At 39.4% G+C, this 72089-nt stretch overlaps 3 protein-coding genes and 1 long non-coding RNA gene across 5 annotated transcripts; 2 read left to right on the plus strand and 2 right to left on the minus strand.

The window, feature by feature from the left end:
- Nucleotides 1-7280: 7280 nt before the first annotated feature.
- On the minus strand, nt 7281-10018 carry LOC132788264 (uncharacterized). The gene is made up of 5 exons (XM_060795600.1): nt 9837-10018; nt 8184-9646; nt 8054-8118; nt 7936-7995; nt 7281-7874 (listed from the first exon to the last, which is right to left on the minus strand). Exons 2-5 carry the CDS (start codon nt 8368-8370, stop codon nt 7479-7481), a joined length of 708 nt encoding a protein of 235 aa, XP_060651583.1. The 5' UTR covers nt 8371-9646; nt 9837-10018; the 3' UTR covers nt 7281-7478.
- Nucleotides 10019-10919: 901 nt separating this feature from the next.
- LOC132788275 (uncharacterized) lies at nt 10920-12026 on the minus strand. Its single transcript, XM_060795611.1, has 2 exons — nt 11777-12026; nt 10920-11709 (listed from the first exon to the last, which is right to left on the minus strand). Exons 1-2 carry the CDS (start codon nt 11948-11950, stop codon nt 11341-11343), a joined length of 543 nt encoding a protein of 180 aa, XP_060651594.1. The 5' UTR covers nt 11951-12026; the 3' UTR covers nt 10920-11340.
- A 1096-nt stretch (nt 12027-13122) lies between these two features.
- Nucleotides 13123-28296, plus strand: LOC132788253 (tyrosine-protein kinase Dnt). Its single transcript, XM_060795587.1, has 4 exons — nt 13123-13631; nt 25932-27111; nt 27198-27494; nt 27584-28296. The coding sequence occupies exons 1-4, from the start codon at nt 13463-13465 to the stop codon at nt 27693-27695; spliced, it is 1758 nt and encodes a 585-aa protein (XP_060651570.1). The 5' UTR covers nt 13123-13462; the 3' UTR covers nt 27696-28296.
- Nucleotides 28297-31306: 3010 nt separating this feature from the next.
- LOC132798809 (uncharacterized) lies at nt 31307-39476 on the plus strand. 2 transcript variants are annotated; one of them, XR_009633975.1, is made up of 3 exons: nt 31307-31321; nt 38570-38976; nt 39050-39476. It is a non-coding gene; the product is annotated as an uncharacterized LOC132798809 (long non-coding RNA). The 2 variants fall into 2 exon arrangements; XR_009633974.1 differs by lacking the exon at nt 31307-31321 and having other exon boundaries at nt 38510-38976.
- The last annotated feature ends 32613 nt before the right edge of the window (nt 39477-72089 follow it).

Below are 72089 nucleotides of genomic sequence, written 5' to 3' on the forward strand. Positions count from 1 at the left end.
GACCATATGCATGCACACTCGTAAATAAACATACATATCCTGCACATATATCAATATATATATATATATACATCTAACAGTATGCACATTTATATAAACGAGTTTGCATATCGTCGGGATGTTTGTCTGAAATTGACATCGCTTGTTGCTGCTCATCATCCTCCCCAGTGCTGAACCTGCAGCTCGCTCTGAACGGTGTCGGGAATTGGTATTGGGACTGGGATTGGGATTGAACATTGCTTTTGTTTTGTCGCCATCCTCGTGTTGTCTGGTCGAGATTTTATGTTGCCTCGCATACATTTTGAGCGCTTTATTGTTTGCTGAAATTTCAGACAACATTACTTTCCCACTCTCTCTCTCTCTTTTCCGACTCTCTCACTCTTGGACCCGCCTCATCGAACTAAACGAGTAATCGAGTATCCGACTATTCGAGTGTCCAAGTTTCCAAGTGCATGTAGGTGTTAATCTAATAACTGTCAAATGCAGGATGTTGATACTTCACTCGAAGCCAGGCAAAGGATACATATTGGTCAGATGGCCTTTGTTTTAAGACTAAATTGCTCTGCAAATTGATGTGTGGTGTTCAGATGGGTTAAATTATTAGAAAGGAGTGAAATAGAGAGAATGGAAGAACGAATAAATCTATTTAGCTTTATAATTTTAGCTTCCAAATTATCCAATAATTCAAATTTAGATGATGCAATGACGTATTCAATTTATTTATTCACGCAGGCGGGAGTATAGTCCATATCATATTATATTATTTCAAACACTTTGTCTATTAAGGTTGAACCAACTATAATAGCAGAGATAATGTCTGTCTGAGCTCAGCAATTTAGAGATTTTGTATTCTTATTCATCGTTACCGTTTATTTTCAAATTTATAAATGTCTTCACTAACACTAACTTATAGCTGACTAAAAATGACTAATATAATATTTTATATATATTTATTTGGAAGTAAAACCAGTTTATAGGTATATTTGCTCTAATTCATTTTTATTTATTTTCATTTTATATTTTACAATTCTAAAACTGCTAAATCTATATTTTGCTTAGAATGTTTGTTGCTAGTATTAAATCTTAGCAAATTATTTATGGTCAAAGTTCAATTGGGTCTTAACTAAAATGCGCACTCGTATGTTCAAGCTTTTAACAATTTTAGTAGGTTTTGCTTTTTGTTTATTTGGTTCAATTGGGAGGGCAAATTGAGAGCAACATATCCGAATAATTTCTGCATCACTAAATGCCCATAAAAATCAACTGTGTATCGTATGTGTGGAGTTCTATGGAGACATCCATGCAACAAACTGTCCTGCAGATGGGGGGAGAGAGGATGTGCAGCGAAGCATAAAATCGCAAAAACAGCACTGAGAATTTCAGAATAGACAGAAAACCCCCAAAACTCCAACCGGACAGAAAAAGCATCGAATTGAGAAATAGAAAAAGAGATATCAGAACTGGACTTTGAGTAAATTCCTTGGGAAGATACCCTCGATAACGAAAATCAGGTAAGCTGTGATAATACTTAAGTACGGGAAATAACTTTGTGAATTGAATTAAATTGAATTTTGAATAATCTTTTGAAGGTGTAACATTTTACTCAGTATACCCTTTAGTTGGGGATCACTTCGAATCCGAGGGTATCCGAAGAGAGGCGCAAAAACTGTTTTGATGTTGGCGCATATAAAGTCGCTAGCATTTTTATGAGTCGTAAATCGAAGCGATAAAATCACACGACCAAAACAGAGGCCAAGCAGCCAAAGCCATCATGGACGCTAGGAGCAGTGCACTGTTCTGGCCTGGTCAACTCAGACTAGACTATGGCTGTCTGTCCAGCTGTTCGTCTCATAAGTCACACGATAAATTTTGCAACATTGCGCTAATGACAACAACAGCAGCTTGGGGATGAGAAGAAGATGGAGAAGGAGATGGAGAGTGAGTTGGTGTTAGCAGCAGTTGCAATCGCTACAAGTCGAAATCCAAAGTCGGCGCCATTTTGCGACGGAAGTTCATTATTGTCAGTGATTAATGACAAAACAGATGAAGGGGGATGCAGAAGGAGGTAAGAGTCAGGAGGCAGGGAATGGTGGTTGCCTCTGCGGATGCCACATAAGTTAGCCAAGCAAATGCGCTGACAACGAGCAAACGTTGTCCCAGTTGATGTTGCTGTTCTTGCTGCTGCTGTTGTTGGCAGTCGTCTCTCGGTCTCTCGGTCTCTTTTGCCAATGACATTTATGGGTTTACTACTTCCGGCACAGCACTGAAAAAGGGGGAACAACAAAAAAAGAAGAAAGATGCGTGCTGGCATTAGATACTGGTTGGTTGGTTGCGAGCTGTTAACATCCTTGAATGCCACTGAGTCAGTGCGTTTGTCGAGTGTGTGGAGCGAGTGCAATGCATTGCCTCAACTGGCAAAATGATTAGCGCGTTGATTTGGCAAACGATTGAGTGCAAAATTGGGATAAAACAGATGCTGACTGAGTGCGTGTGGAAAAGGGTGCGCAAAGGGGCAGCGGGTGCAGTCGGTGGCAAAAACACTCAACTGAAGTCGACTTGCTGCCAACTTTGTCCTTGGCTCTGGCGTTTCAACTATGCAGCATTAAGCACCATTGACAACGGCACGCACACCGGCTATGACGAGTTGCACGTTCTCTTTGCTGAGGTAGGACTGCGATACACTGTAAACAAATCATATAGTGAAATTGGTGAAAGTAGACTCAATCTCAATCATAGTTGAGAGAAAGAAACTTTTTGATAAGTAACGCCATATTGACACAAATCGATAATAAAATTCATAATTCCATTTTACTCGGATTTAATGCAAATTACAACTAATTATTATGTATTATGTTTACCATTTGAAAGCAATGGCTCTTGAATACAGAATCAATCTTAAATTAAAATTTTTAACCAGCGCAATATTCGAATGATATACATTTCAACCACACAGTGATAGTAATTTAACTTATAAGAATTTGAAGTACAGTATTCACTTTTAAATTAAAACTACTTTGTTTTTACGTAAAGTGTTTCTAATATATGAAAAATTATATATATATTATATATATAAATATATATTACATTTTTCAGCAATGTACAAAATTTGCACAACAAATCTAGCGGGGTTTTTGATTATTTCTTATCTCTATTCCATTTTATAATAACAATGTGCTACGAAAACAAAACGGAATATGAATACGAAAACAAAACGGAATAACAAAACGGAATATGCAAAAAACTGTTATATACTTGTAGTATGTGTAGTTTTGCGGTTGTCGCACTGCTATTTTAAAGACTACAGCTACAACTTAACAGTTCAGTGTACTCTGTTATTGTTTAAGTATAAGCTTCAAAAACTTCAATTTTAGTTACAGCTAATTCCATAGTGTAAGATTGTACTATACCTACTATATTTAGTATATGTGTATTAAATATATATATATATTTAATGTCTACATTTATTAAACTGTGCTGTTCATACAATCAAAGTGATGGTTTATCATGGGTTTCTATTATTATTACAATTAATTACAAAGAATGGATACAGTATGTACAAGTACATCATAAAATAACAATAAAAAAACGATATATACTAGTTTTAGTTTCCATTTCAATATTACAAATTGAATGCGTAAAGAATTTACTGCAGGGTTTTTGGCAGTGCACGATAGGGTTTCGATGGTTCCGATGGTTCCAACGACAAGTGAAATTAATTTCAAACAATGCAGCAAACAGAAGACAAGAGACAAGAGACAACACGGAGGCAGCATACGATGACAGCCAAGCAAATTAAATAAAAATTCCAACACGCAGAACAGAGCAGACATTGAGCAGGAGCTGGCAGCTGGATCAGAAGCTGGAGCTGGAGCTGGAGTTACTCCTTATGCTGAAGCAGAGAAAGTCGAGGAAGTTTTCATCATATGGCAGACCGTCTAACTGGCGCTACGTGCCAACACAACAACAAAAACATCAACAACAGCTACAACTTGAGCAGCAAGAATAAAATTGGTGGCAAGCTACTGTCGACGCGTCGTGTCGCGTCGATTCGATGCAAATAGCTGGCGAAAAGCCGTTAAGAGCTCCCAAAACAACAGGCAACTTGTCGAAAATTATTTCATTTTAATTATGCCAAAGGGCACCCAGAAGAAGCCAACCTAACAGGAAAGGGAATGGGAAAGAGAACGGGAATAGGAACCGAATAATGCTGCAGGACGTGCCAAAATGTGGCGCCATTTTGTATGCACAAATGAAATCACGTCACCGCCAGCTGGCTTCTCTCTTTGCCTTCTTCTTCACACACCTCTCTTCACCTTTTTATCACTCTCTCTCTCTCTCTCTCTCTCTCTCTCTCTCTTATTCTCTTGTTCTCTTCTTCAGACACCTACTACTTGAGTCGTCATTATCAATTTAACTTAATTGCCGACAACATCGCAAGTCGCGACGCAATTCGACGCGTCGTCTCGTGAGTAGTCACGACTCACGAACCGTGATGACTCGTGGTTGTTACACATTGTCAGCGACTGTTTAAAAGCGTTTAGTCCAAATCGATTTATACTACACTGACGCATCTGTGTCTAAAGCATTGCTGAATTATTCAATTACATACTTGTCACATTTTCTCTTTCCGGGAAGTGCAATTTTCCAGTTCCTAAATGGAATTACAATACTGCGAATGAAATATTACCTGAAAATATGAAATTTTATTTGACAATATTTAAATTATTTTATAACTTTTCGATAACTTTTAATATGGCTACATAATTTAGGGAATAGGATATCGTATTATCATAACTATAATGAATCGCTCATGATGAGAAATTTTTAAACAATTTCAATTTCAATGCAATGCAATGAAAGTTCAGTTAACGGGTCAATTAGTAACAGTATATAGATATATTAGCCATAAAAAAAATTTGCTTTCGTGTGATGAAAATGTTTTATAATTTGGAATTAATAAGTATTTTGGGGATTTACTGGAGCTGATTTAACTTTGGTTTTTGCCCCTCTTCTCTTCTTCAAATATAATATGGCCGGCGGCTATTTTATTTTTCTTACCCCATTGTCCCCCTTAGATTGGACTTGCATATTGATGAGCGTGTAAGTGATTTTGGTCTCCAACAAAGAATGTAAATGTCCTTTAAACATGCAGCTGTCACGATTCTTTTGGAATTTCCTTAGGCATATTCCGGAAGTTTACGTAAACATACATTATATTATATTATGTGACACAAATAGATTTGTCACCATTGCGAATGAATAAGAAAACAACTCTGATAATATTTATAGCAAAATATTATTATTACTCACAGCACAATTCTACATATGAGGAGATTAACTTGGAATGCTCTAAATAAAAAAAAACTAATGTTGTATTCACTTTTATAATGTGAATAATACCACCAAATAAATAATACAATCGCATAAAAATAAAAATACAGACCCAAAAATCGACTTCTCTATATAGTATGAATGTATTTTTTGTATATAACTACATAGCATACAATGAATGTACATTTTATCTACTTTATAATCCACTCATCCGCTGTCGTTATAAACAGAGCTTTATTCAACTAAGCGCTTATGTATTTTCTAAATCCATAAAATTTGGCATTTAAAGAGTGGATAATATTGTTCGCGGACTACACAATTAAAGTGGTATCCAAAGAGTACAGCAGCATATTTGTGATCCATTTCTTTATAATCCAACTGCAAACTTGAAAAGTGATTGGCTTCCTGGACTCAATAGAAAACATCGTTTAACACCATACGTAATATAGGTGCGGTAAAGCTGTAAATCCACGAACTCAGACATAGCTGATAACTAAAACTTATCTTTAGTGCAGAAACCAATCAGACTATACAGCAGGAATTTCATTGGACAACAATCGAGCACCGATCACGCCAACTTTCCCTTTTCAACAATGGGTGCTACCTCGTCGACCCCCGCGCAAACAATAATTAATATGCCAAAAAATAACGATCCTAATATTCATCAACAACCGCTACGATGTCCGCAATACGAGTTATATCTCCTTATTGTTGTAATTGGAATGGTAGCCTTTAATTTGCTGCTTACATTGGTTGTATTGTGTAAAAAATCTATGAAGAAAAGATATATGGTCTCAGGCAAAAAGCAAGATAATTTTTCAACCGCCTTAAATGATTTTTAAATGAAAATTAAGCCAAGATTTGATTGTACATCTTATTATAATAAGAATTTTAAATAAAATTGAAAGTAAAGACCTCTCTTACCTCTCTTAAAAAACTATAACATATAGACATAATATGGAATTCACAGAATGGGCCAGGTTTTTCTTGAAGAAATTTTAGCGAACCAATTAATTCATTATTTCTAGCATGAGCATATCATTTAATCGTAGTAAATTAACAGAGGACTAATAGGAGATTTTCTAACTATCTTTAACAATTAAGAAAGCTTCAATCGTGTGTACTTGACTGTGAAAAAAGAAAAAAATTCGCTACATTTGGTATACCGAAATACCTGAAATTGTCAGTCAAAGTACTTAAGACACAATTACAGTACATGTGTTTTGCCATACAGAAGTGTTCCTTAAATAACTTCAACAACTTGTATTTTATAGTGTAGTTATCATTGTCTGTATTGAAAATCTGGGCTTCAAGATTAAACTTGTTATTCGATTATTATTCGATTTGTTGTGGCGTAAGTAGGCGTGACAAAAATTGGAAACAAATTTGATTTGTATGCAAGCATTACAAGTGTTGCTGATTTATAGATTTATCTTGTATAGTCTCTGAGATCCAGTGTTTCATACGGAGAAACGGACAGACATACGGACATGCCTATATAGCTTCGGCTGTTGAGGCTGATAAAGAATTTATATACTTTATGGGGTCGAAGGTGTCTCATTTTGCCTGTTACATACATTTCCTGAAAGTACAAAGTTATAAGTCCATAAACCATATTCATAAATATATTACTTTATTATCTTATCTCTTAAGCAAAGGTAACAGTCGGGGCAACAATTACAAACGGAATCGATACTTTAATATTATCGGGCGAAAAATGTTTATAAATTTAACGATCACATGCACATTTGATGATATAAACATTACAATACGAAAATCTATATAAAAACTTTTAATGCAATATACCAACGTTAAGATCTGATCTTCTGAATGTATGTATTTTTATAGCTTTTGGAGAACTTCAAGCAGTTAATGAACTTAAATCAAAATTTTTGTAAGGGAGGTTGGATTAAATATATTAAATGATTCAATTTAGAAATCGATGAATGTGAGTGAATTCTTGAGTAACTATTGCTGACTTTTAATTTTAGTAAAATCTAATCTATTTTTCAATCGAGGCTATTCTAGATTCTTAGTAAGCTTATGCAGTTGCCAATTAAAATCAAGGTGATTGTATTCTATAATTATATTGTATTAATCATTTCTATGAAAGCTCTGATTGCATTCTCTTTGTTTATATAAGGGTTTCATCGTTGCCAGGGCAGTTCGCAGACAAAGGCCATTTGATGTTTACAATTAGCTGATCGCATAACCAGATCGGCTTTCAAGAAGTCGAGGTAAACACAGTAACCATTCGGGTATCGTTTGCTTCCGCCATCTGGATCATGCTGAAGAAAGTTGGAGTAGTTCATGGGATGGAGTTCGTTGAGCCAGTAAAAGTTCTTCATGCTGAGATGGTCGAATACCTTGGCAGCCAGATTACCACGATGTCCGCCACTCCAGAAGTGCGGATGAGTGTTGGCATGGGCAGAGTGGAGCATAAAGTTGGCCAGGTTGCGCATCTCCTCAGCGGATTCGATGCTCACCAAGCGGGCATTGGAGTCCATTGCCTCGCACGCGAATCCCGCGTGCAACCAGTCTAGCTATGAATCAGATTGGAATCCAATTGGACATATAATATATCGAGCTACTGACAAGACTCACCATGGCTGGCACACTGTATATGCGACCCTTGTAAGACACCTTATAGTACTCATAGGTGGGCTGTGAGTTGGGAGACAACATCAATGATATAGTTCGGGTAAATCGTAGACATACCTACTGCCTTGTTGGTGGAGAAAAAGTAGCAGCTACTTCCAATCTCAACAAAGGGTTTAATGCAACGAGCTAATTCCAAGTGTATCAAATCAGAATGAAAGCTCTAATTCTTGGGGTATATGCATTGAACTTACGTTTCCAGAAATGCATATAGATGATGGCATAGCTGGCCAGAAGTAAAAGGGCTAGCAACATAGTTTCGCAGGACTTTCCCATCTTCGACTTGAACACAACACTAAAACTGCAATTAAGCAGTTTCATCGCTTTTATAGAACTCGAATCAGCTTGAGAGAGAAATTTAAAACCGGGCAAACGTTGCATACAAACTGTGATATGACTTTCAATGGAATTGTACTCGATTCATTTGTTTGAAAATATTTTAAAACTTATTATGTTTATTGGTTAGACTTTTACAATAATGTTTTGGTCATAAGTAATTAATTGTATACTCTTTAGTGAGTAAGCTATGTTAATGAGCAATTACATCAGTGAACTTTGAACTTTGATAACGGATTTTTTTCATATTTCTTTTTGTCAGTTATACGCTTGCAAATTGTTTTTGTAAAATGAATTGAACATAAGAAACAAGCAATAACTGCATTGCATTCGATATATCATATTTTTGTTTGTTTTCGTATTTTTGAACACGTGTACAACGTTTTGTCTGCACACTGAAATCGCAGTGAAAAGTGACGAAAATATTATATAATATAATATTATATCACAATAGATGCAGGACAGCGAATAATGAGTCGATTTGGCTTAAAGTTTACCATTACATTTAGAGTTAATTTGGTGTCGTTCCTCAAACGAAACTACTTTTAACTGATTATTTGTAATCAAACTCTGGCTGAATGAGATTCCCTGTAGTTCTTAAAATGGATTTAAGTTTGGACTTGTAACACAATAACATACCAGGAGGATACTCAATATCCGGTACAAAGCACTTTGCTGCGGATATCAATCCGTACTTTAGCTTGTTTTTATATCTACTACGAACAATTCATTAATCTTGTAAGAAATTTTGACAATAATTTTGTAATGTGATTAGAGAAACGAATTTCTATTTGAGAATTTTAGCAGTATCCAAATTACTTTTCTCGCTCGTCTTTAACTTATGATATTGCAGACGATAATGTGTGATCACTTTGGTTATAAATTTCGTTAATATAAACAGGAATACACTAAAGAATATTAACATAATAATAATACGCGTTTCGAACTGACGGAAACTGGCCTGCGTATAATCCCAAAAGGTTGTCTTTTCACATATATAGTATTTATTATAGCCCCACGTTCGGATCATATATAATTCCGAATCTATCAGTTGTAGACTCAAATTACAATCGAGAGGAGGCGCATCGCCTGCCAGCCACTTCTTGTAGGTTAAACTCTCACCCAGAGCATGCCATTTGAAGGGATACTCGCTATTGTAACTGTGACCCGATGTGGAAAAGATACTACCATTCGCATACCCTTTCGACGATATGTAGATCTGCAAGAGCATCATTTCCTCGGCTGTCTCGACAGAAACCAGTTCTCCACCGTTTTGCCAACAACTTCTACGCGCATCGAAATAATCGAAAATGTTTTCATCCTAAAATGGATTTGATTGAATTTACTAAGCAGTCATACTATATGAGGTTCAAGTCAGTGCGTTTAATTTAACTTTTAAATAACAAATAACATTTATTAATGTAATCAGATAAAGTTTTGAGTTTAACTTGAGACCAAATTTTTTTGGACTTGGTGAATTTTGGTTTATTGAACAGCATTCGCTTACTTACGGTGTGACCAATGCCTATGAAATAATAACCTTCGCCAACCTTCTCATAGCTAAGGCAATTGCATATTTGTAATCCACATAGTAGAAGGGTGAAGCAGTCAAGGATCTTTTTTGTTATTCATTTCAATTCGCACACAAGTAGTGACTTTGTCTGCCTCGGACTGTAATTCAACTGAATTGCAATATAAAATGAACTCGTCACTTATCATCGAGTAGAGTCCATTTGCAACACTCTGATAATGTTGTTTTTTTTGTTATTTGTATATATGTATTTTGTTATTTGTTTGTATATAAGCCAGGGGAAATTGGAAATTTTTGATACACGATTGAAGGATACCAAAAAATTCCTTGTTCAATTGTAAAGTACAATATAAATAAAGTCCATGATCAATATTCTTCAAATGTTCTTTGTTATGACTGAATGACAATAAATTGATTGATCAAACTTATGCACTTATCATAAAATAACAACTTACAAATACTACTCATTTCTCTAACAATTTAGCCCTAGGTCTTTTAGACAATAGCTCAACTTATAGAAGACTTAAAAGATTTCACATTCTCGATCTCCCTGAAAGGTAAATTTAAGTAAACAAGAAGTTATATTTAATAGCAGGTTTCACTGGAAATCTGCTATTCCTGTTATGTAAATATTAGTCATAAAATTTACTTATTGTCTTAAGACAGATTGTAAATAAAAATTAACTAAAAAAAGAAGAAAAAAAAAATTTCTCTAACATTTTTAATCACGTACTTACAGTTATACTCGACAATATCACTGACAATAATATTGTCGAGTATAACAGCCTTATTTCCGTTGATACTCGTACTGGGGCTGATAAGGACTCTTCGATATTGTTGTCTATTACTTTATTAGGTACTTTAAGCGATTGCAATTGAATGTTATGTCACTTTGTGCCGGCATGAAATGTGTGTAAAAGGGAGAAGGAGACATCTTCGACCCTATACAGTAGAATCCGGTTATAGCGACTTTCAAGGGACCGACGATTTTACGTCGTTATAGCCAGAAGACTGACTAACTGTTCGTAATAGGGTCTTAAAATAAAACAAATTAATTTTTTAATCAAAACAATATATATAAATGGCAATAATTTGCTTTTATTTAAAATGGGTAGCAGGTATCTCACAGTCGAGCACACTCGATTGTAGCTTTCTTACTAGTTTGTGTATTTTCGCGGTTTATAAATGTGTTAAATTATAAAATGTACCGCAATATTTGGTTTTTATTTAAAATGTGTAGCGTGTATTTCACTGCAGGGCACACTGTAGCTTTCGTATTTCATTTTAAACTGTAGACAGAGTGATTCAACAATAACAGATAAGACGCAATTTGCTATATTATTCCGCGAGAGTTTAGATTAATACAAGGCGACAAGACTTCGTTGACAACATGCTGCAGCAACATGTTGCCGCAACATCTGAGAGTAGCTTTAGCAACTTCAACAACTGTTGGGTATCTGAGCAGTCTGATCTCCGCTGGGCTTTCAGTGCATCACTGTAGGCTCGTTGACGAGCAGCTGCTCGCATATGTCGACTGCGTGGGCGTGGCAGGAGGCGCTGCTCATGTAGAGCTGCCCGGACTGCAGCGTGAGCAGCATGCAGTTGAGTCCCATGCGGGGCGTCGGCTCATCCTCCAGCCAGTTGGTGTAGTTAATGGCACGGGCGCGTCCAAAGTAATTCCAATAGAACTGCAAATCGCCGGGCCAGCGATGTCCGGCGCTCCAGAATTGCGTGCCGTTCTGGAAGCCGCTCTCGTATAGATAATTGGCCAAGACGTGCATCTCGTCCTCGCTCTCGAGGCACACGCGTGACGTGCGCTTGTCCTGGTAGCAAAAGTTGCTAAACGAACTTGGCTGCAGACAAGAGTTGCCACGTGTCAGTTGCAATCAAATCTGGTTCGCACATGCCTCGAATACTCACCAAGGGATCTTCGTCTGCAATGTAGTAACAATAATTCTGTTGCACCTTTTCGTAGGGCACCTTGCAACGCATCGCCGCCGCCAATTGCAACAGCAGTCCAACTCCAAGGCAGATCTGCCCCAAGCGGCCTCCCAAGCGCTGCCAGCTGCCTGGCATTGTCAGTATTCTCAGCATTGCCAACAAACTGCACTACAACTAGTATTCGACCAGTTGGCTTATCACTCGCAGCCCAACGTTTGCTCCGATAAGCCAACAATATGTTATAGTAAATGTGCAAATATGTTAAATACTTAGTCTCTCTCTCTCTATCTCTCTCTTTCTCGATCTGCACTTCCATGATCACTTTTTAATAGAGTAAGGTATATTAATTTGCAAGAATAAAGCCAATAATTACTCTTCCATGTCTAGATTTTTTTAATGGGTCCTCTTATCATTCAACAATGAGAGGATATCCATTCGCATAGTAGATTGCAATTATTGTTACCTTACTCGTTAACAAATTATTACTTACGAAAAAATGCATGCAATTGGTCAAGTCGATATTTGTTTATATCAATAGTGTCATCAAAAGCGGTTTCTGATGTCAAAAACAAACTGTCAAGACAACTCTCTGAACTTATGAAGAATTCTCTCAGGTCTACAGTGATCAGCACAATAAAAATGATTGCCTTGATGAATGTAATTTTTAGCGCCTTCCTACATACATATTTTCCCTTCCAAATATTGTTTCCTAATTATTTACCTAAAGGATTTTAAATAAAACTTTTTTACTCGTTCACATCGATAATACTGTATTAAATTAACTAAATTTAATAAATAGTTTTAATGATTCATATCTTTCCCGGATATGTTTTGTTGATTTTAATTAAATTTCTCCTTTCGTCTTCATAGAGTCTTCATAGATTCCACAATCCACAATTCTACGATTCCCCTACCAGCACAAACTGTTCTACGCTACAACGTATTTGGTTTGTGGCCTTAACATTTATTTGCGCAAAACACACACCAGATGGCGCGTGTATTGCCCAGCTGCTGTTTTCTCGTAAATACTGTTAACAGCTGGAGAAAGACAGTGCTGTTAAACTTAAGAGAGAGGTGTCGTTTCCTTTAGCATTTAAAAATATTTTTCTGTATTAAGCTAACTGTATGACAGCGTAGTTGAAATTTCTTAATAAAATGTTACTTTAAGCAAATTGAAAATTAGTTACCCTTACTGTTATTTGTGCGAACACTCTGTTTAAAAGCGGCGCGCCAAGCAAATCAGCTGTTTCAAGTCTCATCGAACAGAGTGCTAACATTTTCACGCCGACTCGCTGTTACCTAAAACATTTTGCGTTAACAGGCCTGTTATTCACGAATTTTCTGTTGAAGCGTGTGGTTGTTGCGGCCGGTGTATGCGTAAAAATAAAAACCAAAAGACGAGAAAACGTTCAAAAAACGCGTGTAAAATTTTCTAAGATATAAAATAAATCATTTGTGATAAGTGAAAAAATGTTTAATCGACTCGTGTGCTAACAAATTATCACTTTTCGCTTAACCAAGCGACGCGACTGTTATTCTGCGCTGCGCTCTTCACTGTTTTCTCTGCGCGTGTGCTTTGCTTTTGTATTCGTTGCTTCGCTTGTTTACGAATTTCTGTGTGTGCTCATAAATGTGCAAAAACTAGGAAAAAAATACAATTGTTGAATGAAAATGCCAACAGCGGGCTGTCAAAAAGCAAAAAACATGTTCAAGAATAACAAAAAAGTGTTTCTCGCATTGCTGACGCTGACTGCGCTGCTTCTACGTGATGGCAGCGGCGTCGCAGCCCATTTAAATGTGTTTCTAAATCCTGAAGAAGTGATGCGTTTGCTTGGTAAGTTTTCTTTTCTCCCTCTCCCCCTACAGCATAGCTCAATCAAAACATTTTCCCGATAAGTCGCGCCCTTTGTTATTGATTTCTCTACCTAAACAACAACAATGCAAAGCAATTGAACAATTAGCGACGTTCCATTTGTGTCAACCAATTATGTGGCAGCTTCAATTTACGATTTACCATATAAAATGTACAATTTTGCTTCCATTGAAAATTGAAATGCTTTTCAAAATATGTAGATTTGTTTGCTTTGGCTTAATTTTAGACGCTCTTGCTCTCTCACTCTTTGCTCCACTCCTCACCCAGATTCGGTATCTCGCTCGCTCTCTCATGCATGCTGCTGATGCCGCAGGTGTTGTTAAACAGTTAAACAAATAAACAAACAACAAGCAAAAGCAGCAACAACAATACTGTTTCTGCTTCTTCTTCTATGTACATAACTTTCAGTTGCTTCGTTAAGAAATTTTACGCTTCGTAAAAAAGAAGCAGCAGCAGCGACAACAACAACAACAACAACAACAACAAATTTACAAGCAGCATTAAATTTATTTCACTGTCAGGGAATATTTTTGAATATTTCTTGGAATTGAAATTCCTCTACCCAAAAAAAAACACACACACAAGAGACACGCAAACGAGATGACAACGCACAGGCAACAGCAACAACAACAAGAACGACAAGAGCAACAAACACCAAGAACAACTGCATCGACTATGGAACAGGCAAAAGCAAAGGCAAAGGCGAAACGTGACTTGGAGCAGCCGCAGAATCGTAAGACGTGGAGCGGTGGAGAGGGCAAAAAAAAAAAGACAAGAGCAAGAGAGGCTGCCAGAGAGAGCAAGGCATAGCCGGGAGAGGGCAACAAGAGCCAACAAAGCAGGCAATGTCGTCAGCTGTGCGTCTGTGTTCGAATGTGTGTGTGCGTGAGAGCCTTTGAGTTTTTGTTGTTGTTAGTGTGGGTGCAACTGCGCACAGTGGGCGCTAAAGGATATATACATGTTGGGGCATTTTTCAACTGATTTTATAGAATAGCGAATAAAGCATTTGTTACCAAATAAAAATAATTTTATTATACTATGTCAGCTTTGAAAGTAGAAAAGTAACAACTTTTATAATATTTATCCAGCATAGAATATGCTGACATTCGTTCTTAATTCACAATTCTTTTTTAAAAAATTCTCATGGGTGTATATAAATTTTCCGCAACTGTGACATATATGCAACGCCTGCAGCTTGGTATTCGCATTTTTGGCAAGTCGAAAACTTGTGTCGCCCACTGCAAGTGATTTTATTTGCTGTAGCAGTTGTTTTTGTTTTGGCATGTTGCCTGCTTGTTAAGTTTAGATAGAAGTTTTTTCACCATTGCCATGTGTGGGAGCTGAATTCTTTTTTTCTTTTTCAATCTGTCTTCTCTCTTGCTCTTTTATTTTGTTACCGCCAACGACGATGCGCATAATTTGCGTATGCATTTTGAATTTTGGGGCGTGAAATCAAATATGCAAAATATCGTATGTTTGGATTTGAATTCCGATTCGGATTTGGATGTGGATTTGGATTTAGACTGTGGGAGCAACGATTCTATGTGAAAGAGTGGTGAACGGGAACTGTAGGCGATTTAAACGCATTCCGAGTTTGCTCATTTACAACGATGCGCCGCAGTTTGTTAAAAACACAGCGACTAATTAAGACTAAGTTGAAAAGTTTTCAACACTGTCTAACTCACTCTCTTCTTTATCTCTCTCTCAGCTCTTTGTCGTGCTCATGCTTTGCTTTTTTATTTTTTGATATATGCGTGCAATAAAGAAATGCGCTAGGCTATAAATCAATTAGGCAGCATAATTTGCATTTGATTTGTGTGACTTTTGGCAAAAGGGGTTGACTGAGGACCATCCCGTGGTCGCATTCATATTCAAGTTGAAATTTATCCGAGGCTTGAATAAATTTTTATTTGCATTGCATTTTTATAGGAGCAACGGGAGAGCAGCACCAACAACTCATCCCAACGGGGAGTCATTCCTCCGTCTGCCGCCTTTTGGGGTTTCATTTTAAAAGGCCTTAGTCATATGTCTGTTATATGATAAATACGATATGTATGTATGTAGAAAAGTAGCCGGGGATATTGGGCAGGGCCAACACGATCGATCGTTGCTGTCACTTGTTAAATATTTCATTTGATTTTCTTCAATTTTCCCATTTGCTTCTTTAATTTTATGAGCCTTTTGCTGCTGTGACACGCTTTGGATATTTTATTATTTAAATTGAATTTTAATGCCATTTTATTTTGTACAATTTTCGTAGTTTTCGTTAGTGTTTTTCTTTTGACAGCTTTTTATGACTTTAACGCTTTGGAATTTTCCTTTTGTCTATTTCAAATGATTATTTTTATGAGCCCATTCTGCGCTGTTAAACTTTGTGTGCGTTGCTTTAATTTTATTGCGCATTTGCTGCCTGTTAATGAGAAGTTGAATTCAAAAAAGTTGAAAAGTTCATCGCTGGAGCTTTTCGTTTCTGCCTCTTTCTTTGACAAAGGGATAGACAATCTCCTGCTTAAAAGCTCTCAGTAGCATTCAGCTTTTGACATACGTTGCTCTCTACCAGAAGTTCTTGTGCTCTCTCGCTCTCTTCTGTTTGCACTTGCTTGGCTTTCTGGTGGTGGTGCGAAATCTGACACGCCCACCGAGCAACGCCTGTATCTCAGCTTAAATAGTGATCGATTGGCGCAGCTGCTAAATAACAGCACAAAGCAGAACGACAACAACAACAACAACAACGAGTCGAATGTGTTAAATTCGCCACCAACTGTGTGAAATAAATTAAGCTCAGGCCCCCCCAAACAGCTTGAATGAGGCTTGAAATACGGCTAGAGTATTCAGCGTCTTCTTTTCTATCTTCTTCTTCGTTCTTCGTTGTGTCGCTGGCCAATTTCCAATTTCTATAAATACGATTTGCATAAATATTGAAACCTTTTCTGTTCGTTTCGAGCAGTTTAAAGTGAACCGCGACTGAGCCGCAGAGATGGCAAACAAGCTAAAAGTATCTGAAAGATACACAACGACGATCTGCTTCTGCTACCACATTTAGCACCTAGCTTTGGCACGCTGCCTTTACGAGTATCTGTGTATCTTCTCTGTGTATCGTCTTCATAATCTGCCGTTTGGCCATAACAAGCATGCAAGCATACAATATTATCGTCTCGGGTTTATGGCTTGTTCTTCGCGCTGCTCGCCGAGATCATTTTAGCTGATACTCGCGTTGCCTTGCCAGCGCAAACAGCTTCTTTTTTCTCCTTCGCTCTCGCTCTCGCCTTCTGCTTCTGCTTCTCCTTCTCCATCTCCTTCTACTTATGCTTGTCGTGCTAAATGCCTTCCACGAACTGCCAACCGATCTCTGGGGGCCAAAGTTGTGTTAACGGTTTGTGCAATGCCCACGATATGATCAGCAGATCAGCAGCAACAGCAGAGAAGCCGTTGTTTTGTTGCTCTTGTGGCATGATCTATATTTTAATTGGTCGCTTGCTGCCTCTTGCCTGGTTTGTCTGCAATCTCTACTTGTACTTCTTCTCTGGGCGCAGCTGTGAGCTTCTGTAATGAAGTGGCCATTAACTAATGAAGCTATATGGCCAATACGAGTGCTACCAACAGCCAATTTACGATGAGGATCTCGTGACACTCTATAACCATGTCTCGCCTTACTACGTGAGACTATTAACAGACTTTTTGTTTTGTAGTCACCTTATTATGTTTTATGATCTTGCACTGTTTTTACTATTCTTACCTGATTCCAAATATTACTTAGGATTCACAATAATCTCGCACTCTCATTCATTAATCTTTGTAGTTCTGCCATAAATCTCACACATCCGGTTAAGTTTAGTAATTAATTCTAATAGACGTCTCGCCTTACCACCTTGACTTGCGATCATCGATGCGACAGTCGTTATCGGCTTGAGTTTTGTTTTTATTTTCGTTTGGTCAACCGAAACGTGACTTATGGAGATTTGTCCCACCGCCATTGAAATCTCCACGATTTGATGTTCAATCCATTGATAATGCTAACCGATCATATTGTGGCCTCGTCGGCGTTATCGATTACAATTTGATGGGCATTTGACAGGTCATAAAGATTCATTATTTTCGAGTCTCATATTACAAGCATGTGTGTCATTGGAGACTCTCATTTTGTAATGAGGCGAGGGTCGTTTTCCATTGCAGTGTGGGTTGTGACTGTCTGCGTCTCTGTCTCTGTCTCTGTCTCATTCTGGCCATAAACCGCCATAAACTTGACTAAGCCGAAGCTTAAACTGATTCAGTGCATGGCCTGGCCATAAAAACTATAGACAAACAAGAACGATTATTTGAATGCGCTCTGCCGAACCATTGTATACTTTATACTCGGAATAACTATTAAATTTATTATCAGATTGTTCTGAAATATTCAGAATATTTTATTCACCCACTAAACTATTGCTTGAAACCAAAAATCACGGCTTTAGCATTTGAAATGTGTTTGTAATTCGTTTTTTAACGACAAATACAAATTGAGTTTCGTGAAATCCTATTTGAGTTATATTTTTGTAGAAGGTAAAGGGTATTCAATCTGCATTTAAATAAATGAAAATCGCATAAACCGATTGGGCAACGGCGACTGCAAAACAAATCAAATCAAATAAACGCGAAATCGTCGATGGTAACGTTTACGTCAAAGGCTTAAAAAGCATCCGTCTGTTCCATTGACTCTGGCCGTTGTAATTGCACAGAGAGCAGTCTGCAGATGGGGAGGTGGGTTTGGAGGGATGTGGTTATCAGTGCCGTTGCACAGAAGCAGCAACTTGCTACTGTCAACTGATAACCCCGTCGGGCAGGCTCCACGTATGCTGCATGTCAATAATAAATAAATTCCATTGTTTGCCTTACTGCCTGTCTCTTTATTCCATATACGATACGTATATATGTATATGTATATATTGTATGTATATATGTATATGTATATTACACACAAACCACACACTCACACATTCATATATGTAGTTTACAACGCAGTGCAAAAAGGAATAATCATATTTACATTAAACAAAAACGGTGACAAAGAGCAATGAATGAAATTTCAATGTAGCACAGTGGAGCATCATCATGTTTTTTATTCTAGCTGACTCGGGACACCAAATAATACAAACAAATATCTTTTAAACCCACTACCCATAGGGTATGATCTCACAGACTATAAAAGATAAAGCTATATAATTTTTTTTTTCAAATTTTTGCCACGTCCGACCCGGCAAATCGAAAAAAAATCAAATACCAAATGTAATTTGGAAGTTCGGTTCGATCTACGCCACACACAATAAAAACTCCACTGTTTATGATTCCTGAAAATTTGGTTTTGGTTTGGTCTTAGTGGCGTTGGTTCACATTCTGTATGTATATTTTGTACTGTATGGTATATTTTGAATGTAGTAGTTCATCGATATACCAAATACCAGACTTCTGCATAAACTGCCTGGTATATTTTAAATGTAGGCCTACAGCGATATACCCAATATATACACTTCGGTACATTTTAGTCTTTTTTTGCGGTATATTTGTAGAATATGGTTTTATTGAGAATAGGTAGCGGGCATCTTACTTTCCTACATCTTTTATTTATCTGAAGTTAGGTTAAAATAAAAAAAGCTCTTTACTTTATTCAGAAATAATTTCAAATACTACATAGCTTCATTCCCAAATTTCGATTTGAAATAGTGCCAATTTTAGCCAAATTGTTGACTACGAGAGTTACACTGTGCGCATCATTCGCTGTCGAGTTTATTTCCATCATTCCTCATGAAGCAAGGCGGGGCGGGACGGGGCGTGGCTTGGCAGCTGACAACAGCGAATCCGCTCGTAAGTAACAACTGCAACTGCAACTGTAAAGGGGCATAAGAACAGCAAGTTGCCAGTTGCAAGTTGCTCTCTGTGGCAGCCACATGCATGTACACATGCATCTGTATCTGTATCTGTAAATGTATCTGTGGCTGTTGTTATGTTTATTGAGCTGTACGAGTATGTTTATTTGGGCCATGCACTGTGGGAATTCGCCAGCCAGGCAAGGCATGCAACAAACCATGGCAACTTGCGGCAGCAACATGTAAACTAACTTGAAAGCAGCTTGAGAATGGAATACGTACACTCGGTGAAAGAATAAAATCATGCGTTTGCATTGGCATTGTTGTAGTATGTAGCTGCGCAGTCCTCAATCTTGTGTGAAATATTTAAAAAGTTCACAATAATTTCCCTTGGTTCATCATAAATATGCTTCAAATGTAGACAAGAGAAGCCAGTTGTAAAATCCTACTTTGCTTACACAACTTGTTTTATGACTTTCCTAGTCCTCTGATCAATATTAATCTTGTTCACAACATCAAATTAGCTTTTGGCACATTTCTTAACGTAAAGATTCGTCGATTTGTTTTCTAAAGTTCAGTTGGCAGCTCTTGGGACTCAACACCAGCAGACTAGATGGCGATTAAGGTTAATTGCTATTGATTTTGAGCATTACAAACTTGGTCATAAACTTTTGTCAGCTAGTCAAAAGCGTCAAGCGAAAAATCTGAATGATTAATTTGAGCCAATTTTCAGGCATCGAGCCCAAAGGCAAACACCGAAAAGATGAGATGAAAACAAAGCGCAAACAAAGGCAACAACCAAACACAAAATGAAAAAAAAATATATGTAAGCAAATCTGTGCCAAATGGTTGCCAAGCAACTGAACAGCTGAACAACTGAAGAGGCTGGCCCTAAAAACATGGCTAATTTAGCTGGCACAAATTTGTTACAATCAAATCCGTAAACGAGTAACAAGAAACGAGAACGTTGCGCCTGCGGCTCTAAGAGCGGGAAAACACAGAAAAACAGTAAAAACAAAGCGAAAAATATTAGGCAAAGCAAAAGCAACAACAACAATAAGAAAAGGCGCATCATTTATCATAACGACGACGTGAGACAGCAATGGGGCCCCAGATCCAGCTACGTGGATACAAAAGGCGCAGATACAGATGCAAAGACCATAGATAGAGATACGTCTTGAGCTACAGCTACAACTACAGCAATAGATACGGATACTTTGAGTCAAAGCTCAAAAACATGTTAAATGTTGACATGTGGTAGGCGTTATGGAGGCGGGGCTGTGTAAGCTTTTAAGCGAGATTGTTGTTGTGCGTGATAAGCCCAGTCACATTAGCCTGCCAAGCTGACGGCAGGGGTGGCGGAGGAGGAGAAGTAGTGGGGGAAATGAACCTGGGGCGAGGAAGAAGCAGCTGCTGTGAAGGGCAGCGAATCATTTGTTTTATTTATTTTTCGATTTGGCCAGAAAATGCAGCAACTGCAGCCAGAGTGACATATTAGCCATTAGATGGCAGATGAAAAGGTGTTATACCCACTAAAAATACATATGTGGTAAAGGGCATATCATTTGGCCAGACTTTATAAACTAAGACAATACTAAGAATGCAATCCTTATATGTTTATTTTATAATCATTACAATGAAATTAATTTCACTTTTACTCCACTTTCAATACCCACAGCTGAGTCATGAATACCCTTTATTATATTTCCAAAGTATACAATATTCCATCAAGTAATAAACACAGACAGTCTAGATATGTTATGTACATAAAACTGGGGTTGCTTCTCGCACCTGTAATGGATATCTGTCCGTCGATCACACTGAATTTCTCATATCTTTCACGTTTTTTATTTGGCGTGAAGCGTGCACATCATTTATCATCTATTGCAATTTGATGTGGTGCATGATAATGAAGTAAGGGCTAGATAGGAATGTTTTTCGAGTGTGAGTCTGAAACTGTGCTTGCAAAACTCCCTCTCGAGTTGGAGTTGTGTCTAAATTGAGTATTTGGCAGGCTTAGTTCGCAGAGTTGACAAATGAATCGGGTTAACATATTCAGTTGGAAGTGGATGGGGGGAAGGGCTCTGCTTTTGGGAGTATTCATACTTTGACCTCTGCTTCAGAAATCAGCAAGGCGAATCGAGAAAACTTCACGAACTGCAACGCTAATTACAAGAAAATGGGAAAATAGCGCCAAAGCCATAGCCACAATCAGAGTCAGAGTCAGAGCTAGAGCTATAGTCAGAGCCAAAAGCCATAGAGCCAAAAACATTTTTGAGTGTCTAAAACGAGTTGGCAGCTTGGCAGTTGTCTATGTACTTGCAACTTTACTCCTTTGGCCTTAGAGTCCTCCACTGGATGTTGTGTTGTTGCCGCTTGCTGCCAGCAACAATGGTCACGACTCTTGGTTCGGTAGCAAGCTATTAAAAAATACTGCAACAACAGCAACAACTACAGCAGCAACAGCAATTGCAATAACAATAACATCAGCGACAACGACAACATCATGACTGCACGCTCTGCAAATTCGACATACGATATGGATACTCCAACTCGTACTCATACTCATTCCAGCACTCGTAGTCGTATTCACATGCACCCATGGGTCCTGCCTTGCTGCTCCTGCCACAGCTGAAGCTCGAGGCACGCCCCAGCCAAGGAGTTGCATCTGATACCAACAAGTCGACAATTTAAACACTCTTCCCTCATTTATTACAGTCAATAAAACTCATTTTATAGATGAAGTATGGTATATAGTTGGTATAAATTTGAGGCTAACAACAAAATACCTAATATAAGGTTTAATGGATAAATTCCTTTCAGTCTTCTTTTTTTTAGGATTTTGGATGTTATTTAATCGTTGCATATACATCATTTTTAAAAAATAGTACTATACTTTTATAATTATTACAATTGAATAATTATTTATCAATTGCATTCCCTTTATTATTACATTTCATTATTGTGTATGCTGAGTAGAAAGTTCGCTTAAAGAAATGTACCTTAAAACTCATAAAGATTCACTTATGGATAGATAGATTCACTTAAGCTGGCTAAGATTTGCACAATATCCCAGTACCGCTTTGTCTAGTCCTGTCTGCTGGGGCTAGAGTATACAAATGCATAAAAACATGCAGCCAGTTATGAACATGGCACACACAAAGGTTAAAAAAGTTCAAGAGCCGACGAGCTGGGCACATGCAAGTGACATTTGCTCGTGACATGAAGGTAGACGGCAACGTCGACGACGACGATGCCACTTCAAGAGTGCCTCGTTGGGCGCCTCTTGAGAAAGAGCCTCCAGCCTCCAGCTCATCCCTTTTGGGGAGGGTCTCTCTCGTCTCGTCTAATGCCGTTCTCTGCAAAGTGCAATAAAGCGGTAACTTTCACATGAGCTTGTGAACTGCGTCTTCTGCTTTCACCGCTCGTCCTCTCTGTTGCGCCTTCTTATGGCAATTCAATAGATGCCACAACTCGCGCAGTCAAAGGGTCAATGGAAGCGTGCGGCTGCCCAACTTGCCCCGCGGGGAGAGCCGACAGCGGGGAATGTTGCATTTGATTAAGTCATGGGCGCTATTTTTAAACGCTAGCGAGGCATTTGTCGCAGCTAGACAACGTGCAACATGTTGCACATTCGAGAGAGGAAGTCGCCCCTACAGCTAGAGCGACGCGACATGCTCTCAGTCTGCCCTTCTCTCGCCTCTCCACTCCATGTCACTGCCTCTCTGCCCACGTTTGCCGCCTCCTACTGTGGCCCAATGTGTCTATGGCTCTGACACAATTTATACGCGACTGTGTCGCCGCCAAGTTGAGACATTCCTCGCGGGGGCACGGACAGCACAGCACAGACAAAGAGAGAGAGAGAAGAGTGGGGTGAGGTGGCTGGCTGGCTGCATGCCCCCAAAGTTCTGGTCTATGTCAACCTACATGCTCACTGATTTTTATTGTTATTGCCAGTTGTCAAAGGAAGTGCGCTCCGCTTCTCTCTCGCTCTCTGTGCTGTCTCTCCCTTTCTCTCTGGCTCTCGCTCTCTGTGGCATTCCATTTTTCGTAAATTATTTCCTGTGCTTTTTTCCTCTTGGCTCCTATGAACTGTCTCCAAGTGTAGTTGCAACAGCGGGCGGTTCCGAAAGAGTTGAATGCACCACACAGCGAAGGCTTTCAGCTCCGCAGGTAGTTGGTTTAGCTATCAAATTATCAGTTGGCACTGTCCAAAAATGTGCCAAAAACAAGTTGAGAGATTATGAAGTCAAAGAACACAAACCAAATTCGTTTACATATTAGATATAGATAAAGAAACAAGAAAGATTTATAGGAAAACTACTTTATTTCTTGAGTTAATGACATAAAAATATCGATATCGAAGTGTTTGCTTTATAAAAGCAATAACTCCCTAGGAAGAGTAGTTTAATATACAGAAATGTTCTATAATATAATGAAATAATATGATCTAAATGTGTTTACATGTTGCACTAGAAATTTTTAGTGAAAACAAAGAAATATACGACAAATTGCTGGCCACCTTCTAAGTTAATGACTTGACTTAATTAATATCAATATATAAAGAAAAGTATATATAGAAATTAAATAATATGATCTAAATATGTTTACATGGTGCATTAGAAATTTTTAGTAAAAACAAAGAAATATACGACAAATTGCTGGCCACCTTCTAAGTTAATGACTTGACTTAATTAATATAAAAGTGTTTTATGATGCCACAGAATCTTTGAGAGAAGCACTCTCTGAAGACAGAAATGCCACTATAAACAACATACAATTTCTGTGGAAAGAAGAGTTATTTTTTCTCGTTTCATCAGATCATTATAATAATAATATTGAAATAGGCTTATGAGCAGTTCCATTAAATTGGCCTGAAGTGTGTCTGCGCGTGTGTGTGTGCGTGTGTGGTCTCTGGCGTCTTATGAGCTGAACTACATAGATTGGAAACTACCTGCACATTTCATAATCATTAACATAAACAACACAACAATCCATAACAATTCAAATCAGGGCCAGACATCTTTGGCAGCGTCTCGCATCGCATCGCAGTCGCAGTCGCTTCATTAACTCGATTTTGGCCACCACTCGCTGGCGGTTGGGTCAAACCGCAAATAAACTCGATGCAAGAATAACAACGAGAAGAGTAAGGCGAAGAAGAAAAAGAACAACAAGAGCATGAAGAGAACTAAGAACGAAGAGAATAATAACCGTCAGACGGTGGACAGCAGACGGATCTGAAAGAACAAATCTCAGACATGGTCATGGCTCATTTTCTGTGTTTGTTTTTAAACCTTTTTTGTTTTTGGTTTTGTTTTTGCTGGAAACCAAATCGTGGCCTGGCGACACGAGTTGTTGCTTGTTTTGTGTTACACATAGATCTTCATACAGATATAGATAGAAATGCAGATGCAGATGCAGATACATTTTCAGATACAGATACTGATAAACTCGAGCAATAGTTCCAAGGAATTCCCTAAACTCTAAACTCGGTCGCCCATGTTTATTTATACAATATCCAAATCGTTGCCACAGTTGATGGACAAACAAAAACAAGAATCTCAACATGCCTGATGAAAATTCCATCTAGATAAATTTACATGCAAAGTGCATGAGTTTGCTCCACTTACAAAATTGTTGCTTTTGTGTTAGTTGCCTCTGCACTCTGCACGTGTCGTAGATGCTTTTCATATTGATATCAACTCCTTTATTGTACGTACAAAGTTCGACGTGCTTTTTACTTTTTGCGGTCTTGCGAATCGCGTGATTCGCGTGTTTTTTACCCATGTTATGAATAGGTTAATAAACTTGTCAAACTCTAAACACAGCTAATATAATTGCGAGCGATAAGAAACCCACTGAAAAAAGAGGAGGTTCTTATAAAGGGGTTGCTTTTATACACCATAATAATAACGATAATAATCGGACGTAGAGAGAGTTAGTAAAAAGTCAGACTTGCAGATTTATTTAGCATTCAATTAAGAAATTAAATAGAATTATAGAATTCAAAATTGTTAACTTGAATGAAAAATAATGTACATCTATTCTATATTTAGAAGAATAAATATATGTATATATATTTATACGCTACTTTTATTAACTATCTGAAAATTTAGATCAAATCCATCTATCATAATTTCGCATCTGTAATTTTATAAAGTTGACCTCAGGCAATGCGAAAGTCAGAGAGGAGCTATCTATAAAATCAGAGTTAAGAGTTGAGATATTTATTTTTAGATTTTACCATTCGACTGTGGACAAAAGAATACACTTTTGCATTAAATTACGAAATTTTAATGAAAATAAATTAAAATGGGAATTTTTCAGAGAATCTAAAAAAGAATTATTGCTTATAGCACAAATTTTCTGAAATTGCATTACGATTACAATAATTTCCCTTCTTTAATTCTATTTGCAGGTGTCTCCGCCGAAGTCTACTATGTTAGGGAGGGACACATCAACAATTACGCTCTGAATTTCATTGTCCCAGTTCCAGCGAATGTCCAGGACGTGAGCTTCACGTGGCAATCGTTGGCTGGTCGCTCGCTTCCCTACAGTCTGAATGTGATGACCTCGGATCAGGAGGTGGTGCCGCGTCCGGCGTTGAATGTGTCTGGAATTGGTGAAATTCCCACGCACATTCAGACCTGGTCAGTGGCGCTGCGATGCAGTGGAGTGCGTGCTGCCGAGGTGGACATCACGATCAGTCTGGAAGTAATACTGAATCGGTCACTGAACAATGTCACACACTTGGTGTTTCGCCGCAGGAAGATCTGTCTGCTCAACGAGAACGAGGATGACCTCAAGCAGACGCTGGCCAATGATCAGGACGATCCTCAGTTGCTGGAGACGGTGCTGCCACCGCCCACGGGACTAATCACGCTCGTGGTGGGCGTGACTGTGGCCATGAGTGCTGTCTGCGTCCTCCTGGTGATCGCGTACTGTGTGCGAGGCGCGGCAGCCAAGCGGCAGCATCATCAGCATGGCGGTCAACCCATGCGCACGTCCAGTTTCCAGCGCCTAAATACTCAACCTCCTTGCCAATCCTCACTGGGCTCAGCCGCATATATGACGCCTTCGCTGATCGCTCCCGTTCATGCCTCGTCGTTGCCCCGGAAGGTGGCTGTGTCGGTGGAGCAGCAACAGCAGCCAGAGGAGCTGCATCGTCGAATCTCGGAGCTGACCGTGGAACGCTGTCGCGTGCGCCTCTCGAGCCTGCTGCAGGAGGGAACTTTTGGGCGTGTCTATCGCGGCACCTACAACGATAACCAGGATGTGCTGGTGAAGACAGTGGCTCAGCACGCCAGCCAGATGCAAGTACTGCTTCTGCTGCAGGAGGGCATGCTACTTTATGGCGCCTCGCATCCCGGCATACTCTCCGTCCTGGGCGTGTCCATTGAGGATCACACGACGCCCTTTGTACTCTATCCCGCGCTGAACAACACCCGTAATCTGAAGTTATTCCTCTTGGATCCCGCTTGTGCTCGCACTGTGACCACCATTCAGATAGTCATGATGGCCTCTCAGCTGTCCATGGCGCTGGATCATCTGCACAGCCATGGCGTGGTGCACAAAGACATTGCCACAAGGAACTGCATGTGAGTAGCACATCACAAAATACACAACGAACAGTTCTTTATGTTACGTTTTCTTCCCTCTTCTTTTACTTTTTCCCCCTGCTTAGCATTGACGATCAGCTGCGCGTGAAACTCTCCGACAGCTCGCTCTCCCGAGATCTGTTTCCAGCGGACTACAACTGCTTGGGCGACAGTGAAAATCGCCCCATCAAGTGGATGTCTCTCGAGGCGCTGCAGCACAAGCAATTTTCCGAGGCCAGCGATTCGTGGGCCTTTGGCGTGCTCATGTGGGAGCTGTGCACTTCCGCCAAGCAGCCCTACGCCGAGGTCGATCCCTTCGAGATGGAGCACTATCTGAAGGACGGTTACCGTCTAGCGCAGCCCTTCAATTGCCCCGACGAGCTGTAAGTACTTGGAACATGGAACATGAAAGCCTATTTCATTATACTCATCTGGCATATGTTTCTTCTCTTCTTTCTCCCTCTCTTTGTAGATTCACAATCATGGCCTACTGCTGGGCTCTGCTGCCGGGCGAACGTCCAACCTTTGCCCAACTGCAATCCTGCCTCTCAGACTTCTATTCACAGATCACACGATACGTCTAAAAGAGAAGGGCGAAAGTGAAGTTAGCGATGCGCACTTGCAAAGTGCGTGTCTAGTCCATTGAACTCATCGAATGGCCCTCGAATTCCTCATCAACGTGAAACCGTAGTTAGCTGATGTCCCACTTAGTCTGTAAACGGATTGTTAAACTGCCAAATCATTATATATAGAGTCTCAATTGAGCGAGATTACTCAGTGTATATATAGAGAAAAGAAAGCGACGATTATGTTCTAAGATCACCTCAAAGACTCACACACAAATACATATGAAGAGATATGCGACTTATAGCAGAGATTGCAGAGGTTTTTAATGCAAATTCCCCAAGAGTTTTTTACACACACGCAAACTAACAAATCTAGCAAAAGAACCTTAAACCGAAATCAAATATAGTGATATTTATCTTTACAATTATACATAATGTAGTTTACACATCTAGCATTAGGCGATTTTTAAGCATATACCATAAAAGATAAACCTACACATATTTATAAAGAACAACAAGCGCACAATAATATACATATACTATATGGGTAATAGAAATTTATATCGATTTATCGAGCACGAAGAACGTAAAGAAAAAAACGTAATAAATTTAAAATACTAAAAAATGCAATAGAACTTGTGTTTTCTTTTTTTATGGGTATAGTTTTATTACCAATCTTTAGTGCAATTCCCTATAAATAGGCCATTAAAATCGGTGAACCCGATCACAACCTGAATCACATTTCGGCGAAAAACCTTTGCTGGCAGTGCGGAAATTTATGATGTTGCCTGAAAATGTTCGAGAAGTGAAAAGGCGTAACCTTGGTTCTGACTAAGATATCCAAATACCAAGGGACGCAGAGAAAGAGAAGGAGATGGAGATAGAGAGGGAGAGGGAGAGCGAGTGAGAGAGACGGAACATTGTTTCGGTCACACAAATTAGCCATAAATTTTAATTTTACATGACAATGTTTTTTTTTGGGCCTGGCCTGAAAGACGCTAAGAGGATAAAGTTGGTTAGCGCCTACGCCCAAAGCAAGAAGACGAATCAATTTTGCTGTGGCTGGTGTCCTTGGCCGCACACACACACACACACACACATATGAGCAGCCATTCACACAGGATAATGGCAAGATGAGCGTATATATATCTTATGTGGAAACTGCGAAAAGTGCGCTAAGTAGGTGAGGTAGTCCATATGTGTGAGTGCATGTGTATGTGTGGTTGATTCGACAACACATGTCCTGCATGTGGGTGTGTATATGTGTGTGTGTGTCCTTACACTTTAACAGCCATTCTCGGAGCTATATCGTAAATATTTTGACAGAATCGCTTTTGCTATTGCCTTTCGTGTTGGCCATTGTGTTTCACAGCTTTCCCTCTCTCGTTCTCTCTCACTCTCGCTCTCGCTCCCTCTCTCTTTCTGTCGCAGACAGTCAGTCTTAACTCGACTCCTTGTTATTGTTGTGTCCCTGAGAGAGGGCGGCACCTGCTGCTGCCTTGCTGATGCTGCCTGCGGTAATCCTTGTGTTTGTGACTTGACCTGCTTCGTTTGCCATGGCATTTGGTTATAGCCTTAAGCGGCTTTAAAGTTACATTTACCGTTGCTGGCTGCCTGTTGCCTGTTGCGTTGACTTCAAGGAGCCAAGGAGCCAAAGGACTCATGTGATATACGAGCCAGCAGCCATTGTAAACAGTTTGCTTAAGCACATAGTTTGTTTATACTTATTACTTGCTAATGCCCCCTAAAATATACGATATGTTTATGCATATGTGCCACACATCTGCTCTTGTGTCACTGCATGTGTGTGTGAAGTTGCAGCAAATCTGACAGCATATTGATATCTATTCCATGCAGCTGACATATGTACTGCTCATATACTTACATACGTATATACTGGCATACAGTTGTGCACATAATTGCAAGTCAATGTGTGCTGTCCTTTTGACTGACTTGCAAACCAATCGAGAGGCCAATAAGCTGTATTCCTCTTCACATAGTCGAAGCACTAATACTCTATAGTTACATTCTATGTCTTTATAAATATGTATGTACTATATTATATGATGTATATAATGTTGTGTTTTAAGTTAATTGAGATAGGTGTTAATGTATAGAAGAACTCTTAGTACAGTAGAAAGGTGTCTCAAGGTACTTTTGGTTAGTATAGGGATATGCATATTTTAACACACATTTTAATTTTAATTATTTTTAAGTAATAATAAATAAATTTAATAAATACTAATATGCATTACAAAGTACGCATCACAATCTAATCAGTCATCTGCAGATGCTTCAATAATCTTAGAAGCAAGAATAATCTCAATAAACATATAGAAATCTGATACTGATAAATTACCTATTCGATACATTACAATTTGCTGGGTGTTTGCGCAGTTGTAATACACTCAATTTATTTACTTCTGTGTATATTTTTGCAACATTTCCCAGGCATTTTCAATAAACAGTTCAATTCCTTAAGCAAAATACTGTCTTGCATTTCCGGTTGTACGGGCGCCAACAGCTCCAACTCCAACTCCAACTCCAAACTCCAGACCCAGACCCAGATCCAGACGAAGTTGAAGATGAAAATGACGATGAAGACCCGTCCCTAGTGGTAGAAACGAAGGGCAGCCAGGGGAACTCTTCTTATTTGTGCATTTTTTTTTTGTACCATGCAGCATTTATTTCCGTGCAACATGCAGAGGCTGCTGACGACACACTGATGAGCCCGGGGGCAAGCCAAGGGGCAAGGCTGGATTTCCATTTCACATGGCCGTGCGATTTCCACGTACGCGAATGACGTTATTCGACGCTCGACCCGACCCGAACCGAACCGGCTCGGTAGTTTCTCAAGTGGCAGCCGGTTGAACGCGCCCCAATGGGCTGCCCCTGCCACCGACTCCCTCGCACACTTGCAGTGCGCCTCGGTGATAATTTAAAAAGTTTATATGCCGTCGACTGGCGGACAAACGGACTGACTGACTGACTAGCTGGAAGTCGAAGCTGTAGCTGTAGCTGGAGCAACGATTCTAATGACAACTTAAATAAACAACTGCACAATGGTTGGAAAATTGAGGAAACGAAGCAGTGTTCAAGTTGTTTTCCCATCGTCGAGGGCGGCGCATTGTGTGGAAATATTTATTTTCTATAAATTATTTTCGATTATCGCGAGCCGTAGACTGAAGTTCCCCACTTCTCCGATTCGATCCGTTCCGTTCAGTTCAGTTCAGTTTGCTGCTCTATCTGACTAAATAAATACAGTGCGCTGCAATTAAAGCTAAACAAAATGCATAATTTCTGGCCATTTGCCGTGGCCTCCATCGATAAGCTCCCCACCATGACTCCATCGAGATAGCGGAGCTCCAAAAATTTATGTGCAACGCATCCGCTAATGGAATTTTAATGTTTCATTCGAAATAGTCACAGTCACATTTTCATTTTGCTTTATTCAAATATTGAATGCTAGTATTATTTTCCTCTTTTTTATGGCGAGCATTCATTGTTGTTAATAAGTGAAAATGTTCGTCGATTTTATGTGGAAACGGTTGGCGAACTATTTATTTGGTGCACCTGGCGCCGCTATTCCACTGAAATCGAGTCGAAAATTCACGTGAAAAAGTCTACCTTTAACGAGCTTCCAGGTAAGTAGACGAAACTCCATTGTAAGTTAATATTTACCTTGCTGGCGACAAAACAACACGGTGCAGACTTGGAAGTAAAAATTGTATTACAATTTTAAGTAATCCATTATGTTTAGAGATCAAAAAATTTTTGATGTAATTTTCGTGAATTTTGTGTATTTACAATTAATAAATAACTTCAATGATTTCTCGAACGAGAAATTTATTTCAGCAGATAATTTTATACTTTATTATTGCATGCGCATTTAGTTAATACAGAAATTTAGCACACCAGACCACTTTTAACCGGTGACTTAAGACGTAAAATTAATAATGCATTTAATTCGAGTCTTCAAGAAGAATGAACCACGTTGAGCATTACTTCCAGGCCATAATCTAACAAGAAAAGCTGGCAGCAAGTTTGCTCTCAACCGGAGAAACTTGCCAACTCGTTCGCCCTGGCAACTATCCAGTGGCAGCTCAGACTTGGTTATTCACGCAAATCCTTTAATGCCATTTATCATGGAAGAAGGTGCGCACATCTGAACATCTGAAATGCATGCAAAATATAACGCGTCCTGGCTGATCTCTGGCAAAACAACATTAAATTGAAACAAATTGAACATAAAAAGCATTCAAAATAAAGCAAACACCTCAACGAAGCGACTAGCATCAGGACCAACACCAACTCCAAGAGCAGCACCAGAGATGCGCAGGATCTGAAGGGGAAGTAAGGACAAGGATGCGAATGAGTTTGCTGGCAAAGTAAACACACAGTCCAACACCGAAGTGGGAGTGAAAGTCGGACAGAATTGGGCCAAGGGACCGAGAGGAAGGGGAATGGAATGGACTTGTTGGATGGGTTACTTTGGTAGTTTCAAAAATAGAACGCAAAATCAAGCAAAGGTACACAACAAACTGACTGAAGATGCGAAAGGGGAAGTTAGAGGAGAACAGAACTGAACAGAAGAGAAGCGCAGTGAAGAGACACTGACAGACTGCCAGACTGCCAGACTGCTAGACTGCCAGGGAAGGAAACGGAAGTATTTTCTGTTGATACTGAACTCAATTTAGACGAAATCAAGTCAAACATGGCAACAGCTACCGGGAGAGACGAAAGGGGAAAAGAAACGAAGGAAATGTTGTACTAAATCATGTGGGAGCACAAAGGTAAATGGAGGAGCAGGAGTTGGAGGCTGCGTTCTGTAGCTGTATGCTGGATGGAAGCTATGCACTTGGCGTGTGTCCAAAAGAATGCTCAAGACGGAGTCGACGATGAGCATGTCGCAGAGGTGTGTGCCGCCTTCTCTCGAAAGTCAGAAAAACTTGAGGCCTGATTGATGTTTGTGCTCTTAGTTGTTGTTTGCAGACAGCTCAGAGCAGCACAGGACAGGACAGCACAGAACAACCAATTCTGGTCTCTGAACATGCCATTCAATTTTCGATTAAGGTTTCGTTAGATGCCAGCAAATTGGTTTGGTTTAGTTTAGTTGATATTCCGTTCCATTTGGGCCCCCACTAATCAGTCGCCATGTCCAAATATTTATGCCCAGCTTCGGCGGGTGTCAATCGGAGGCGGTGGATAAAAAATACTGCGAGTAGCAGTCGCTGTCTTCAAGGAAAGTGAAAGGCAGAGCAAAGGATAAACAAGGAATAGTGCAAGACAAGCAAATACTAGTGGCATGTTTTCTTGTTTCTGTTAGTACACATCCTTAAATTCTTTTGGGGTATTATGGACTACCAAGTATGTGATATATCTTTTGTTTAAGCAGTTAGTAATTACTATTCATTTGAATAAAGAGCAGTTTGTAGGAAATGAATTGCGATGCCCTTAATCATAGTTTATTGGAATGCGTCAAACGAAATTGATATAGAATAGGGTATTAACTGGTCGTTCAAATGGGTAATACCACAAACTTCCTTACATTTTTATTTTTTTGTGTTTGCTTTCCTTTTGTGAGTCACATTTAATGGGTTTAGCAATGCCATTTTTTTCCTTTCTCCGACTTTTTTCGGCTTGCCTCGAACAAAACGTTTTCCTTTCGTGGGGGGTGGTTCAATTTCGATGGTCGGACAATGGATGCGGACTGTACAGTGTGTACTCCGACACCAGACCAGGGATAGCAGCATAGACACAGACTCAGCATGTGGCGTTGGGATTTGTGTCCTTGCGTGAACCTCATGCTCATGCTTATTCCTATTCCCATTCTCATTCGCATTCTCATTCTCATGTTCATTCTCATTCGCATTCGCATTCGCATTCTTGCAGTGCGGGCTTCGGCACTTTCACTGGCCGCTCTATTTACAGTTTAGGCCAAAGTGCGAGGAGTCGGGAATTCTGTTTGGTAAACATTTCGACTCTGTTGTTTTTAATAAGAAAATTGGCCAAAGGCCACACAACAACAGCAACAGCTACAACAATAATAGCAGCTGAAGCATTGAGAGGAACAGGAACAGGACTAAAGGCATCTCTCTGGCAGATTGCTTTTAAATTTAAGACCCGTTTCGTTTCAGTTTTTATACCATGCTGTGACTGTCATATGTATGTGTGTGTGTGTGTGTGTGTTTTGCTGGTGATTTATGCTTGTTTGTTTTGGGCTTGAGCATGGATTTGTGGGTCAAGCCGAGCCGAACCGAGTAGAGCAGAGCTGAGCAAGGACAAGAATTAGTTGGTCCAGCGCATTGATAGAGTTTCAAGTGGATAACAGATGACTCGGAAACGAATGAAAATTCGGATGCTTGCTGATTAAATAAACCCAACCCAACCCAGCTACATACATACAAAACCCTAACCCTAATCCCTAACCAAATCCCCAGCCAAAAACAGCAGCAGCCGAGCAGAGAATAAACAACCAAATCTAGATGACATTTGCATTATAGATAAGAAATCTTTTAATAAACTACGATAAGATCTCAATATTTTCGTGCTGGAAAAACAAATTCCCAAATGCAAATACGAATATGCATTGAATATTTTCACATTCACATCCACATTGAAATTTAAATAAATAAAATATGAATATAAAATATGTTCACTGAACACAACAAGAACAAGACAAAGTCTCAAGTTGAAGTCGCAGCAAAAGACGAACATCAAAAGCCGACGTGCGATAAAAATCACAGTCAAAATAATCATTGGGGAGCCCAGACTCGACTCGACTACATATAGAGGAATGAGGAAGGGGAGAGTGCAGTATGGGGAGGGGAAAGGGTAGGCAGAGGGAGATAGAGAGGTAGAGGGGATACGAACCTCTTATCGACGCAGACATCGCAGGCAGAGAGAGAGAGGGTAACAATGAGCAAGAACAGCTTCCAGAATGCACGTGATTTGGATTCAGTTTTTTTTTTAAAGATGTTCGCAATGGAGGAGCTGATGCTGATGATGCCCGAGATGTTGATGATGATAAAGACGCGGACTTGACTTTGGGGCGTAATCAATTAGGCGGTTAGGCCCGAAGAAGGTAAACACGCAGCTTAAACGCAGCTGAACTGCCTGCTAACAGTGGCAACCCTGTTAAGCGTTGCCTAAACTCACTTATCGATAATCTCTGACTGATTAATGTCGATTATTATTATGGTCTTATGGGAAGTAACAGCAGCAGGGGGTTGGCTTTAAATTAATGAGTCAACCATGCTCGATGGTTTCGTCTTTAAAACTTTCTTTTTGTTGATTTGCTTAACTTGATAAATGATGCAATTATTGAAGCGCCCTTACTCACCCCCCTAAAATGCCAGAGCACAGATCGTGCGTTAATGGAGAACCTCATTAATAGGGGTTGACATTTTGCCAGGGACTAAAAGTGACAATACGAGTTTGTAGAAGCAAATGAAAAAACCTTTACATTTATGGAATGTATGAAATAATAAATGAGAACTCAAATTCGATTAAGAGGTATTCAAGGGAAAGCGCGTTGAAAAGTGCATAATAGCAATAACACTTTCATTGTATTTACAAGAAAAATTACTTTTTCCAACACTAGTATTGTTATAATATCCATATTAAAATTTCGAGACCACAATAATATAAACTGAATCGGTATTTAAGGTACTTTAAAACATCAAAAGTAAAACTAAAAGTTAAAGTACGTTGTAAATGAATTTCGAATTTGAAAAATTAGTTTTCCTATTAACAGTGTTATAGGATCCAAATGAAATTTACAACACACCTCATACAGCATTTTTAAAGATTAAACCCTCAATATCATACTGTTTATTAAGGCAATGAAACTAAGTAATTCAGCAAAAATGTATTTATCTAGTCAACTGTAAAGATTTTTATGGCAAAATATATAAAACACTTCATATTTACTATAACAAAAAAACACACACACACACACATTTAGGCAATTATGATCCTCAAAATTATATTATTATAAATTTGGTAGTCATAAAATCAATTCTATCATTTATGCTACTACTTTATCCAATAAATTCAACTTATTGTCTAAAAATGGAAAACCCCTTCTCATTAATGACAAGTAATTTAAAAATAATTACAAATTTACTTTTTTCAAGACTAACTAAATTAAAATGACTTTTAAAATCATTCTCTAAATGTTCAATATTTAATGACTCATAAATAAAATATATTTATCAAATTTTTAAAATAATTATATTACTGAAAGGCTATTAAGATAGAGAGATTTAGGATTTTCTATTGAAAGTAAGTGGGAAATTAGCTCTCCTTGTTTTCGATAAGCATCTCAAACTATTCTATGTGAAGCAACACTTTTAGTCAGCCAAGTCAGTTAATCATTTTCAACTACTTCTTAAGAGCCAACTTGTCTTGGCCTTGAGGCATTGGCAAGTGAAATAGCCAACTAAATAAGTAAGTCCGTACTAAGTAGAGAATATGCAGCTGTCAGGCATCAACGGGCAAAGTGTTGACAAAAGCAGCCGACAACATCAGACGTCAGCAGCTGGGGTCCAGGAGCAGTCAGGAGATGACTTAGACAGCTCGCAAGGATACCAGTCATGTTGCTTCCCCTTCCCTTCCTCCTTCTCCATCCCGTTACCTCTCTTCAACAGCGACTTGAGCCAAATCCAAGGTATTTGCAACGGAAATAAACTGCGCACATTGCACAAACTTTTGAGTTTTTATGGCAGCGCGGAAAATTGTCTATGCCAGCATCAGGAGTGGAGTGGAGGTAGAGGGTTTATCGGGGGAAGGGGCTATAACACGAAGTTTACTAAACATATTAAAAAAAGGCAAGTGGAATGAAAGATATACTAAGGCGAAGAGGAACTGTAAAAAATTGGTAGCAGTACCGCCAAGTGAAATAAAATAAATAGAGAAAAATATATTCGCAGCATAAAAAAGCAGTTGAAATTGTCTCCTCAATCCCCAATCCCCCCTCCTCAACAACTACTCTTCTTGACTCTATGCAGAGTCGCTTTTATGGCCACAAAAGTTTTTCAGCGTTTGCAGCTGCGTCTCAGCTGGAAATCACTTCAACTGTGGGCGGCTAGAGCCAGAGCCGACAAACGGCATGCCACGGTATGGGGGGCGTGGCATTGGCTTATTTAGCATAAACTTGGCTGCAACTGCAATGGCATCGGCATCGGCAACAGCAACTGCAAATGCAACTGCAACAACGCCAAACATGGATAAACTAATTCCGTATGCAAACTTGGCCCCCAAAAAGCCATTGGAAATTGTGCACAGCATGAGAACGAGACGTAGAACGGAGAACGGAGAACGGGGTCGAGAACTGTAACGGGAAAGAGACGGAGCAACGTTGAAATGGAAACCAGAGCGAGAGGCAAGAGCTCGAGTGGGCCACTCGATAGGAGCAGCTCTCGAGAGAGCTAACTGAATTTTATGGCAAAATAATCATTGGCACTCGTGTGGCCTATTGATTAGCATGTCGCTTAGAGAACTCACACAAATCCCTGCCCCTCTGCCTCTCACTCTATAGCCACTTGGTGGTCTGGCCTATCTGTGCCTCAGCATTGATACGAGTATCTATAGGTCTGCTTATGCTAATGCTGCAGGTGCAACGCGTTTTGGCATTTGCATGCAAATTAGTTTCATCATTTGGCGGCGGCTTTCGGGTTTGCTGACCCTCTCTTCGAGGTCATTCGAATCTCGGATCTTGAACTAAGTATCTATCTAATAGTCTGTGTCTTTACGTATCTCAAATGTGCCCAAAAACACACAATTTGCCAACTGTGAACAACAAAATCAAAGTCAAAGTGTCAATATCAATGACAAAGTCTTTTTAAATGCTTTACTTCGACTAGCTCAAGTATTTTGGCAAAGCCAAATAAAAATACAGATTTAGAAATCAAAATAAATTGGGCAGAATTATCAATTTACAACTCTATATTGAAAATTTGCAAATTCAAATATTGGTTGCAGGATTTTAGTCGAATTTATTTGGCTATTGAATATGAATCTTACTGCAAAAATTGTATTACAAGCTCCAAAGATTTTGTAGTTTTATTATTATTTATTTATTTATTTTGCATTTATGTTACTTGAACTATGAATTAAATTTTGAATGTTTTATTGGCGAAGAATATAAATAAGTTTAACTTTTCTACGTTCAAAGTTAGGTTACTCAGATTGGGAAGAAACTGAAAGAAAGAATTTAATTTTGAATTGAATTTTATAATTATATTATATATAATTTTATAATCTTGTGAGGTCCCATATATACATATTTGTATTTGATTAGCGTCAACAGACGAGGATATATAGCAATGTCCGTCTGTTTCTAAATATTTCGTATACACATTTTATTGACTATAAAAGAAGGCCATACTTTTTTCCGACTACTGAAAATTTATATTAATACTGTCGGGACTTATTGTTATAATTATTAGTATTTATTATTATTATTATTATTATTATTATATATTATTATTATTATTTATTATTATTATATATTATTATTATTATTATTATTATTATTATTATTATTATTATTATTATTATTATTATTATTATTATTATTATTATTATTATTATTATTATTATTATTATTATTATTATTATTATTATTATTATTATTATTATTATTATTATTATTATTATTATTATTATTATTATTATTATTATTATTATTATTATTATTATTATTATTATTATTATTATTATTATTATTATTATTATTATTATTATTATTATTATTATTATTTAAGCTAAGTATTGGAGTATGGTTTACTTCCCATTTATTTTATATATGTTTTCCTGATTTGGAATGATCTTAAATTAAGTTTGACAGTTTCCCTTGCATCTTTTAATATTTAACCAAATGTCGACAGGCTGTCCTAGCAGATATTTTATCCAGCATCGTATTCGTCTGTCCACCTCGTATGGAAATCTTTGGAGCCATGCAAATGGTTGCCCACGCAGCTTCATTTGCATTGGAAAATCCTTTTGCAGAGCTTGGCTGAAAATCTATGCATGCTGTACTCGTATTCTCGTATTTGTATTCTTTCGGCCTACGACGAGTTGGAGCAAATGCCTTGCAATGCTTTTTTAATCAATTTCTGTCAGTTGACTGTCAGAGGAAAATCAGAGGCAATCGCCTCAGTGGACCGAGTTTTAGCCTGGGTTGAAAATTATGCGCATAGATTTAAAAGATTTTAAAAGTCCACATATAGAGATGGATTAAGTGAGGGCGAGAGAGAGCGAAAGAAAGAGCGAGATGGCACAGTCCGAGAAAACAGTGAGTACTGCACGACATGAACTTGATGCCAGTTGCTGGCGCTGATTTTAATTACGATAAGTCACAAGTGCAGCTCAAAATTCCATGACCCATTGACAAGGACGCAGCATCGCAGGATGGAAATAAAGGAAGCACAGCAACATTTCCGCCAACGCGATTAAAATCTAAAGCAAATTGTTGTCAAAGTGGAAAATGTTTTTCCGTATTTGTCAGAGCCACATTGAAGAGCATTTGATGACTGCCGAGCTCGAGGGGATTTCCCGGTCTGTCTGACTGATGCCACTGACCCAATGAGTTAGTTTCTTGGGTTTGTTCAACTCTTCTTTGATGATGATTGTATCACATACGAAAAGCAGAGGAAAAGTGTTTGCAATGAGGATGCAAAAGAAGAGATGAATTGGCATCAACTTTAAAATTTATATTAACTAATATTTAGATAATTGTGCTCACATTTGAAATTTATAGTGGAAAGCAATCATATAAATAAATTAGTATTCGAGTTTCGAGTTTCCCATTTATTTATGGTCCGGTAACACATAACTTATGTTTATCTTATCTTTTACACTTTAGCTTTTGTTTCTAAAGGTGATCTGAAGCTATGGTTTTTTAAGTTGTCATTGTCCTGACAAATAACCATTACACAATTGTTGTTTTGTTAAGAAGGTGCAAGTAGACTGCTAACCATTATTTATTATATTCACAAACTAAACTAATTATTGAAAGCACTAATAAATTAAAAGGCTGTTGCCGTTAATTTCAAGTGATTAATGCAACATGTCAATTTTTGCTATAATTACAGAAAACATTTAAGATAAACATTGCAAGTATTGTGTTGTTAAAAACAGTATTTAACTTTAGGCAATTAAGAGACTTTTGTAACATTCAATAGACAAACTGAGAAGCTGAATCAAACAGCTTGTTGACTAGCGAACAATGAAGCTGTTGAGCTGCCGTAAATATGCATTAAACTTTTCTCTTCATCAGACAATAATGAATCATTAAAGTGCGAGTTGCGCCCACTGTTAGAACAGAGATTTCAGTAATGTCCCGCCTGCCCTCCTGACGACAACTGCAACAGACAGGCCAGGCAGCCAGCAGCAGCAGCGGCGCGAGAGCCACGAAATGGCACTCGAATGGGTTTCCACGGATCAGTCATGTTTGCCATTTGGTTTGCGTGGGTCGTCCGCCTCAGTGGCTGCTCCGCTGCCCCGCTCCTCTGCTCTCCTGTGCTTTGCTGTACTGGTGCTCCTTGTGCTGCTAATCTCTCTGGGCAGCCGCAGCTTGGATGTCATGCGGCATGCTGTGCGTGCATGACGCATTGCCTCGTTGGCTATAATGGCCATAATGGCTCAAGCGATCGTGTTTGGGAGGCATCACCATCAGTATCAGCATCATCATCATCATCGTCATCTTCATCGTAATCATCATCCGGCCGGGCCAAAGTCAAACAGTTGGCTTGTTGCTGTTGCTGTTGTTGTTGTGCTGAGTATCGCGTTACTTATGCAAATAATTTCAGTGGAAATGAGAAGTCGAGAAATCAGTTGCTTTGCCCCTCTCCCTCTCCCGCTCCTCCTCTCTCCTCTTGCCTTTCGCTTAATATAATTTTGTGTCTTTTTCACTTTTGTGCGGCTGTTGTTGTAATTTAATAACCAAGCAAGTCATATTTTGCCTCCTGCTGCTAACCCCGAGGCTCCACTGCAATGCACAACAACCCGAGGAGATGGAGGAGGAGGAGGTGGAGGCAGTGGGTGTGGCACAGGCGTGGGCCTCTTGTTGTTGTCTCCCCCTCCCTTGTTGTTGTTCTTGTGGCTTTTAAAGCACTTGTGCAATAAATTAAAAAGGCGATTTCGTGTCGCCGTTGTTGTTGTAGCTGATGTTGTTGCTGCCGCTGCCGGCGGTGCTGTCGCTGTTGCTGTTGGCGGTGGTGGCAGCAACAGCGATGACGGTGGTGGTGGCGGAGGTGGAGCTGCAAGTGGTGGCAGACATGCAGATTTTTGACATACTTGTTTGCATTTTGCTGCCGCTGCTGTTGCTGTTGCTGCTGCTGCTGCTATTGCTGCTGCATCAGCATCAACATCAGCTTGTCGCATTCGCAGTCGCTGTTGCTGCTTGAGGTTGCAGCAGCAACAGTTTTGTTGTTGCTGCTGTTGGCGTCTGAAATGTGCTACGTCATTTCTGGTGTGTTGAATGTGCACTGTGCGAAATTTACATAAATATATTGCTTATACGATTTTCAAGTAGGGTGTAAGGAGAACCCCACAGTAGATGGAATCAGCGTACAGAATCGAGTCTTGAAGCTAAGACAAATGTGAACACTTTATACTATTTACTAGACTAAGTTGTTGAGTATAATCCTTTCTGTTGCAGGCATTTGCATATTTGATTGTACTATTAGATCACTTCCCAAATATAAATTGCAATTTGTAAATTTCAAAAACGAAGATATTATGTTATTTAGCATTATAGCAATAGATCAATAAACAACTGTTATTTTCTTAGAAAACTGATCTCGCACAGCAGCAAAGTTGATGGTTGAAATAATCTGTAGTATTTGTTCGTATGTTTTCGCTTTGTAGAGAATTCATATAGAAAACGAAAAGTGAGAAAATAAATCAAACATTAAACTAAAATCCTGCGTTTAAATAAATTCAAACCTATTTTAGTTTAGCCAGTATAATGATTTAACATTGTCGGTTCTTGGTGGTGGAAATAAACTGTGATGCACTGTGTATTGCATAAACGATTTTCAAATAGAGTCTGAGGAGGAGTACACAGTAGATTGGATTATCGTAAAGAATCATGTCTTAAAGCTAAGATAAACAGCAGTCATTTGTTATATTAAGTTATATGATTAGATAATTTTCAAATATAAATTGCATTCTAAAGGTTTTATTTACGTAAATATTATTTTGCATTTGAGCTAACTTCCAAATGGAAAAAGGGAAATATCTTTTATTACTGTATATTTCATTCAGTTTGTAACTTGTTGCAGTGTATTGAAGATGCGCCTCGCCCAGCTTCACAGCATTCACGTTGTTGCTCTTGGTTTTTGGCTGAGTCGCCTCTGAGTGTGGATAACCGTCTGTCCAGAGAGTGGAGAGGACAGGCCTGGACTGGCTGCTCAGAGATGGAATGGAATGGGTTGGGTTCGGTTCGGTTGGGTTGTGTTGGTTTCGTTGAATTTCGGGTTCGGCTGTGTTGCTGTTGTGCTGTGTCTCGCTTTGGGTGTCGTTGTCAGCTCATGTCCCCAACGAGATGTTTAACATACCCGTAGAAAATTGTTTTTTAGCTGCAGCGTCAGGATTTATGTCCAGAAAGACGAGTGAGGACGGGTCTGGACAGAAGAGGACAGGCAGGATTGGACGGGGAAGGGGACGGGGAAGCCCCTGGCAATGTGGCTATTTAGTGAATGCTGCTGCAGCTGCCACGCTATGATTTGACCCAGATTTCAATGGGGCTATCATGGGAATTGGATTTACTGATGGGGTTTTAAGCTGGCACGTAATGGTCTTTGGTTGCAAGTGGCCAGCGCTTTGTTGCAGTGGCACCTGCAACACAAACAGCACCAGCAACAACAACAACAAGAGACGTGTCTGGTCCCCAGAGCAATGGCACCTTGCGGGGTGCAAGCATTAAACTGGTCGCCTGTCACCCAGCAATAACTTGGCTGAATTTCTGCATTTACTCAGAGCCAAAACTACAACAAAAGCCAAACAACTTGGCACAAGTCACAGCAGGCCGCCGTCGGCCGTACAAATTGTCCCGGGCGAGTGCCACATTGGTGACCAGGCCGAGAACAACAACGGCAACGACGTCGAGCACAAGGATTGTGATGAGGATGAGGGCGAGCAGCTTCCAGGGAAATGCAAAATTATGACAACTGCATTTGCAGTAAGCCAACGCAGCCACTGCCTTTCCATAGTCCAGCCTGCGCACAGAGAGAGAAAGAGAGAGAGCATCCTCTGCATGGCAGGAGGTCCTGTTCTCTGTTCTCTGCATTCAGTGCACTCTGCTGTCTGCTGCCTGTTGCCTGCCCCGTTTTGCAAGTGTCAAAGTTAACTCGAAATTATTGTTGGCTAAACTTTTGTGGCGCTTAGCCCCCCTCCCGCAACAGCCCCCCTCAGCCTCTTCATGCCCAGAATTTATTGTTTGTGGTGCATTCCGCACATTGCAGCTCCGACCTGGCCATAGAGCCAAGTGCTCGGCCGTCTCAGCCTGAGCTACAGCCTCAGCGTCAGCCTCAGCCTCGGTCTCGGCTTAATCAACTGCAATTGGTGCAATTTTGTGGCCAGCATTTTTGCAGTTTCATTCAGCTGGATTTCTTCTCGTATTCTCTTTTTTTTGTTTGTGCAGTTTGCCTTCATGCGACTTGTTACTCGTTTTGCTGGCCCGTTGCATTGTTTTGCCTTCAATTTCAAGCCTGACTGCAGTTACATTAAAACTTTTGATTGCTGCTGCATGTTCTGCATGGGAATATGGACGAGATTAGTTCAGAGGTCAGCTGCAACATGAACTGCAGATGCCGCACAACATAATGCAGACAATTGCCCAGTTTGCCGTAGTAAACGCATTATTTGTTCTGTATTTCGTAACTCATTATTTCATAACATCTACTGTCTGGAATATTATGTCGAAATAAACTTAAATAATGTAGTACAATAATGTTATTATTTAATAGTATTCATACTTGCAATTGTTATCGATTACATGCCCTGCCCTGTTTTGTGTAGACAAATATGGAGCGAGAAACTATGGAAACAATTATTAATCAATTAAAACCATGCCATTTTAAATGTTGATTTTCCGCCTTTGGCCTGTCTCATTTTCCACACTCGGTTTACTATCGCTTGACCTCAATTAGACCTTATCTAATCCCATTTCCACACGCTTTGCTTCGACCTAATCACCTTGGCGGCGAGAGGCATCAACTGCCTGCACCAGGAATAAATATCTATACTTATACCACAAACAACAAAATCCAGGAGGGTGAAGGGAACCTTCGTAAAGACAGCGTGACATTTTCCGTGCAGTCATGCCCCGTCGAAATGTGGCATTTGTTTTCGGAAAACTGTTCAACTCGAGGCTAATTCTAAGAGGTAATAATTATGTGGGTTACACCCAGTAAAATATCAATTTATTTCGTGTGTGTTGTAGTTTTGTCTGTCTTCTTTTTCTCTAATCTGCCTGAGCTGGATTTGAATTGTATTCGTGTTATTGTTTTTACGATTTGCTACAGAAGAGACTTATCCAGGGAGAAGAGACAATACAATTTATGGATTTTCTATTATGGTATTGTATTTTTAATTAGTATTTCTGCTTTTACGAAATGTACCTTGGAAATCAGGACTTTAATGCCACAAGTTGTCAATTATGATAGCGAAATTGATTTGTCTGTGTAATGTGAGATTTTTGCATAATTTCCACGCCTGCTGCAGCTTCGTGAACAACATGTCATTAAACGAAATGGAAGAGTTGTTAAAGTCAAATGTTAAGTAAAGACGATGATCGAATCTTGAATGCAATCTGCAGATGACAAACCACTAAAACCGCTGCATAAAAAATCCACAAAGTTGCATGCCACAGTCTGACAAAGCTTCAGCTGCAACAACAACAACAACAACAACAATAACTTCAGCCTCGGCTCGAACGTCAACAGAGTCTGATAATAATGACGCTGCATAAATTGCGTTTTAATGTCAACAAAGAGACAAATATTATAATATCCCCAACTCGACTCGCAGTCACAGAGTCTCCTCGAGTCCCCCTACCTCAGCCTCAACCCCAACCCCAGCCCCAAACACTTCCCCTGCCCACCCCCTGGACAGATGTCAAAGTGCGAGCGAGCAAACGTGGAGAATTATTTGCGGCTGCCGAAAGATATTTCCTGCGGCGGCTTTTTCATGCCACATGCAACTTGCCGTTGCCGTTGCCATTGCTATTGCCTTTGCCGTTGTTGTTGTTGTTGCTGCTGATGCCACAATCTAATGGAAATTTATGTTGAAAGCATGCTCCGTCTTCGCTCATGCCATCAACTAAAAGTCTAGGCAATTCCTTACCCCTCCTTCTTACACCTTTCCCCTCCAATATCACGATTTCTCACATCATCTCAATGGCCAGCCAGCTAGTTGACCAGCCAACAACAATTTGTAGACATTTTCATATTGAACTGCCCCCAAATGACGACCTTACGAATTACACTACACAACAAAGCCGTGATTTTAGTGTTTAATATACAGACAAAGCGTTGTGCAGAAGTATTAAAACAACAGCAAAGCAGTTTTTGATTATTGCTTATCTCTCTGTTCCATTTTACAAAAAGAAAGTTCAAACGATCCACTAACAAAAAGGAATATGTATCATATGTATACAAAAACGTGGTTATATAGATTTTTGGTTTGTCGCACTGCTATTTTAAGGAACACAGATATATAATTAAAAAAATATTTCAATTACAATTAAAATATTTATAATTACAATTAAATCTTTTTTGAGAAGTATTTGGCACTTAAAAATATCATTAAAAATAAAGCAAAGCTTTAAGAAAGTTACTTATTTTTAATTAATTTTATTTATTTCACTTACTCATTTTTTTTTTATTAATTTTTTTCATTTTTTAGCATGTGGCAGACATTACAGCAATTATAATTACAAATCTAATAATAATAATATATTATAATACAAAACTAGAATTTAATTATTAATTGGGTGGAATTATTACGAGTGTTATTTCTTTATTATTTTTATTATCATTGTTTTTTTTTTATTTTTATCATAAGCATGATTTTTATCATAAGCATAAAATCAGTTCTTAAAACTATTCCATTGTTGTAATATTGTCAATATATTACGGATTTTCCGTTGTCAATCGTAAACCAGGTAGTCTAGTGTTATTAGACGCCAGTTGAGTGCAAAGCAAAGTTTGAGTTCGAGTCCGATGAAAGAGAAAAATTGTGGAAGTAAAGGAGGGGAATGAACCGCAGCTGGGTTGTAATTTTGCAATTATTTGCTTGCCGCGGTCATAACTCATGGTGAACGTGGGTGCTATCACACCAACCGCATGTCTCATCCCCCCGATGGTCTATGCAGCATGCTGCATGCTGAATGCTTTATGCCAAATGCCCCGCGCTTCAGCACTTCATCATCATCCCGTTTGCCGTTTTCCTTTCACGTTTCCAATGCTTGAACTTTGACACACATTTTGCATTGGACTCGCAGTTCCTCTAGCTTGAGCTGATAATCGCATGCCAGACTGAAATATGCTCCATGTTTGCGCCTTTGGGGCGTCGGCCCGACCCAGGTCTCGGCCAGGCCAAGCGGACCCCGAATCAACCAAGTTGCTGTGAAAGTTTTCCCGCAGCTCTGAAAGGTTTTCCGCCATTTGCACAGACACCAAAACAGAGAGAGAGAGAAAGAGAGAGAGAGAGAGTGAGAGGAGAGAATTGGGAGTTGGGTAGGGGCAGAAGGCAGTACCTGTGCCTTATCCCTCCTCGTCGTCGTCGCGACGTCGTATCTGTTGCTGCTCTCCCATGGCTATCGCCAGTCCTGACAAGAGCACACACATGATCAGACTACGCAGATAAGGATTATAAATCATTTCTATAATATTTTCCACACAAACCAAGATAATAAATCAACTACAAAAATGTCACTTGGCGCCAGCCAACAACCACCATAAAGACACTGAAACATTTTCCACTTTTTTCCTTTCTCGTTATTGTTTTTGTTGTTTTTGGTTGCTTTTTGTATTTGGTTTTTAAAGAGATTCTTACATATGCATGACGTTGTTACCATCTATTAGATGATTAATGTAAATGCTACGAGTTCTTGATAAACGATTCGAGGCAATTTGCATAATTCGTGTCTCTTTGTTTAACCAAATGCAGATATGAATCGACCTTGTCAGGGCTTTTCAGTTTTTTCAGTTTTTTTTCTGTTCTCTTCCTGGCTTCCTTTCCCACGACTTGTTGACATTTCATTTCAAGTGAGTTGGCAGCCCGCTCGCCACTCTTACAATCGGCGACAACTGTACTGCAATGTGGGGCATGTGGAAATATTATCGATAAACGCGCATCGATAGTTGCACTTGCCATAAATCACAGCACGACGCTGCTCGCAGTTTGAACTCTTATCAGCTGGCCGGCTGTTTGCACTTGCATGTGCCCTACATGATGCGATAACACGAAACGATTTATAAGCCGTACAAAACACACTCACACACACACTCGAACACTGTTGTAATCGTTGCCTTGAAATCTCACGTAAAAATTGCTTCATTACAGTTCGACTCGGATTCCAAAGAAGTTTTTACCAGGCCTTCCTCGACCGTCATCGAGCAGCCATCGGACTCTACCTTACAAAAAGGTGCTGCCGGGCTGCTGCCTTTTTAATTGATTGCTCTCTGCTCTCGTCCAGTGTCTCGCATTATCACAACAAGGCAATCGCAGCCTGCACACACACACACACACGCATACACACTCATATACAAACACGATAAATAACAACACGCAGCGGGCACTCGACTTGGGTCCAACTACGTGCGCTGCCTGTTTAAGGTTAGGCTATAAATGCCCATAATGAACCCTTTCTTTAGGCCGTCTTTACTCTCCGCCTCTCTTCTCTTTTTGCCCCAGCTGCCTGTCGATAAACATCGCCCAAACCTGTGCCCATCGTTAGTCTTCTGCTTGAGTTGTTCTTGTTCTCCGTCTTGTCATACCCTGTAGCACTGAAAAGGGCTGGAAGAGCATACACAACAAAGGAAATTTGTACTATTTGTTCGAATTCATATATTTAAAAAAATGCAGCATCGAAAATAATCTTTCTTTGTTCTTATCATTTACAAAATAATAAATCAAAAATGCAGACTTAGGATATCTGATAGTCACAATAGCTTAACTACTCGACTCTGTACTGTTTAGATTGCATTTTGCTTTGCTCTCGTATTTAGTTTCGACTGCGCCTAACGAGCTTCTACCTGTGCCTCAGTCTTCGTCTTCGCCTCAGTTCATTCTTCACCTCAGCCTCAGAGTTAGTCTCAGCATCAGGGAGTTGGTCGCTGTGTATCGATTGAGCGATTCCAATCGGACCATTGACCATTGACCATTGCTTAGTTGTGATTGTGGCTGATCTGTGTAGCTCACAGGAAGCGTGTAATTAAGTGTTGCTGTAATTTGTTTAAGTGTTAGTCAAGTTCATAGTTCAGAGCCAACAGTGCTACAAATTGCTTGCGGCTTGCGGCCTTGTATCCCACTAAAAAACTGTCGCTGCCTGCGGCTTAGTCAGCTGTCAACAGTTGATAGTTGAGCACCAGATCCACAACCACATCCATAACGAGAGTCAACTTCTGAATCCGTGTCTGAGTCGCAATCGGAGACCAAGTCAGGGCAGGGATAGCAATAGGACTGGCCGCACCCAACAGCAACAGCAATAGCAACAGCAACAGCAACAGCACATGTGTTGTCATTCCCGTCGTCACTTGCATTATATTTTGACAGTTCATTTGTCACTCTTCTTTTGATTTGACTGCGGTCTGGATCTGGCCATGAGTGCTCCTATATGCTATACTTGTTGTATTGTGGGTTTGGTTACATATGGCGACCACCATGTCGCAGATGTGTGTTGAAAACAAAACCCACACAACTCAACTGACACTCTGTCACTGGGGCGGCGCTGCGACTTATTAGAGTGAATGAGATCTTTATTGACTTGGTTGAATAAATAATGCCATAAGATTGCACAAGGCAGTACATAAACTATAGCATTCACTGAATATAATATTTTTACAATTGCTGAAATCTAGGAAAGGAATGTTAAAGAGATATCCTGTTTAGATTAACTATCAGTTAGTTATTGAATAATTTAATAGCATTAATTTAATAACATATTTCAATTTAAATCTATTGACTCAAGAAGTGAGTGATTAAGTTAATATATGATTTTATTATTTTATACTAATATATCCGCAACAAGGACTTTGCAGTTTCATCATGCAACGAGTATTTCTACCTTTTCCATTTGACTTTCATTTCACTTCAATGCTTATTTTTTTAGCCATTCACCAAATTATATATTATGAAACGAAAATTAAATAAAACTTCAACGACGCAGAGTCTCAACAGAGTTAATTAAATAAAGTTCGTCAGAATATTTGGTTAAAGCAGAACTGCAAACAGCAAAAGCTCTTGACCACAAAGCAAAACAGAAAATAAAATCTTAAAGCAAAGCTGAATAAGTCTCAATATTCTTTTTGTTTGCGTCTCTTACTCGAGCATTTACTGAAAAGGAACACAAAACTTGCTGTCAAATTCATTTTGTTGTGGTCAAATGGAAAGTCAATTGGAATTGCCTTCGAAAAGTGCAGTAGCCAGGAAAGCAAGAGGAGCTTTGTATTGACTGCACACTCTGAAGCAGTGAATGAACTTTTACATCTATCTGCAGTTAATGGTATATTTTGACAGTTTTCAATTATTTCAGTTATGCTTTAAAGATGCATTCATACATTGGCCTTAAAGCAGCTGACCAAAAGTGGTAGCATCAATAACTTAACTTGCCCCCGCTCGTAACTCTGACATGCATCCAATAATTCATATGCACATGTAAACGTACTTAGTAAGCTAAAAGAGCCCCCAAGAAAAGCAAAGCAAATGCATCATTTAAAATCAACTCGACATATTGAGCTGCAGGTAGCCAATAAATGGGGGCAGCCAAAGAGCGGGGAAGTGGAGAGGAATAGGTAACGTGCAACCGGGATTGTATCGTCTGCATTATTGAAACCTTCGCTCCACTGACTTGGCCCTCACCGCAGGTGATTTTGCTAACAAATCCGAAACAGGGGTCATTGTCGAGAGGTTTGAATGGCCATGTCACAAAAGAAACATACAAATATTACGAGGCGATAAATTTCAGAATGTACATCTCCATATACATGCATTTAAATTTAAATAAATACATCTGTGTGCAGAGGTTCTCTTGGAGGAAAGACCTCTGATTACCAACGAGTTTAGTCTTACAAAAATACAAGGCTCTTTTGAGATGTAGTATGATATGATATAATTTGCTGACTTAAACAAAATAAGAATAAGATGAACTTTATAGAATAATAAAAAAAAATCGAAAACCCTAAAATTCTCTTTATAAACTGTTAAACTCTTCGCAAATTTAGTTTATCTGCACAAAGTTATATTATTTGTAAATATCGCAATATTTCAAAGATTTATTCAACAATATAAGACTTCGAATCTATTTCTAATCATATCTTCTCTCTTCGTCGATGCCTGATAATATTTCAGAAATCACTTTATAATTATCTACAAATGCAATTACAAAAGTGCATTACAGATTGAAATTAGTTGGATTAGTGGTAATTCACTCAATCCCTGGAAAAGCTTTAATTCTCAGCATTATCTGTATTACGGCCCCCTCCGAAATGACTCATAAAATGCATTGTTAGGGCCAAAAGCAAAATAGAACAAGTTCATTTTATGTTCACAATAAACACAACATGTGATTTTGATTCTCAACGCGTTTCGTGGCATGGAGAGAATTATGTAAATTTGTGCGTCTAACAATGAGAAAACTGTAAACATGTCGCATAAATTTAATTAATTACAATTTCTTTATCCAATCGACCCAGTTTGAAAAGAGCCCCAATGCTCCGTTTCCCCTGGACTCTATGTGCTCCATGGTAATCGTTTTATGGCCGCACAGCAGCCGCCTACAGATCTTTGAGATTAGACGATGATGATGACGACGACACATGGAAAAGAGGCCCCCAAATCACTTGATCACATTTCGGTTCGGTTGTCATCCAATCGAAGAGAATTATTCGATTAGATTTCGATTTTAACAACGAGCGGGACCATTTCTTATTCAAATTTGATTTAGTTTTTTTTTGTTCGATTTCTGAAGAAACTGAACATCTCATGGATGGGTCAACCAAGGTGGAGGTGGAGGTGGAGGAGAAGGAGGTCTGGCCGCCTTTGGCAGCTCATTAAGAAAGTTGTTCCGCATTTATTTTTTATCACCGTTGTCGCCCCGTTGCCGCTGATTATCTGAACTTTTCCCCAGCTTGTCTCGTTTTTTACGACCGGGCGTTTATTTTACCTAAATGTTTTGATAAGTTTTCCAAAAGCCTGTCTATTGTTGGCCATGTTCTGCTTTGGTAGTTGAGCAATTTATGTGGCATCGTTTGTCATTTGGTTTATGGCTTGTTTAAGGTTTCGAGTGAGCTAGAGATCACCTTACATCCATGATTTACCCAGATCAACAAATTTAAGATTTCATAGTATAGGCAAAGATATTTTAGAATGATTTTTTTACCTAATGATTTTCTTTGTTGATGATCAATATTGTTTATTATTTTTATGTTCATTCAGTTGCAATATGAAATATTAATTAACATTTTTCCATCTTATTCTCCATTCCTCCAACTCTAAACATTTCTTAAGAAGAATTATTTTTGTTAATGACAAAGAACACTTCTTCAAGTCTTTTATTTATAGACATATCACACTGTTATAATACAACTAAGTACTTACTTCTACAGTCTACATTTCAACAGACAATCACTTGGTTATCATTTCAAGCTTTTTCTTATCATAGTTGACTTTTATTATTTACAAATTCCCTTATTTTACAACTTTCGTCATAATTCTTTAGTATAGTTAATCCATGTTAAATGTTGATCTTTGCACTCTGTCTCGCTTATCAAAAAATCCATCCAAGATTTTGTTTCTACTGATTCACAGCTACTTGTAGACAGTTCTTCACTCAGGTTGTCTGCGTATTTTTGTACACATAAAGCATAAGTTTTTTATAGCCAACCTCTCCGAGTGCTTGATACATAACATATAAACATACATATAGCATATTTATGTGAGCCATAATTTCAGCATTAGGGCATCATAAAAACGTCATGATTATTTTAAAACTCATTTTCGTTAATTTCTTTTTTGTATGTCTTTCTTGTTTTTGAGTTTTTTATGCACAAATTACAAAAATTTCATTGAAAATAAACGAAAAAAGGGGCAGCGCGAAGAATAATATTTTATTAACACTTCGTTCCAATGAAGATCAATATTATTTTTAACCGTAGGCCAAGCGGAGCGCCAGTCATAGGAAGTGTGCCCCGTACGGGTTGAATTTCTACTGGACTGTGGTGTTGAGTATTGCCCTCGGGGGCTGCTGGCATATATCAACCAACGAGACGGAAATTAATTTCAGTTTCTGGCTTCGCACTTTTACCATTTCCCATTTCCACGCACTTTAATTGTACAATAAAACCATCAGCGGCCTGTCGATAAGTAGAGATGGGAGTGCGACTCTCTGTTTGGTTGGCAAGAAACAAAACTACATATCTGAGGTAATTTGTTTATTTTAAATTATATTTGTTGAAGTTTTTATATATTCCTTTTCCATCATAAAGTTGGCTGAGTTACGCGCAACGTTTTATAAACAAATAAATCGCTCGTCGACCGCAAATTCTTAGGTTCGGAACCCCCAAAAACTCTTTTAGGGTGGGCCATTAGCTGCTCTCAAATCATTGTAGTGCCCCCTGGCGGTGATTTGCGCCATTTCTCGCTTTCTTTCTTGCTCTCTCTCTCTCTCTCTCTCTCTCTATGAGTATGTTTCAGATATTTCTCTTTTTGTGGAAAGGTAATTACCGGTCATTAATAATATGCAGATGTGCCGTTTCTTGCCTCCCAACGAAACGAAACGAAACGGAACGTAGCTCAAATTTCATTTTGCTGTTGTGAACATCTTTCCGTTGATGTTGTGTTTATGTTTTTATGGGCAACATTTTGGGATCCCCAAATATTCTTCAAGTGGCAGTTAAAATTATGTAAAAAAGAAACCAAAATAAAGAATATTTTCCCCCATTTTCCAACCCCTGACCCCAAGGGAGTTTTTTACCGCCACATTTTTTTACGATGGGAATATTCCTGCATGGGCACTTATTACCTGAGTAGGCTCTCGGGAATGGAACTGAGGAGAGGCAGAGGCAGAGACGGAGACGGAGTGAATTGCGTAGTCAACAACTGAGACATCGTTTGAGTTGGGTTTGTGTTGCAACAATTGGGGATGTCCGCACAGCAATTCGATTGGAACTCAGTCCCCAAGTTTGTTGCATGGTGAAGTGTTGCAACAGTCAATTTCATAACCATGTAAAGTGGACACTATTCGCCATCTGTGTCCAGCAGCGTCACAATTTTTACGGTTAACTCTGGATCATCCCTATGCGCTTTCTCTATGTGCACGAGTATCCCCATCTCTCGCTCTCTGAGTTAATGAATTGGATGTCCGCATAATAAAATAAAATTTTATTATAGCTGCAGCTGTTGCATGTTGCAACTAATGAATAAGTGTAAATTCTAATGAAAAAGCGTTAAAGCAGCAGAAACAACAGTCACAACAAAACCAAAAAGAATAGCTCGACAGAGGGAGAGACAGAGAGAGAGAGAGAGAGAGAGAGAGAGAGAGAGAGAGAGAGAGAGAGAGAGAGAGAGAGAGAGAGAAAGAACGTTAAAGAATGCCAACTATGGCGAAAATTCAATTAAAAATGTAAAACAACTCTAAAGCGCGAGCTACGTAGAGACGGCTCAGAGATGGACTCGCGGGAGGCAACAAAGGGGCATGAAAGTGGCAGCTGATGGAGCAACGCAAACGAGCAACACAACATGCAATTAGAGAAGAAGGAGGAGCAGGCGCAGGCGCTGGCGGAGTAGGAGTTGGATGTGGAAGAGAAAGAGGTAGAGGAGGCCATTGCAGCGATGCGCCTGGACACAGTTGGCTTTGATTGCTCAATATGCTGCTCCTCATTCGCCTTCCCTCGCTGGGCTGCATATTTATTGTATCGTGGCTTTAGTGCGAATAGTTGCCGTTCACATAACGCCTATGGAATGGCTGGTCGTTCAGTAAAACTGACAAAGAACTTGGTTAAGCCCCAAACAACATCTGTGGGCAGAGATGCAGTTGCATTGTTGTGGTCCACGCACATTGAGGCAACCAGCTAAAGGATTGGCTCTCATTGGGTGGGATTTGCGCTGAATGTCCAGGGAATACAGCTACATTGCATAAAAATCACATGATAGGCTCTGTGTGTCATGGACAGTATAATCCACTTTGAAATATTCCAACTAAACCCAAAATATTCAAAACATACAAAGATGTGCATCGCATTGATATTGCTTGCCACTGAAAACTTCATCCGCACATAATGTCAAGCTGTATACAGATGTGATCTTGTTTGATTTAGCTGCAATTGTGTGGTGCAAAGTCGACGGACATCCGATCGTCACCGAACAGTGACGTTCACCTTACTGCCGGACAATTTTTAATGCCGTGTCATTTTAGTTCTATGGCCATGGAAACCAATGTGGTTAAAAGTGAATCCTTTAGCATTTTAGTAAACAAGGACTAGAATCCGATTTAAAGTTTCTAATAATATTTTAAATATAATGTTTATTATAAAATAAATAAATTAACAGTGATACCATCGAATAATCTGACGTCACTTTTGCAAAACTATATCAAAATAAACTATACTATTTTTATTTATAACTGAAAAGTCAAAAAAAAAAAAAATATTTCATTTACAAAACTATATACTATGTATAATGAAAAATCATAGTGTAATACTCACTTATAGAGCTGAAGGGTATTACAACTTTCTGCCTGCAGGAAATTTCTGATACCCCATAAAGTATAATATATAAGTTCTTGAACAGCGTCAACAGTCGAGAGGATATAACCATGTCCGTCTGTCCTTCCGTCCGTATGAAATACTAGATCTCAGAGATTAAGAGATAGAGCATTTGTTATGTATGCACGCAGATCAAGTTTGTTTAACATTTTTGACATTTCGGCCTGCGCAAATCGACAAAAATCGAATAGCAAGCCAAATTTTGAAGCTAGTGCGAGGATATTTAATAAATACAATAATAACCATAGTAATATTTGTTTATTTTTATCGAAAAAAAGCGATATCGAAGGCAATCAGGTGATTATTGCACTTACTTGCTATGTTGCTTTAAAATTCGAATAAAAAGTCGATAAATAAACATAAATGGACAGGGACAGAAGAAAACGTTATCTGCGATCCAATTGGTCTTTTTGTATAGCAATCTGATTTTTTCAAACCGAGTTGCCTAATATGGTGCAAAACGTAAATTAATAAATGGGTAACTTTTAATTATATTATTTATAAATATGTACTTTTTAAATGCAGTGCATAAGTGTATAAGCACTTGTATCATAGCAGAATTTGTTCACACTACCCCTTTGAACTAGTCCATCTTTTAGGAACTAATAATAATATCAATTATTGCGATCCCCGTTTACAAGTCAATGAAATAGAACGCTTTTTATTTTCATAGCAGCTTCATTTTTTCTTATACTTGTATATACATATTTTATTAATTAACTAGCCAATATAACTATTAATCCTTTAATTAATTTTCTTCTTGTAGCAGCATGGATATATATAAAATAAGTGAATTGAATGTTTACATTGTGTAAAACTGTTCTATGCTGAAAAGAAAAATATTAGTACATTTCTGTAACAGTTTGCTACAAAGCATAATCAAGTGTTCATTCAAATTTTCTTAATTCTCTCTGAAGGCCATCGTTTTTAATCATGCTTAAACTCATTAAATTCTGGCTTTGGGTAAATTCTCTAGAATTTTTTTTTAACTTTAACAAATCGCAACACTTTTACCCAGGGCTATCATTTATACTGAAATAAAGAACTTTTTGGTATCTCTTTGTACTCCTACTCCAAATTTCACTCAATCTCATTCTTTTTGTAGCGTGCAGTCTTACTCTTTGCCTTTTTAAGCAGTTTGTTACCCTCCAGTTTAGTGGCCAAGATTTATTTGCCGAGATTTTGAAAGAGTTGTTGCCGCTCCCAGCCGCGTGATTATCCAGTGCATTGAACGCGGCCAACCATTAATTACCAACAGCTGTTGCTGTTGTTGTTGCGGATGCTGACGCGGACGCGGGGGCAGCCAAGAGACTCCCCAAAGAGACTAACCCTGCTGCACTAGGTTGGGAATCCTCGCCGCATATTTGCCTATTTATGAAATATTATTTCAAGTGTGTGAGGTGGGCATTTTTCTTGGTTTTAAGCAAACGATTTTCCGTGTCATATTTTCTGTTTTCCCCGAGGCTCAGAAGGGGGAAACGCGTAGGTGTATAGAACGCCTCGGATTTCCATAATTGTCTGGTGGATTTGGTTTGCTTGGCGTGTTGCACCCGTTTATGGGGACAGCAGTTTTTATGGTGCCAAAGACATTAAAACTGTCATAGCAGCGGGCACTTAATTTGATATTCGAGTGCGGCATAATTGGAACAGACCTCAAAACACGACATATGTAGAAATGGGTAGACAAACATCCAACATTCAAAATCCAAAAATGGGGGGAACAAATTCAATGTGTTTCTACTCGTGTGGCGACGAGTATCAATTGTGACGTGTCTGCGGTTCCGTGGTTCCATTGGCTCCCTGTTCACTGTTCACTGTTTACTGTTCCCTGGGTGGGCTACAAATCCGAGCCGAGGATGCTGTTGGAGTGACTTCTGCTCTGAATGGATACTTGAGGGGGATGCTCTATTTTTATTCCAAACTCTGATACCTGAATAAACATTTGACATGTTTATATCTAATGGCTTCTGTATATGGGCAAAGCTGTCAAGCGAGCGCCTTCAAATTACATCCAAAGTGTCTATTTTAATTTGTGGTTGCTTTCTATAAAATAAATTGTTAATTTTTAAATGAATTGGCAGATCATAGCGCCTCACGCATTTAACTTTAAATTATCTGTAACAAAGCAGATAATATTAATAAGAGCAACTTCACACACAGCTACTTAACATATTAAGGTAATGCGACTCTCAGCATTAAAAAACTAATCTAACGATGAATAGCCATAACATTTTTTTAATATCCTGGTAGAAATATGCTACTTTTTCTAAGAATCTATTTTATATAAAATTCTATTCATACAGATACTGTTGTGTGTTAATAACGTCTAAGTAAATTAATAAAGATGGCTTTTTTATCGTTTCCTGTATGGATTGCTTATCCGCTAGGCTACGCCTAATCATAAACATTATAGAACCCCATGTCAACAAACTTAGTTGTGATGTCGTCAAGTAAATATTTTTAAACAAAAAAAAGACATAATATGCTATTTATGGGAAATAGTTCAGTCCACTATACAGTCTGATAGTAATAAACAATTTTTTTATATATTTCTGTTCTTTTTCTTCTAAAGAATCCTCAATCCTATCCCTGAATTGCATATGAGTTCACATTTTGGCTGAGTCTTCGTGCAGAGAGTCTTCCATCTTTTCATCTTTGGCACATTCTTATCGCAATCTCTCGCATAAATCTCAATCACAATTCTGGGCTCAGCGTTCTGGTTTGGCATGAACAATTGCCATTGGCATTGCCATGTGGCTGGATATGACCATGGGCCACAGTGGCGTCTATTCCCACGCTTTTTTGCACACACGAACGCATATTCTCAGAGAGTCATAAAGTTTGCCACCCAAACGCGCTACGCAAGTCGCCAACAACGTGGCATGGGGCATGGGAGGGGCAAGGGGCACATGTCGCTGGCAATAAAGCAAACGACGCCCGACGCAATGTCCTCGATGAGTGGAGCGCACATAAAAAAGTTCTTCTACAATATAATAAACAATTTCCTGATAAATAGACAAAGGCTGGTCACCAACTGCAGCTTGTCTACTACACCCCGCAGCCCCTCGCTCTGACTCATTTGCATGCAAAGTGATGAGTGGCAGTCGAAATTTATGGATTTTAAAATGTAAGCGAAATATTTAAAAGCCAAATGAGAGGCGTACGTGTCTAATGTGCGAATGGGCCATGGCTCTAATGAGTGCCAGCACCCTAAGAGTTAACTTGCACCACTCCACTCCACTCCTCCCTGCCACATCGTGTGACTGTTTGGCAATTCATTGGCCGATTGGTTTGCTTTCCATGCTGCATTGTTGCACAAATAACTCAAGTTGCAACTAATTACGACGCATTTCGTACTTTACAACTGCGGCAATAAATTTCAAGCGTGTCCCCTGACACGACGTCGCCCATGTTGCAAACTCTCAGCTCTGCCACATTCAACAGCGAGCTGCCAACTGCCAACTGGCGACTGGGGGCCGCTGCTTGGCTGCTTGGCAGATTTCAGATTTTCTTGTAGTTGTTGCTGTTGATTTTTTGTACAGCATTTAACACGCCTCGTCATCATATTCGGAAGCAATGCATCATTCCACGAGGCAGGCAGGCCAAGCATCAAGCATCAGGCATCAGGCAACCGACATGAGGCTCCACAGAGGCCGTGCCACGGTCGCGCGGCATGTCTCATGGCAACCGAGGCACTTGCCGCAAATTGGTTTGCATTTGGCTCAGCAACGACAACTCAGCTTCGAGGCAACCAACTGCATCGAACAAGATAGAGAGAAAGAGAGAGAGAGAGTGAGAGGCCGGAGGGTCGCTCAGTTCGTTAGTACTCAGTGCGTTGCATGTTGCAAATTTTGTGCATGTTGCGCCGTTTACATGACAACCAAAGGGCTGGCGCAACGAGCTGGGGGCAAGGGACAGCGGATCAGGTAGCATGCAACTTGTAAATGAGTTTGATGCAGATGACGAAGCTGGCGACACGACAGCCAAGACGGCGAAGACTGCCAAGACAACCAAAACAAGACGGAAGCCTGACCAAGATGCCGTTGTCAAGCTGACAGCGCACATATTCCAAGTAATTGGGGCTAATGCGGCATATTCGAAATTTACACACTTGCTGCGGCCATAATTAAATTCAAATATCATTTGCAGCATCCCACTGAGAGGAATCAAGCCTCAACTCATATTTTACCTTTATTTCACTTCATAAACTGATGTTGTGACTCTGCCCAAGAAAAGCTCATTAATTTGTATTATTAAAAAGTGAGAAATCTACAGTCGAGTATGCTCGACTATGAGATACTCGTTACCCATTTATAGAAAAGGGAAGTAGTCTGGTATTATTCTCAAAATATACCAAATTAATGTACAAAAATATAACAAACTTGACCTGCGAGAGATCAAGGTGTTTATATATTATATCTTAGGATCATCGCATAGTCAGCGTGCTGGCCATGGTAAATCGTCTGGCACTTTTACTCATCACGTGATGAGCTACACCTTAAAATATTTCACAAATGGTTAGTGTTTACCTTGATTTAACGAAATTCGATTCGTCTTATATAATTATTTGTTTATTTTTTGAAAATCATAAACATTAAAGCTATTATTAAATCTGGAAAAACATGTGTACATATCTAAACAAACATTTGTGTAATTAAATTTGCAATGATCGTCTAAAGATCTAAACAAATTTAAATTTGAACCTATCGACAAAGAGGCGTAAGTATCGAAAAAAATCCAAATAAAACGCCAAATGCTGAAATTGTTAAAATAACCTTTTGTTAATTTAATTTAAATGGCATTTAAAAATAAACTGAAATTAAATATGGTTAGTCGAATTGTGAACTTAGAGCATTTCTGTTGTTTAAATCGTATTCCCTGAATTTCTTTATTGAATTTTAAATGTATTGTTTATTCGTCATAGAGACTAAATAACAACTCACAAAAACTAATCAGAATTCCAAAAAAAATTATATTTTTCTTCGCTGAAGTTCCTGAAGGTCATCAAAGCTAATGACGCGAAAACTCCCAATTATTTGATTTAGTATTCCTGACATACAGATGAGGGTAATGCTCCCCTCAGAGAGAGAGCTATATATAATATCTAAAGTATTTTGATCTTTAACTTGAAGCTTTTCTACAAAATTGTATACCTATAACACTTCACAAATAAAGTGAGTTTCGAAGAGTGTAACATATATCATAACTTTAACAGTTTAACAAGTAAGAAAGCTACAGTCGAGAATACTCGACTGTGAGATACCCGCTACCCATTTTTTTTTCTCAAAATATACCGAATATACTGCAAAAATAGTAAAAATATACCAAATGGTATACGTGGTATTTCGATATAGTACCGCATTCAAAATATGCCATAGACGGCAATATACCAGATTGTCAGCCAAAGCAACTTAGACCCCTAGTAAGTAGGCGTTTTTGCCCATACAAAAGTATTTCTTTAATCACCTCGACTTCTTTAATCATTTCATATGGACGGCCGGACAGACACACAGACACACAGACGGACAGACGGACATGGCTAGATCGTCTCGGCTGTTGACGCTGATCAAGAATATTCTTTATAGGCGCTTTGGTTCAATAGATAAGGGGTACGAGTTTTATTTCCGCACTCTAAGGATGCCACATTATTATACCCGCTACCCATAGAGTAGAAGGGTATTATAACTTTGTGCCGGGAGGAAATGTATGTAACAGGTATAAGGATGACTCCGACTGTATAAAGTATATATAGTCTTGATCAGCGTCAACAGCCGAAACAGTCCGTCTGTCTGTCTGGCTGCATTGAAACCTAGATCTCAGAGGCTATAAGAGATATAGATATAATTTTAATTTTTGGTATCTACAATAATAACTAAAGTCTTTGTTCGAAAATTTGGTTACGACGAGATACAAATTGTCTAAGGTATAATGGGCAAAAACGCATACTTACTAGGCATACTTTGCACTCTATAGTCTACCTTCAATGTAGTACCATATCAATATACCAAATATACCATTCGGCATATGTTTTAGTATTTTTATGGTATATTATTTTTGGTATATTTTGAGAATAATACCGCAATATTTTGGTTTTATTCAAAATGTGTAGAGGGTATCTCACATAATTTAATTGATTTCACTATAATTTAATTTCAAATATCGAACTTTTTTTTTACTAAATATTTCCGATTAGTCATTTAAATAAAATTGAATGTTATAGATGGCTCTGTGTGTCAACTAATATTATTGTTTACTGTGATAATTGCTAGATTGAGATTATAAGTAAAATTAATATGCATTACACCAGTCGAGTAAAGAACATTTTTCACACCTGATCAACGGCGACAACAACACCGACAACAATCCAAACACAAGCTACAAATATAATAACCACAACAACTATAACGCTGCGCTCTCCCCTCAATTACTCATCCAACTAGCCGCCTATCATACGAGTTTAACAACATGGCGACAAATTCGCGACAAATTTGATAATGAGTTGAATGTTGTCTGCTTTGTGTTGTATTTGTTGCATTTATGCCTATGCTATACATAAATATATTCGCTCTTAATTGTAAGTCAAACATCGCATCAACTGCCGGTCACGCACGCTTGGTAACCACCTCAGACCCCCAGACTCAGCCCCAGACCCAGACCCAGACCCCTAGACACCCAAACTCATTGAGTCGCACTCCCGTTGTGTTGGTGTTGCAACGTTGTTGCATACAAATCGCAGCAGTAACTGCCTGCCACGCCCACCTATCGCCTAATCAAGCAAACACATGTGCGCTCCATAATTACATTGGAGCTGAATACGTGACCGCCACTGAAACCCGAAATTAAGAGCACTGCAGCACCATTGACAACAACGGCGACAACAACAACAGCAGCACCAATAGCAGCAACAATAATAACGCGAGCAATAACAGTAACAGCAACAGCAACAACACCAACAACAACTATAACTACAACTACAACTGCAACAACAATTTAAAATCTCGCGCATTATTTTGGCCCAAAATAGGCTACTCCGATATATAGTGAAAACGTCATCATGCAACATGTGACGAGGCAGCAAAGGTGTTGCATAGTTGAATAGATGCATCGCCCTTTGTCTAGGGATGGTCACCAAAAATCTTACGTGTAATTGAAAAATTCTAAATATTTAGTTCCTAAAAATAGATAATAATTTATTACTTTGTAAAAATTAATTGGCTCAAATGCAATTATTTCATTCTATTTTTGAATTCAAATAGTAATAAAGTATGCACGATATTAAGACTATTATCGAAATTTTAAATAAATTTTAATGAATGAGTCGACTAAAATATCTAGCGTTATATAATATGGAATTGATATATTGCTTTCATGTTTGTACTGTGGTAATTAATATACTAAAAAGAGTTCACAATAAATAAGTATTATATTTTATACAAATGTGTAAGGTTGCTTTTCTTCAAGTAACTTCAAATAATGGTTGCATCTCTTGGCTGTTAAGGGCAATCATGAGATTTTCATTAAGATACATTCTTTAGTCGCAGTCTCATTAATCCTTTGTTTGTGGAATTACATTTATCAGAGTGTCCCATCCCTGGCAAGCGACGCATTCATCACGTGCAGCAAGCAGCGGCTATATCATCAGCAACAACAATGTCAACAATTGTAACAACAACCGCACAATCAGTTGGCACCCGTTGGGCCCCTCACTCAACCCCTTTCCCACCTCCCTGACCCAGGGCTGTTGGACTGGTAGCACTTCCTATAATTCGACTGCGTAAAAATCAGACACATGAGGGAGCCGGGAACCTCGGGTCGTCGAGGCTATTGAAGTTTTATTGGGCACCGGCGGCTGCCGTCGCAGTCGTTGTTGCCGTCGCCGAGTTTCCGTTTGACATTTTGTTAACAATTTCGACCACAATGCGTTTTCATTGCATCGCAAACGATAACAGGAGGATGAGGAGGAGTAGGTGAAGGCGCTTGGGTCGGGGCATGCGTGTGAATGTGAATGAATGCATGAATGAGTTCGACGCTGCAACGGGACGCGACATTTCCAATGGGCAGTCAAAGGGGCAACGTCAGCAGCAACAGCAGCAACAGCAGCAGCAGCAGCAGCGGTGAAGGGAAGTGCTTGTGAAGGGGAGAGGGGCTTAAGTTATTGCCCCAGTGAAATCAAACGACAAATGTCACGAAGCTAATGAATTGAAACGTGCCAAAGATTTGTTCGCATGTGACTGCAACCGCCACTCTGTTGATGATTGTGATGATTAAGATGATGATGTTGCTGATGACGATGACTATGACGATGATGAAGTTGACGATGTGGCAACCATGTGGGCGGTTGGAGAGTGTGCCCAAGCAAAAGGTTGCTGCAATCATTGAGTTAATAGAAGGACTGAAAAGTATTCAATAAACAATTGAAAATCAACTAAAAATGTGGGAAATTAAACTATTTAGTTAGATTATAGAAATCAATAATATGATCATGACGGCGTTGAATTCGTTTCGTTATTTTTGTTAAAAAGTGTGACAAATTGTGGGTACGAGTCGAACAGCACAACAAGCACTGTATTTGTATGAGATGTAAAATAAAGTTGCTTTTAAAAACTTTGCATAACTATCTATGCGAGTTGAATTAAAACAATTGATATCCAATGAGTGAACGAGGTTTTTCTTATCTAACTATTTATGTAAACATTATGTTTTCGTATTTGCTATTGGAAGTAGTGTAGTGGAATAGTCCCAACATTGAGACCAAGTATAAACACAACCTAAGTATCAAAACAAAACATTCTATAAAATATTATTATAATAGTAACGCGATTCGAAACTTTTTGATTGAGCTGCCAATATCGAGTAACCTATTAACAACAATTAAGTCTGCATGTCTGAATATTTCTTTTTGCAAATACCACGTGTATTTTTAATAGGCAGGAAGAGGTTGGCTTGCTTTTGCTAACTATGCGTAGTATGAGACCTCATTAATATGTAAAAAGTCAGCGAATGGTGGGAACAGAAATGCAAAAGCAAAGGCAAAGGCAAGGGTCAAAGGGTATGTGTAAGGAGAGGAAAGCGCACCACATCGAATAGCAGGGGAAATGGGAAATGGAGAATATCTAACTGTGACAGCCGCGAAAGTGGCCCTGGCTAAATAAATATTAAACGCAACGAAGAAGTGTTAAAATATTCACTAACTTTGTAACTCTTTTTAACGAGGAATCCGAAGTAGGTGGAATATGGAAAGGCGGTTGGAATGGGGAGTGGGGGAATGGGGCGTGGCAACTAAAATAAACACATTTAAAGCGAAACTTTATGCAGAGCCAAACTCATTTGCATGTTAAATATTTTACCAGCAGCCAGTCATGAGGAGGTGGAGTTAAAGGGTTGCCGAGTTGGTGTTGGGAGGAAGCTTGATTCTAGGGGTATTCCTGACCCCCGCCTCTCTCTTCTTCGGTTCCGTGCAGCTGGAAGTGTGTCTTGGAACTTCACACTTTAAAGCTCAGCAAGGAAAACTGAAGGCGAAAAAAAGAAGAGGAAACGACAAAGCGCTGCGAAAATTTTAATTAAAATTTTCGCCCAAGACGAGAGCGCGTAGTGCGTAAAATGTAGGCGTGGCAGTGGGTGGCTGATGGGCGTGTTGGGAAATTTCAATTAAATGCGCACATGCCAAAAACGGAGGCAGCCAACAACACGCAACAACAAGCAGCGACAACAACAACAACAACAACCGAAAAACCAAAACCAAAACAACAACAAATTGAGCGCAGGAACTGTGCAAAAGGAATCCAGGGAACCGAACATCGAGTTTGTGGTAAACGATATAGATAAACACTTCAAATGACTAAAGGATTTGGCTTTTAAGCTGCTCGGGGGCGTTACCAGAGGGGCGTGGCGTGAAATGGAAATTAAGCAAAGCTTTAAAAACCCAGCGAAAGTTGAGCTACGAAAATGAGAGAGAGAGATACCGAATGGCAGGCAGCAGCTAAAGCCAAAGCCAAAGCTGCATCCACCATTGAATGGAGTACGAGCTGAAGAGGAGGAACTGCAGTCAAGCTCTAGTCAACTGTCTGCGTGTTGCATGCACGAAACAACAACTGTCGCGGGTGGTTAGCGGTTGGTTTGGGGTTGAAGTTGGGATATGTCGACCTGGGGCCAGGAAAGGAGGCGACTCGAAACGGGCAACTGGCAGCTGGCAACCGGCAACTGGCAGCTGGCAGCCACTTGACAATGTTCAAGTGTTCCGCTGGCATGTTTAAGATTAAAGCATTGCGCCTTGCAACAAAAGTTGCACACTGACAATGGGCGGCGAGGCATGCGACACGACTCACGAGTCACAAGGATCCCACAATGGAAAGTGCTTCAAGCATTTGCTAAAGAATGGCAACGGAATTGCAATGGCATTTTGGAGTGCGAAGAGTAGGCGGCATGGTGCTCTTTGCATTGTGCACCCATCAGTATCAGTATGGGTGCCACATTTTGAGGCAAGACACGCGAGACGCGCTTCGAAAGCGTCATGGTATGCGTGTCCTTGTCCTTGCTCAACCAGCTGGCAGGGCCGCCACTGCTCTGATGTCACTCACTTTGAAGATTTGCTCTCGGATAAACATAAAACCAAAAGGTTGCCACACACTTTCACCCACACCAAAAAATAACCCTAAGTCTGACTGCACATGCTTAAGACAGATGTGCCAAGGTTTCTTATGCAAAAAGATTTAGTTATCCTATTAAATACATGAAGATATTTCCATAGACTTTCAGCTAAATTCTGCATTTCATATAATTAAAATTCTCTGAGGCTAGTAGCCTCTTTTTTCTCTATCTGTTTTGCAAGTTTTTCTATGAGGATTGTGGGAGTCCTTTTGCTTAAGTCTGAGCACCTTTTTCGTAGACCCATTTATTTTCAAGTTAATTACCCACTTAACTGTGAATTCGGGAGAAGTGTGATAATTATGTTTTAAAAAAGAAATAAAAGTAAAATGTAAATAAAAATGCTGCCTCTAAATATGTTTAGAGGTAGAATTTAAATAAAAGCTCTCTAAAAACTTATGATTAATTAACTAACGCAACTAAATAAGTTCGTTTATTTGAGATTAACTTTTTTAAAGCTAAATTTGCAAAATGGCAAAAAAAAGAAAACTATATATGGACTAAATTCAAATACAAATTTATTTTCATTCTTAAGTCTAATTCAGGATTAAAGTCTTCATTTTATGCACCGGGGCTTAAATTGTAGATTAAGTGATAAAGCTATAAGTAAGTATGTGTATCTGCTTTCTGACTTTATAATTTAAATTGTTTTTTGCACGTCTTTGGAATTGATTAATAGATACCTGCTTGCTACAGGCAGAACAACAAAAGCAGCATGTTGCATCCAAGTCGTGCTGCTAGCACAGCAGACTGCTGCTTACCACATAACTAGGCGCCAACATTCCGCTTAGCTAAGGCCAAAAAACCTTTTGCATTAGCAGCTAGTTGCATGCAACTTGGCTAACTCAGCAGCAAGTCTGCAGCAGGCTCTTTCTTTCTCCTTCTCACTCCACTAATCTCTTGCCCCTTTTCAATCTGTTTCTATCTCTTTTTACTTGCAACTTTAGTAGCTGGCAACTGGTGTCTGCAGCATAATTGATTCACCAGCCAGCGCCCAGTTGCATGTGTGGGTGTGTATTGGGTGTGTGTATGCGTGTTGCCACTAAACGTTTTGCTGACAAGCAGTCATTGCATCTGTCCCTGTCTCCAACGTTGCATCGCTTTAGCTTCAGCTTCAGCTTTGACTCCAGCTCCAACTTCAACTTCAGCTTCAACGGGCAACTGCCACGGCCAAGTGCAACTGCAACTTGTGAGCTGTTGGCTGTTGGCAACTTTGCCTCATTGCCTCGTGTTCTGTTAGTCAATCAGTGAGTTTTCTTTAGCAACAAATTTTCTAAATGAAAATGCAACATCATTTATCAACATCAAACGGCAAACGGCAGCACATTGGCCACATCAAGTGGATGCCTGTTGGACGCTTGTGAAGTGGCAAAAGTTGAGTTGCCATCGAAAGGCATGAGGGGACATTGCATAATGGAGTAGAAGCTGGAGTAAAAGTTGTTGCAACTCTCGGAACACTTTGTTGCCGCCACACACCTTCCCATCCACAAGTCGAACTCATTAGAAGCCCAACCAACCAGCGAAGTCAGCTGAAAATCAAAGTCCAAGCCAAGACTTCCTCTCTCCCTCTTAAAGATTTGCATGCACTTCATTAGCCACAGCATTCAACGCCTCCATGGGCAACAAGCTTTTGGTCAAGTTAAAGTCCCATATCCAAGAGCAGTTCAGACCACATCAATGACGCAATTGCCAGTTGTCTTGGCCTTCTGTTTGGCTTTTAGTGTTGTTGTGCCGCCGGGGGTAAGTCAACATGGCTAAGGGTCTGTTGGCCATTCGTCGGGGTCCAACAGGCTGGAGGAAATAAATTACAGACGACTTTGTCATGTTGTCTCCAAGCTGAACTGAACTGAACTTGGCTCAAAACGAGAAAAGTCCATAGAACTCCGCCCACTTCATCGCATCGCACATTTTGGCTAAATAATTGCAATTTTTATCAGAGAGCACAATAAATGCCAGGCGAGCAGTAACTTAGGATTGTCTCCCATATTCCAGCTGCAATCTTCCAAGGCGTACACCTAAAGAAAAGTGTGATACTCTTAATATCAGCTTAACTAGCTAAACTCAATTAGATTCAATTGATTAAAAATAGGGCTTAAATATGCCTACATTTCTTACTTAATTGACGATAATAAGAAGATATGATAGATACTAACAAGTTTGTGTCTATTATCAAATTAATATATTTTACATCATAATAAATACTTTATCGCTTTAAGCACTGAGTTGATACACAACTAAAACAGAAATTCCAAACTTAAATTTGGATTATGGTCCAAGACGATATCTTTACTTAAGCTTGGACGAAATTCGAACTTCGAAACTAACAAATTGTTTGCGAAGTGTATAAAAAATCTCTCCAGCTGGTTATTATCCTCATAGACATCGATGATGTTGTCGGCGAAAGTTGTCGTTGTGGTTTAGTGTTTTATTCGCAACAATCAAGAAATATCTTGAGTGGCACTGTGGAGACTGCTTCGAGTCTGTCGACTGTGGCGAGTGGCACTCATTTGGCTCGGGGCATTTAATTGGATTTCTGCCCAAATTGCGTTTATTATTGTGGTCTTTATGAGGTGTGAAGGGGCCAATCATGAGGCGAATGTTGCTGCCCCGTTTCGGGTTATTTGCTCTTGCTTCTCTTCACTTCTCCAACTCCCGATTCTGTCGCCTCTCGACCAGTGACTGACCAGAGAGTAATTAAGTTTTTGGATGCTATCCATGCATAGCATGTGTGGTTTCAGCGGTTTGGCGGTGCGAATAATGCGCTGGCTTAAAGCCACTTTCCAAATTGGCATCCTTAAAGTGAGTCCTGAGTACTTCATAGCGTGTTTGGCATGTGGCAATGTTGTTAGGCAAAGGTAAACTGTCAGTTCATCACTTTGACAACCGAAAAATTTGATGTCAATTGCAGGACATAAATCACAAGCTGAGCTGAGAAATGTAAATTTGAAGCGCTTTGAGAAGCACCGAGGCATGTCCTCCATTTACCCCACATGCTTATCTATAGGGTTAAGGTGGAAAAAAGAGGGAGCGGTGAGAAACGAAAGGGGGGAATATGTCTGAAGTGCGAGTTCAGTAAATGGTGACAATTTGTGAAAAAGAGTGAAAGAAGATCAAGAGGAACGTGCAGTGATGAAGGAGAAGCTTGAATAGAAACTACGTTGCATGGCAAATACTTTTATGTTCATCTCACATACACGACCGGCGTCTTCATACACCTTCTGCCGCCCCCTTCTCTGACTTGCTCTCATGCTTGCATTTATTTGCCTGACCCACTTGGCGGACGGCAACGACTTGATTACAGTTTTCTATGCATTCCGACTTGAATGGCGTTTTGATAGCCTCTAATGCAGCTATCTGGCAACGCGATGCAGTCCACTTAGTGCCGCTTCCCCTGCCTGTCTCGTGACAGTCGCCCCCTGTTTAAACAGCCTGCAGGCACTTTCACTGCCAGCTTGAATTACATTTCACTTATCTTTGGCAACAAATCCTCTCTTCTCTGCTCTGTCTTGCAAATCTCTGTAGTCCGCTTAGTCCTTGAAGCAGTCACAGCAGCTGCTGGACTACTTACAACAACACACTCCCACTCCCACTCCCACTCCCACTCGTACTCCTTTATCGTAGCCAACCCCCTTCGTCATTCTTTAACGCACTTGAAATATTTGTATTTTTGCATCTATCTTGACGTTGTTTCTCGTTGTCGTTCTTGTTCTTGTTCTCTGCCTCGGTCTCCGTTTCTGTCTCGGTCTCATGTTGTTTCATGACAAAGTGTCAGAGCAAACTGTCCAGATCCGTTGCCATACAGCTGTCATTCTCTGGCATATCTCTGAGTTATATATTAAAAACGGCCGACTCTTTTCGTAGCACTTCAAATTTATGGCCCTGTGATTATTGCTTCACTTGTCTCCGGATATCTTTCCCTCTCAGCTTCATAAATTCTAAACCCTCTCATGTGATAGAGGAGCCACAGAGAGAAAGGCAGGTTGGGAGGGAGCATTAGACTTGCTTAAATTTAAGTACGACTTCCGGTCTCTGCCCTTCTTTCCCTATTCTTAAAATCTCTTTTCTCTCTTTCTCTTACTTGCGATACACTTACCACGTGGCCGTACATTCATCCAATTAGGCGCTTAATTGTCTGACAAGCAAATTGCTTTGTCAATATTTTCATCAAGTCATCTCTCTCATTTCTATGTTCTCGCCCTCTCTTTCTACCTTTTCGAATTTCTCGCTGCCCTCTCTATCTCTCCCCACTGGCATACGCACTCACTCCTACTTCTGACAGTTTCAAGTAGCGGACTTTATTACCCAACCCTCCATTGCTGGCTGTCCTTCCCTGTCTGTCATGAGGTAACCATCAAACAGGCTTTCAACTTTGACCACAAGTATTGCTCTTGTTGTTGTGTTGTTGTTATTGTTGCTCTTGCCCTGCCTAAAACGCTTCCTTTTTCGGGGCGTCGTGGCTCGTGTCACTTATAAACTTCACTTTAAGTTGTCAATATTTATAAATGTTTACACGCCCCAAAACAGAGCCCCTGGCGAGGGATGAAGGCCCAGTGAACCTTTCCCAAATGCTTTCTCTTATTTTCCATTATCAGTGTGAAGCTGCTGTCTAGCAACTAATCCGGCAATTTGGCTCCAATATATAGACTGTCTAAAGCGAGTCATTAAACGGGTTAATGGATGGGATAATTTAGATGAAGCTCGCATTCATGTTAATCGATTAATTGAGTTAGTTAGACTGATTTAAAGAAAAACCAGTCTGTGAAGTGGTATGACAAATTAATTTTGTTAATGCTTTAAATTTTTTAACAGTATTTATTTTGGTGTTCTACTCCAATTGAAACTAATCCCCGTTTTTATTCGAAATTAAAAGACACAGTGCATTTATCCATCTTTTAAATTAAATGCAAGCGCTGAAGTTCCGAGCTCAAACAATTTAAAATTACTGTCAGAGGACATATAACGGCATTAATGGAACTCCTTAGGTTCCATTAGATTTTTTTTTGTGTCTTCCACGGATAAAGGGTTCACCTTCACAACGATTTATATACATCTGTTCATATGTACCTGTATTTGATATAATAAATTCTGGTTGTCATCTATGGCTAAAACCTTATATCTATTTACGTTGAAGCCCTTGAGAAGATCCCATTTTTTTGAATTACAAAAGAAACCATAAACGGCAACATTTCACTTCCTTTAAGCCCAGTTCAATAGCCGTAAAACCCGAACATAATTTCCCGGACTCAACGATGATTTTATGCAAATCGTAATCAAGACAGCAAAAGACGCACATATGCCCGGCAATTCGGTTCAATAAAAGGCAACAAAATGCCTCTTGATAAGTGTTAAAATTTACAATTCCAATTTTTACAACAGTTGTGCGGAGTCTTTAAACTGCCCCTCCCACTTTCCCCCTGAACGACACAACCCTATAAATAGGGCTTAACAATGATATGGAAAAATTGTGTTGGCTTACAAACTGCCACGTTAAATACTCGGAGAGGCTGAGAGGTCCAACAAAGGGTATTGCGATTCAATTGCATCTCTTTCTGAAAATAAGGGGTTGGGCTTGTGAAAATCCCATAGTTGTAGTCACCTAATGGCACAGCTGTTAGACGGCTGGGTTGTTATATAAGGAGTTTTCAAACACAACATATTTCTCAATTGTCTGAGCTGTTGCTTTTGACGCCCCGCAATCAAATTAAAAATTTAGAGAAATTGTTGTAGGCAAGACATGAAACTGGAATGGATCAGGAATCAGGGGTATTGAACAGGAGAAGGGGATTTAAGATAGTCGAGTTGATTGCGAGCATTGTTAAGAGTCGAAGGGGTTGCAGTGGTGTGTGTCTCTAATGAAGTCATTAAGGGTAGCTGAAAGTCATCAGCTCTCCCAGTCGCTCTGCGTCTCTATCACTCTATTTCTCCTGTGTTCAGATAGCGGATGTGTGTGTGTCTCTGAGTGTGGTTAACTTTTGAGCTACTGCGCCAAACTGCGGACCATAAATGTTGTTGTCGACGTCGACGCCGACGTCGCTTTTGCCGGCAAATGAATAAATTATCAACTATGTGAAGGTACTTACCGTGAAGAATGAGTGCGAATGAGTGTACTAGTTGCTTTGGGCTCTACTCACTTTCGGTGGGGTGTAGTAATTGCAGCGCCATGTCGTCTAGGCCATTAGAACCTGCCATTAATGGCCCTCCCATCCTCCCAGCCTGCCATCTTCTCTGCCATTCTCCAGCTCAACACGCACAATCGGTGGGATCCAACGCTTGAGCTTTAAGTTGCGAGAGCAGCCTCCGTCCCTGAATGGCACACAAAAAGCCGCAGCCACATTGGGGCATAAAAAAGGCATTTGTAAGACATGAAAGGCACTCAGTCAATGGACGGGCAGGTGGCTTTCAAAAGGAGCACCGCGGGTCGGTTGGGATTGCGTTTGGGGTTGGGGTTGGGATCGGGGTCGGGACAAGGTCTAACTAAGCTGGGCACACTCCGAATGAAGGAAGACAAATCAATGCAGGTGTCACAAATGTCAGACGACAGCTTTGGACCCCGCCCCCGTTGAGGATATTAATGTCGCTGACTGAATTGATGATGACGATTGTTGTTGTGTCTGCTTTGCTTGACTTGCAAAAGGACGCAACGAGAACCTGGTCTTAAGCCGATTTGCCATCTTATCACAGGCCATGGCGCACGGCAGGCAAAGCAAAGCGATTCCGATTCCGACTGCGATTCCCTGATTCTGATTGTGATCCAATCTCTGCCTCAAGCGCC

The sequence above is a fragment of the Drosophila nasuta genome, chromosome 2L (genome assembly GCF_023558535.2).
Source record: "Drosophila nasuta strain 15112-1781.00 chromosome 2L, ASM2355853v1, whole genome shotgun sequence".
Taxonomy (NCBI): domain Eukaryota; kingdom Metazoa; phylum Arthropoda; class Insecta; order Diptera; family Drosophilidae; genus Drosophila; species Drosophila nasuta.

Bases quoted from the DNA above. Each gene is read 5' to 3' on its own strand.
- LOC132788275 (XM_060795611.1), bottom strand. From the start codon at position 11,950: ATGCTGAGAATACTGACAATGCCAGGCAGCTGGCAGCGCTTGGGAGGC. The intron at 11,710-11,776 runs GTGAGTATTCGA...TCTTGTCTGCAG, and splicing joins TTGCAGACGAAGATCCCTTG to CCAAGTTCGTTTAGCAACTT.
- LOC132788253 (XM_060795587.1), top strand. From the start codon at position 13,463: ATGAAAATGCCAACAGCGGGCTGTCAAAAAGCAAAAAACATGTTCAAG. The intron at 27,112-27,197 runs GTGAGTAGCACA...CCCCCTGCTTAG, and splicing joins ATTGCCACAAGGAACTGCAT to CATTGACGATCAGCTGCGCG. The intron at 27,495-27,583 runs GTAAGTACTTGG...CTCTCTTTGTAG, and splicing joins TTCAATTGCCCCGACGAGCT to ATTCACAATCATGGCCTACT.
- LOC132788264 (XM_060795600.1), bottom strand. From the start codon at position 8,370: ATGCAACGTTTGCCCGGTTTTAAATTTCTCTCTCAAGCTGATTCGAGT. The intron at 7,996-8,053 runs GTAGGTATGTCT...CCCAACTCACAG, and splicing joins TTTTCTCCACCAACAAGGCA to CCCACCTATGAGTACTATAA. The intron at 7,875-7,935 runs GTGAGTCTTGTC...TCTGATTCATAG, and splicing joins TATACAGTGTGCCAGCCATG to CTAGACTGGTTGCACGCGGG.